At 44.0% G+C, this 72,089-nt stretch overlaps 2 protein-coding genes across 7 annotated transcripts; both read left to right on the plus strand.

The window, feature by feature from the left end:
- Nucleotides 1-3,907: 3,907 nt before the first annotated feature.
- PRR13 (proline rich 13) lies at nt 3,908-27,276 on the plus strand. The gene is made up of 4 exons (XM_069970208.1): nt 3,908-3,963; nt 18,439-18,492; nt 21,790-22,121; nt 26,953-27,276. The coding sequence occupies exons 2-4, from the start codon at nt 18,471-18,473 to the stop codon at nt 26,986-26,988; spliced, it is 390 nt and encodes a 129-aa protein (XP_069826309.1). The 5' UTR covers nt 3,908-3,963; nt 18,439-18,470; the 3' UTR covers nt 26,989-27,276.
- Nucleotides 27,277-40,126: 12,850 nt separating this feature from the next.
- On the plus strand, nt 40,127-66,983 carry PCBP2 (poly(rC) binding protein 2). 6 transcript variants are annotated; one of them, XM_069970209.1, is made up of 13 exons: nt 40,136-40,488; nt 49,712-49,858; nt 51,907-51,963; nt 52,989-53,105; nt 53,221-53,352; nt 54,053-54,181; nt 55,134-55,208; nt 57,231-57,332; nt 58,120-58,161; nt 58,444-58,519; nt 61,241-61,296; nt 61,968-62,137; nt 63,477-64,131. In XM_069970209.1, the coding sequence occupies exons 2-13, from the start codon at nt 49,790-49,792 to the stop codon at nt 63,844-63,846; spliced, it is 1,395 nt and encodes a 464-aa protein (XP_069826310.1). In that variant the 5' UTR covers nt 40,136-40,488; nt 49,712-49,789; the 3' UTR covers nt 63,847-64,131. The 6 variants fall into 6 exon arrangements, with proteins under 6 accessions (XP_069826313.1, XP_069826312.1, XP_069826311.1 ...); XM_069970213.1 differs by lacking the exon at nt 63,477-64,131 and adding an exon at nt 66,567-66,983 and having other exon boundaries at nt 40,179-40,488; XM_069970211.1 differs by lacking the exon at nt 57,231-57,332 and having other exon boundaries at nt 40,128-40,488.
- Nucleotides 66,984-72,089: the final 5,106 nt, after the last annotated feature.

Here is a 72,089-nt window from a genome sequence, read left to right on the forward strand (position 1 = left end):
GTATTCTCTACCTGTAACACCACACAGTGCACTGTATTCTCTACCTGTAACACCACACAGCACGCTGTATTCTCTACCTGTAACACCACACAGCGCTGTATTCTCTACCTGTAACACCACACAGCACACTGTATTCTCTACCTGTAACACCACACAGCACGCTGTATTCTCTACCTGTAACACCACACAGCGTTGTATTCTCTACCTGTAACAACACACAGCACGCTGTATTCTCTACCTGTAACACCACACAGCACACTGTATTCTCTACCTGTAACACCACACGGCATTTTGTATTCTCTACCTGTAACACCATACAGCACGCTGTATTATCTACCTGTAACACCACACAGCACACTGTATTCTGTACTTGTAACACCACACAGCGCTGTATTCTCTACCTGTAACACCACACAGAACGCTGTATTCTCTACCTGTAACACCACACAGCACACTGTATTCTCTACCTGTAACACCACACGGCATTTTGTATTCTCTACCTGTAACACCATACAGCACGCTGTATTATCTACCTGTAACACCACACAGCACACTGTATTCTCTACCTGTAACACCACACAGCACGCTGTATTCTCTACCTGTAACACCACACAGCACGCTGTATTCTCTACCTGTAACACCACACAGCACGCTGTATTCTCTACCTGTAACACCACACAGCACACTGTATTCTCTACCTGTAACACCACAAAGCGCACTGTATTCTCTACCTGTAACACCACACAGCACACTGTATTCTCTACCTGTAACACTGCACAGCACACTGTATTCTCTACCTGTAACACCACACAGCACACTGTATTCTCTACCTGTAACACCACACGGCATTTTGTATTCTCTACCTGTAACACCATACAGCACGCTGTATTCTCTACCTGTAACACCACACAGCACGCTGTATTCTCTACCTGTAACACCACACAGCACACTGTATTCTCTACATGTAACACCACACAGAACACTGTATTCTCTACTTGTAACGCTGATATTGGAATAAAGAACTTTTTGATTTTTTTTCTTCTCTTCATTTCCATGCACATATTATGATCAAGCTTCTTTTATCTTTGAAGTTGAGCCCCACAATAAGGCTCTGTTCCTCTCTGCCGTTTAGCATTATTTACTTGTGTTACTGCATCATATTGGTGAATACGCTGCAATACTGCAATGACATCCCAACATGTGTGAACACAGCCCTAATTTCACTGCACACTTCTGCACAATCAGAGAAATCAGTGCAACAACTGCTTCTGGCCGGTCAGAGATGGTGAATCACTCAGGGGATTGGGGAATCCAGCCAAGCCTCCTGGGACATCACGCCCTGCCCCCTGTCTGCATCATCAGCCTGATCTCAGCAAACACACACAATGTGAGACAGAGACATGGAAGATTTGTCTCCTAAGGTGGGAGAGCAGTGGGAGCAGGAGACAATGTGGATTGGCACAGGGGACATTTTCTTAACTTCCTGGATTTCTATCAGCTACCAGTGTGGCAGAACCGCACAGACAGGGCCGGCCTTTGGGGTGTGCGACCTGTGCACTTGCACAGGGCGCCTCACTCCCAGCCAGCTAGCGGGCGCTCTGGCAGGCAGAGGGCTGCTCTGCATATCTAACTACAAATAGAAGTTAGATGTGCTGTTTTTCTGCCAGAGCGCCCCCTCTCCCGCCCTCCGGTAAAAACACACCACATCTAACTTCTATTTGTAGTTAGATGTGCAGTGCATCTCTCTGCCGGAGCCCCCCGGCCGCCCTCCTCCCGCAGCACTCAGCTTATCTCCTCCCCTGCGCGGCGCTGGAGCATGACGTCACCCGGACCGCACGTCCAGCCAATCAGTAAGGGGACGTGCGGTCTGGGTGTAGACATGCCCCGGCGCTCAGGTAAGAGAACTCTCGGTGGGGGTCTGGCTCATCAAGGGGGGACTGTGTGTGAGTGGTGTCCCCTGGTTAGCTGTGCAGGACGTTTGTCCTGACACTAGCTAGCCAGGGGAGAACAGATGTTTGTGGAAATGCCGGGGAACACCCACCAGCAGGAGGCGGCATCAGAGTGTGCAGAGAGAGAGAGAGAAAGGGGGAGGTAAAGCATGGCTGCCCCCTTTCCCTCTGTCACTGCCTGGAGCCTCCTCTCCTCCTGCTGCAGCTAGAGGCCGCTCTGTTGTCTGGCCTGTCAGCTGTCTGTACGGAGGAGCATCCTGCCAGGTTGGATGACCTCTGACCCCCTAGCCCTCTCCCGGGGACCTGCAGAGAGATAGTGACAGCTCCTTCCTCCTGTAAGTACACACTAGCACTGATAGTGTGGGGGAGGGGGATATGCTGGCTGCTAGCTTACAAAGAAGCAGAAGTGTGTGTTTTTTTTTATTTGTACAGGAGCTTTGACATTATAGGACTACAACTCCCAATGTGGTCTGTCTGCTGCTCTCTCTCTCTCTCTCTCTCTCTCTATATATATATATGCAGTGCCAGACTGGATAGATAAATAGATAGATAGATAGATAGATAGTACATGCAGTAGCAGGCTGTATGTGTGTGTGTGTGTGTGTATATATATATATATATATATATATATATATATATATATATTATTAGTACATGCAGTAGCAGACTGGTAGGTATGCAAGCAGGTCTGGTATGGCGGTGTTATTCAGTCTTGGTATGGCGGTATTATTCAGGTCCGGTAGGACGGTGTTATCCAGTCACAGTATGTTGGTATCAGGTCTGGTATGGCGGTGTTATCCAGTCACAGTATGTTGGTATCAGGTCTGGTATGGCAGTGTTATCCAGTCATAGTATGACGGTATAGTTCAGGTCTGCTACGTTGGTGTTATCCAGCCACAGTATTGGTGGTATTGTTCAGGGCTGATATGCAGAATTTAATATGCAACCTTGTTTATATTTTAAGCAGTTAAAAACCATGTAGAAAAAAAGATTCTGACAATGCATGTGGCTGAAACCATGCATCCATTTCTTCCCTAGTAGCCGAGAGGAGGGCCCCGTTAAAAAGTTTGCTATGGGGCCCAGACATTTCTAGTTACACCCCTGGCAGGGGTGATGGTTGTGTGGGAGTGATAGATGTGTGGGGGAGGGCTGGGGGTGTTAGTTGTTTGGGGAGCTGTAGTTGGGTGGGGGCTGGGGTGTTAATTGTTTGGGGGGGTGGGGTGGGGATGGTAGTTGTGTGAATGGCTGGGGGGTAGTTGTGTGTATGGGGGTGTGTGGGGTGATGGGTGTTGTCTGGAGGCATGGGAGGCTGAAGGAGCTTTATGTTACCTTAAGTGTGTGTGGGGGGGGGGGCAAAAAGAGGTTTTGCACAGGGCGCCATTTACCCTAAGGCCGGCCCTGTGCACAGATACAGTAATACATTGTATAGACACATCTATATAACCTTTACTGTACTTTTACTAGAAAACAAGTTTTTGTTATCCGGAGTTCCCCTTTAAGGTCCATTAACTTCAATGGGACTGAGTTTCAAACCCCACTTAATCTGGAGACAAGAGCGGGGCAAAAGTTGCCATGTTTTTGTAGCCCTGGATAACCCCTTGTAACAATATGTAACAATCGCATAGACACATTAAAACAACAAATATAAACTGCCCAGAAAAGAAAAGCTATTTACATGGATATTTACTAAGTAGCTAAATACACAAGATAACTGAGCTGCCCTGCCGTGTCATACCCTTACAGCTCTGCTGTGTCATCTGACCCATGAGGAAGCTCCACATAGCAGAACAAATATGACCCCAGCCAGGGAGCCAAGGGGTTAACCAGCAGCACACTGCAGTACAGATAACCTGGGTGTGTCCCGGGGCGTGTGGGCGGGGCTTATCAGGGAGAAACGAGGTAGCAGCCAATCAGAGAAAAAGCTGATGGATGGGCGGAGCCACAAGTGAAAAATAGTCCAAAGTCTCCCGGAAGTAGAATTCAGCGGTAGCAGGAGAAGGATTCCGAGTGACAGGTGAGAGATGCCCTGTACCCTGCATAGACAATACTGTGCCCGTATAATGTACTCCCCTGTACCCTGCATAGAGAATACTGTGCCCGTATAATGTACTGCCCTGTACCCTGCATAGACAATACTGTGCCCGTATAATGTACTGCCCTGTACCCTGCATAGACAATACTGTGCCCGTATAATGTACTGCCCTGTACCCTGCATAGAGAATACTGTGCCCGTATAATGTACTGCCCTGTACCCTGCATAGAGAATACTGTGCCCGTATAATGTACTGCCCTGTACCCTGCATAGACAATACTGTGCCCGTATAATGTACTGCCCTGTACCCTGCATAGAGAATACTGTGCCCGTATAATGTACTGCCCTGTACCCTGCATAGACAATACTGTGCCCGTATAATGTACTGCCCTGTACCCTGCATAGAGAATACTGTGCCCGTATAATGTACTGCCCTGTACCCTGCATAGAGAATACTGTGCCCGTATAATGTACTGCCCTGTATCCTGCATAGACAATACTGTGCCCGTATAATGTACTGCCCTGTACCCTGCATAGAGAATACTGTGCCCGTATAATGTACTGCCCTGTACCCTGCATAGACAATACTGTGCCCGTATAATGTATGTAGTCCTCCCATCTATATACTGTCCTCCTATCCAGCATCATAGTCCTCCCAGCTATATACTGTCCTCCTATCCAGCATCATACTCCTCCCAGCTATATACTGCCCTCCTATCCAGCATCATAGTCCTCCCAGCTATATACTGTCCTCCTATCCAGCATCATACTCCTCCCAGCTATATACTGCCCTCCTATCCAGCATCATAGTCCTCCCAGCTATATACTGTCCTCCTATCCAGCATCATAGTCCTCCCATCTATATACTGTCCTCCTATCCAGCATCATAGTCCTCCCATCTATATACTGTCCTCCTATCCAGCATCATAGTCCTCCCAGCTATATACTGTCCTCCTATCCAGCATCATAGTCCTCCCAGCTATATACTGTCCTCCTATCCAGCATCATAGTCCTCCCATCTATATACTGTCCTCCTATCCAGCATCATAGTCCTCTCAGCTATATACTGTCCTCCTATCCAGCATCATAGTCCTCCCACCTATATACTGTCCTATCCAGCATCATACTCCTCCCAGCTATATACTGTCCTCCTATCCAGCATCATACTCCTCCCAGCTATATACTGCCCTCCTATCCAGCATCATAGTCCTCCCAGCTATATACTGTCCTCCTATCCAGCATCATAGTCCTCCCAGCTATATATTGTCCTCCTATCCAGCATCATAGTCCTCCCATCTATATACTGTCCTCCTATCCAGCATCATAGCCCTCCCAGCTATATACTGTCCTCCTTTCCAGCATCATACTCCTCCCATCTATATACTGTCCTCCGATCCAGCATCATAGTCCTCCCAGCTATATACTGTCCTCCTTTCCAGCATCATACTCCTCCCATCTATATACTGTCCTCCGATCCAGCATCATAGTCCTCCCAGCTATATACTGTCCTCCTTTCCAGCATCATAGTCCTCCCAGCTATATACTGTCCTCCTATCCAGCATCATAGTCTTCCCAGCTATATACTGTCCTCCTATCCAGCATCATAGTCCTCCCATTTATATACTGTCCTATCCAGCATCATAGTCCTCCCATCTATATACTGTCCTCCTATCCAGCATCATAGTCTTCCCAGCTATATACTGTCCTCCTATCCAGCATCATACTCCTCCCAGCTATATACTGCCCTCCTATCCAGCATCATAGTCCTCCCAGCTATATACTGTCCTCCTATCCAGCATCATACTCCTCCCAGCTATATACTGCCCTCCTATCCAGCATCATAGTCCTCCCAGCTATATACTGTCCTCCTATCCAGCATCATAGTCCTCCCATCTATATACTGTCCTCCTATCCAGCATCATAGTCCTCCCATCTATATACTGTCCTCCTATCCAGCATCATAGTCCTCCCAGCTATATACTGTCCTCCTATCCAGCATCATAGTCCTCCCAGCTATATACTGTCCTCCTATCCAGCATCATAGTCCTCCCACCTATATACTGTCCTATCCAGCATCATAGTCCTCCCACCTATATACTGTCCTATCCAGCATCATACTCCTCCCAGCTATATACTGTCCTCCTATCCAGCATCATAGCCCTCCCAGCTATATACTGTCCTCCTTTCCAGCATCATACTACTCCAGCTATATACTGCCCTCCTATCCAGCATCATAGTCCTCCCAGCTATATACTGTCCTCCTATCCAGCATCATAGTCCTCCCAGCTATATATTGTCCTCCTATCCAGCATCATAGTCCTCCATCTATATACTGTCCTCCTATCCAGCATCATAGCCCTCCCAGCTATATACTGTCCTCCTTTCCAGCATCATACTCCTCCCATCTATATACTGTCCTCCTATCCAGCATCATAGTCCTCCCAGCTATATACTGTCCTCCTTTCCAGCATCATACTCCTCCCATCTATATACTGTCCTCCGATCCAGCATCATAGTCCTCCCAGCTATATACTGTCCTCCTTTCCAGCATCATAGTCCTCCCAGCTATATACTGTCCTCCTATCCAGCATCATAGTCTTCCCAGCTATATACTGTCCTCCTATCCAGCATCATAGTCCTCCCATTTATATACTGTCCTATCCAGCATCATAGTCCTCCCATCTATATACTGTCCTCCTATCCAGCATCATAGTCCTCCCAGCTATATACTGTCCTCCTATCCAGCATCATAGTCCTCCCATTTATATACTGTCCTATCCAGCATCATAGTCCTCCCAGCTATATACTGTCCTCCTATCCAGCATCATACTCCTCCCAGCTATATACTGTCCTCCTATCCAGCATCATAGTCCTCCCAGCTATATACTGTCCTCCTTTCCAGCATCATAGTCCTCCCAGCTATATACTGTCCTCCTATCCAGCATCATAGTCCTCCCAGCTATATACTGTCCTCCTTTCCAGCATCATAGTCCTCCCAGCTATATACTGTCCTCCTATCCAGCATCATAGTCCTCCCATCTATATACTGTCCTCCTATCCAGCATCATAGTCCTCCCATCTATATACTGTCCTCCTATCCAGCATCATAGTCCTCCCAGCTATATACTGTCCTCCTATCCAGCATCATAGTCCTCCCAGCTATATACTGTCCTCCTATCCAGCATCATAGTCCTCCCATCTATATACTGTCCTCCTATCCAGCATCATAGTCCTCCCAGCTATATACTGTCCTCCTATCCAGCATCATAGTCCTTCCAGCTATATACTGTCCTCCTATCCAGCATCATAGTCCTCCCAGCTATATACTGTCCTCCTATGCAGCATCATAGTCCTCCCATTTATATACTGTCCTCCTATCCAGCATCATAGTCCTCCCATTTATATACTGTCCTCCTATCCAGCATCATAGTCCTCCCATCTATATACTGTCCTCCTATCCAGCATCATAGTCCTCCCATCTATATACTGTCCTCCTATCCAGCATCATAGTCCTCCCATCTATATACTGTCCTCCTATCCAGCATCATAGTCCTCCCAGCTATATACTGTCCTCCTATCCAGCATCATAGTCCTCCCAGCTATATACTGTCCTCCTATCCAGCATCATAGTCCTCCCACCTATATACTGTCCTATCCAGCATCATAGTCCTCCCACCTATATACTGTCCTATCCAGCATCATACTCCTCCCAGCTATATACTGTCCTCCTATCCAGCATCATAGCCCTCCCAGCTATATACTGTCCTCCTTTCCAGCATCATACTCCTCCCAGCTATATACTGCCCTCCTATCCAGCATCATAGTCCTCCCAGCTATATACTGTCCTCCTATCCAGCATCATAGTCCTCCCAGCTATATATTGTCCTCCTATCCAGCATCATAGTCCTCCCATCTATATACTGTCCTCCTATCCAGCATCATAGCCCTCCCAGCTATATACTGTCCTCCTTTCCAGCATCATACTCCTCCCATCTATATACTGTCCTCCGATCCAGCATCATAGTCCTCCCAGCTATATACTGTCCTCCTTTCCAGCATCATACTCCTCCCATCTATATACTGTCCTCCGATCCAGCATCATAGTCCTCCCAGCTATATACTGTCCTCCTTTCCAGCATCATAGTCCTCCCAGCTATATACTGTCCTCCTATCCAGCATCATAGTCTTCCCAGCTATATACTGTCCTCCTATCCAGCATCATAGTCCTCCCATTTATATACTGTCCTATCCAGCATCATAGTCCTCCCATCTATATACTGTCCTCCTATCCAGCATCATAGTCTTCCCAGCTATATACTGTCCTCCTATCCAGCATCATAGTCCTCCCATTTATATACTGTCCTATCCAGCATCATAGTCCTCCCAGCTATATACTGTCCTCCTATCCAGCATCATACTCCTCCCAGCTATATACTGTCCTCCTATCCAGCATCATAGTCCTCCCAGCTATATACTGTCCTCCTTTCCAGCATCATAGTCCTCCCAGCTATATACTGTCCTCCTATCCAGCATCATAGTCCTCCCAGCTATATACTGTCCTCCTTTCCAGCATCATAGTCCTCCCAGCTATATACTGTCCTCCTATCCAGCATCATAGTCCTCCCATCTATATACTGTCCTCCTATCCAGCATCATAGTCCTCCCATCTATATACTGTCCTCCTATCCAGCATCATAGTCCTCCCAGCTATATACTGTCCTCCTATCCAGCATCATAGTCCTCCCAGCTATATACTGTCCTCCTATCCAGCATCATAGTCCTCCCATCTATATACTGTCCTCCTATCCAGCATCATAGTCCTCCCAGCTATATACTGTCCTCCTATCCAGCATCATAGTCCTTCCAGCTATATACTGTCCTCCTATCCAGCATCATAGTCCTCCCAGCTATATACTGTCCTCCTATGCAGCATCATAGTCCTCCCATTTATATACTGTCCTCCTATCCAGCATCATAGTCCTCCCATTTATATACTGTCCTCCTATCCAGCATCATAGTCCTCCCATCTATATACTGTCCTCCTATCCAGCATCATAGTCCTCCCATCTATATACTGTCCTCCTATCCAGCATCATAGTCCTCCCAGCTATATACTGTCCTCCTATCCAGCATCATAGTCCTCCCAGCTATATACTGTCCTCCTTTCCAGCATCATAGTCCTCTCAGCTATATACTGTCCTCCTTTCCAGCATCATACTCCTCCCATTTATATACTGTCCTCCTATCCAGCATCATACTCCTCCCAGCTATATACTGTCCTCCTATCCAGCATCATAGTCCTCTCAGCTATATACTGTCCTCCTTTCCAGCTTTATAGTCCTCCCAGCTATATACTGTCCTCCTATCCAGCATCATAGTCCTCCCATCTATATACTGTCCTCCTATCCAGCATCATAGTCCTCCCATCTATATACTGTCCTCCTATCCAGCATCATAGCCCTCCCAGCTATATACTGTCCTCCTTTCCAGCATCATACTCCTCCCATCTATATACTGTCCTCCGATCCAGCATCATAGTCCTCCCAGCTATATACTGTCCTCCTTTCCAGCATCATACTCCTCCCATCTATATACTGTCCTCCGATCCAGCATCATAGTCCTCCCAGCTATATACTGTCCTCCTATCCAGCATCATAGTCCTCCCAGCTATATACTGTCCTCCTATCCAGCATCATAGTCCTCCCATCTATATACTGTCCTCCTATCCAGCATCATAGTCCTCCCAGCTATATACTGTCCTCCTATCCAGCATCATAGTCCTTCCAGCTATATACTGTCCTCCTATCCAGCATCATAGTCCTCCCATTTATATACTGTCCTCCTATCCAGCATCATAGTCCTCCCATTTATATACTGTCCTCCTATCCAGCATCATAGTCCTCCCATCTATATACTGTCCTCCTATCCAGCATCATAGTCCTCCCATCTATATACTGTCCTCCTATCCAGCATCATAGTCCTCCCAGCTATATACTGTCCTCCTATCCAGCATCATAGTCCTCCCAGCTATATACTGTCCTCCTTTCCAGCATCATAGTCCTCTCAGCTATATACTGTCCTCCTTTCCAGCATCATACTCCTCCCATTTATATACTGTCCTCCTATCCAGCATCATACTCCTCCCAGCTATATACTGTCCTCCTATCCAGCATCATAGTCCTCTCAGCTATATACTGTCCTCCTTTCCAGCTTTATAGTCCTCCCAGCTATATACTGTCCTCCTATCCAGCATCATAGTCCTCCCATCTATATACTGTCCTCCTATCCAGCATCATAGTCCTCCCATCTATATACTGTCCTCCTATCCAGCATCATAGCCCTCCCAGCTATATACTGTCCTCCTTTCCAGCATCATACTCCTCCCATCTATATACTGTCCTCCGATCCAGCATCATAGTCCTCCCAGCTATATACTGTCCTCCTTTCCAGCATCATACTCCTCCCATCTATATACTGTCCTCCGATCCAGCATCATAGTCCTCCCAGCTATATACTGTCCTCCTATCCAGCATCATAGTCTTCCCAGCTATATACTGTCCTCCTATCCAGCATCATAGTCCTCCCATTTATATACTGTCCTATCCAGCATCATAGTCCTCCCATCTATATACTGTCCTCCTATCCAGCATCATAGTCCTCCCAGCTATATACTGTCCTCCTATCCAGCATCATAGTCCTCCCATCTATATACTGTCCTCCTATCCAGCATCATAGTCCTCCCATTTATATACTGTCCTATCCAGCATCATAGTCCTCCCATCTATATACTGTCCTCCTATCCAGCATCATAGTCCTCCCAGCTATATACTGTCCTCCTATCCAGCATCATAGCCCTCCCAGCTATATACTGTCCTCCTTTCCAGCATCATACTCCTCCCATCTATATACTGTCCTCCGATCCAGCATCATAGTCCTCCCAGCTATATACTGTCCTCCTTTCCAGCATCATACTCCTCCCATCTATATACTGTCCTCCGATCCAGCATCATAGTCCTCCCAGCTATATACTGTCCTCCTATCCAGCATCATAGTCTTCCCAGCTATATACTGTCCTCCTATCCAGCATCATAGTCCTCCCATTTATATACTGTCCTATCCAGCATCATAGTCCTCCCATCTATATACTGTCCTCCTATCCAGCATCATAGTCCTCCCAGCTATATACTGTCCTCCTATCCAGCATCATAGTCCTCCCATCTATATACTGTCCTCCTGTCCAGCATCATAGTCCTCCCATCTATATACTGTTCTCCTATCCAGCATAATAGTCCTCCCAGCTATATACTGTCCTATCCAGCATCATAGTCCTCCCAGCTATATACTGTCCTCGTTTCCAGCATCATAGTCCTCCCAGCTATATACTGTCCTCCTATCCAGCATCATACTCCTCCCAGCTATATACTGTCCTCCTATCCAGCATCATACTCCTCCCAGCTATATACTGTCCTCCTATCCAGCATCATAGTCCTCCCATCTATATACTGTCCTCCTATCCAGCATCATAGCCCCCAGAAATGGCTGAAATGCAGCAGCATTTCCCCTTGGGTCGCGTTGGGCCTCACTTTACACTAAGTTTTCTCATTGACTGTAATAACCTGCTCATAATGAGTGATAGCGTTCTAGGACCGGCTTCTATCTCCAGACCAGGGGTCCGCTAACCCCATCATTCCATCACTCAGTCAGAGAATGAATGGAGATGTGCTTGGGATCCTTCATTTCACTTTTATGGAAGTTGTGGGAAGAGCGCAGCATGTTTTATTCCGGAATTCCTTTCATGGATATTAATACACTGAGACGGCCTTTTCTCTGGATGTGAAGGCTGACGGAAGTCATTTTATTGTCAAATCAAAAGTTATACATTTATCAATATACTTTATTCTCAATTTATTGGACCTTTGAGGCCCTCCGCCTGCTTTAATTCACTAGGAGCCTTTGTGGTTTATTTCTAGTTGCTAAAAATCTTCCCTGGTTATATGATGGGCGCTCAGGCTTCTCCACATGTATGGAAAAAAAAACTGGATTTTTTTGTTGAATTTTTTTCATACCATCTCTTTAAGATCATTTATTTTCCCTTTTAGGTCTATTCCACCAACAGATCTGACGACAGATTATCTGCCAAAGATTTGAAGCCAAAGCCAGGAACAGACTATAATCAGAGAACAGGTCATGTAGGAAAGACTGGATTTCTCCTCTTTTCAAATCCACTCCTGGGTTTGGCTTCAAATCTTTGGCATATAATCTGTTGTCAGATTTGTTGGTGGAATAGGACCTTAACCCCTTAGCGACCCATGACGTATCTGATACGTCATGGTGCCGCGGGGGGTGTTCCCGTTGCCGCGGGGCGCAGGTCCCGTTGCCGCGCCGGGTAATTAAGCACTTCAATGCAGCTGTCAAACCTGACAGCTGCATTGAAGTGCTTTATGCACACTATCCCTGGTGTCTAGTGGGTCGGATCTCCCCACCACGATGCGATCGCGGGGGGGAGATCCGTTCTTCTGCCCGTGCCGGGCCTCAGCGTCGGAATGACGCTGATCCCGGCTCGGCAATAGATTGCTATGGCCTGCAGCAGGCCATAGTAATCTATGACCGATCTGATGGATCTTTGCTGTGTATATACACAGCATTGATCTCTATGAGAGATCAGTGCTATGTATATACAAGCCCCCCCAGGGGGGCTTCTAGTCCATGTAAAAAAAAAAGTAAAAAAGTGTTTTCATTAATAAAAAATCCCCTCCCCTAATAAAAGTCCAAATCACCCCCCTTTTCCCATTTTATAAATATAAATAAATAAATAAATAAACATATTTGGTATTGCCGCACACGTAATCGCCCGAACTATTAATTAATCACATTCCTGATCTCGCACGGTAAACGGCGTCAGCGCAAAAAAATTCAAAAGTGCAAAATTGTGCATTTTTGGTCGCATCAAATCCAGAAAAAATGTAATAAAAAGTGATCAAAAAGTCGTATATGCGCAATCAAGGTACCGATAGAAAGAACACATCATGGCGCAAAAACTGACACCTCACACAGCCCCATAGACCAAAGGATAAAAGTGCTATAAGCCTGGGAATGGAGCGATTTTAAGGAATGTATATTTGTTAACAATGGTTTGAATTTTTTACAGGCCATCCGATACAATATAAGTTATACATGTTATATATCGTTTTAATCGTAACGACTTGAGGAACATGCATAACAAGTCAGTTTTACCATGGGACGAACGGCGTAAATGCAAAACTCCCCGAAATCAAAACAAATTAGTTTTTTTTTCAATTTGACAGCGCAAATGATTTTTTTCCGGTTTCGCAGCATATGTTATGGAAAAATAATGCCTGTCATTACAAAGTACAATTGGTTTCGCAAAAAATAAGCGCTCATATAAGTCTCTAGGTGAAAAAAATGCAAGCGCTGTTGACTTTTAAACTTAAAATGGACTAAGCAAAAGCGCAAAAACGAAAATTGGCTTTGACCTTAAGGGGTTAAGGTTGTATGTTCCAGACTGACACTTGTATAATCAATGACTCATCCGACATCATAGGAGCCCCACCCTATGCTTATAGTGACCGTACACGTCATAGCAACTCCACCCTATGTTTATAGTGACCGTACAGGGCAAAAAAACTACTTTGCTCAGCAGACAGGTGACGATATATAGTTTAGTATTATGGTCATCAAGGAGATAACAGCACAAACCAGTGTGCGTTATGTGCAATGTTGTGTAGGAAGGATGGGGCGGATAATGAACTTTCACTTGGGGTAAAACATTTATCACCAGATATTCACTCCCATTATTAAATTGAATCAAGAAGTAGGTTCAGCAACAAGGTGTTCTCCAATCCACAAAACACCATCCATATGTCACAACCAATGCGTTTTGGGTACACTTAAAGGGGTACCCCGGCGCTGATAAAAAAAAATCAATCATAAACATAGTTTTCCCACTTACCATCCCTCCTGAATCTGTCTCCGTTTGAATTTCCCGCTGGTTGCAGGTCCCTGAAGCTCCAGTTGGTGTCTTCATTTTTTCTTTACTTCCTGGTTTGGGCTTTCCCATGATGCACTTTGTCTCCTGTGATGTCTAACTCTGTAAAACTGTTAGATGGCTTACATCTTGCTCAGCTAATCAGAGCTGAGCAACCTGAGTCATCTGACAAAGGGAGGCTGGAATTACAGGGCTTAGACCCGCCTCACTCTTGATGATGTCATTGTCACAAAATGGCTGCCACAGAAAAGCCTGGGGTCAACAGTCATTAGGTAAGAATGAGTTTACTTCACTTCCTGGTGGAAGATTGAGGGGGGAAAAGATAGGGAAGGGGGGCAGATAGGTGATTGAAGCATATTACTAAGTTATATAACTTTGTATTGTGTTTCAATTACTGGGAAAAAGCTTTTTGCTGGATTACCCCTTTAACCCTTAACCATGGTATACCTGAAACGTGTTGGTTATGCCCACTTACTAAGTGTGACTTTTATTATTTGGAAAATTCTGTGTCAAAACAGACTGACGGCGCTGCTTTGGAAGGGTATTTGCAACAGGTGTAGGGTACTGGGTTCGGACACCTGATTGGTGCCCTCAGTAGGTCCTCGGTTGGTGTCCAATAGGAGTGGATACAGCTCTAGTAACACTCATGGTTGATACCAAAGTTTACTTGGCACTGACTCTGTTTTATCTATCTGGTATGTTAGTTTTTATTCCTGACAATTTTTTTTGCTTTAGTTTTTCTTTTCAATCAACTGATGCCATGAAGTGCCAGAGAAGTGTTATTTACTTGTGTTAAACAATCTTAAGTCTTCCAGTACTTATCAGCTGCTGTATGTCTTCAAGGAAGGGGTAGTCTTTCCAGCCTGGAAGGCAGTAGAGGTTTTCTATGGAGATTTGCCACTGCTCTGGAGAGTTTCTGACACAGATTTATCAGAAGGGAGCACTGTGTCAGACTGGAAAGAATATCACTTCCTGCAGGACATACAGCAGCTGTAGTAGATTACGGGAGAAAATGGTGGTCAGCTCACCTCGTGTGGGGGTTCGTTTGGATCCTGATGCGTTGAGAGAGGGTGCACGGGTCCGGCTTCGGCTAGCAGCCAATTCGTAGGGAAAGTAACAAAAGTGATGGTCCCAGCACTCCGTTTAAAAATAAGCAAAATCTTTATTTCATATCAAAAAATAGGATAAAAAGCCGCTCATGAGAGGTATGGAACAGAGGACCTATGCGTTTCGCGCGCATGCGCGCTTAATCATGGTCTAATGAGCACATCACATAACATATGTTAAAAACAAAATACAACCAATCACGGGCATAGGTGTGTGTGCGTCACGAGTAGATTACACATTTTTGGCACATGCTGGGACTAGTTGATTTGAAAGAAAGGATTTTTTTTCGTGAACAACCCCTTTAAGTATATATTGGGAAAAACACATCCATATCCTATCCAAGTCTGTAGAGCCACAGTTGACTTGAAGATCTTTGAGGCCTCATAGAGACACAGTTGTCACAGGGGCCCGGTCCTAGTGCTGTGTGAGGGCCCCACCTCGTTGTTTGTTCTGGGGGGTGGGGCTGTCATTATTCAGTAGGAATGTCTGTTACTAAGTCCATAGAGCACTTCTCCTGTAAATAGTGCCCACTCCCTGCCATGTAATGTACATGCACTGTGATACGTTACCCGACCAGTTACCTATGTTATGTCACTGTCTCTTCTGTGTCTAGAGATTGACTTATTACACTGTAAGACCGTTGACGCTGAGGTATATTAATAGAGTAAACAGTCACCATGCACCATTCTTTGTCTTTGCCAGCGCCGTACCCCTCCTCCTCTTGTCCTCTAAAGGCAGGTGCAGGTCGTACATATTGCTTGCAGTTTATTTAATACATTATGCAAAACATATTCCGCCAGAGGACAGTCTAGATGGTGTTGGCCCTGTGCCATCCTCATCCACACTATGTACGGCTCTCTTCACAAGATTCTCCAAAATATGGAAAAGCTTTGCTATCCTGTTTTTCTTTTTCCATAAACAGCACCACTCATGTCTGTGGGCTGCCTGTGGTATTGCAGCGGAACCCCAATTTACTTGAATAGGAGTGAGCTGCAATGTCAGACAATGTCAATGACGAGAATTGCTTTTTACAATGTGTTCTTCAATGAGAAGAGTTCGGTAGGCTGCAGCCAAATTACTATGGTGGAGGCTTATCCCTCCCAGAATCATAGGGTCAACTGAAAAAAATCCAGCATGCTGACCTTTCTCTTTCCTGACATCCTCTATTGGTGGAGAGTAAGGAGGCCACCATACGCTTTATAAAATTGCCCAAATCTGCTGGAAGTGGTGGGTTAGGTAAACTTTAGTATAAGGTAAGGTTTAAGAACCTTAAAACGACTCTGTACCTATAATCTGTCCCCCCCCAAACCGCTTGTACCTTCAGATAGCTGCTTTTAGATCTGTCCTTGGTTCCGTTCGGCAGGTGATGCAGTTATTGTCCTGAAAAACAACTTTTAAACTTGCAGCCCTGTGTCAAACTGGCGTGGCCTAGAGTGTTTGTGCATTAGGCTGGCACACCCTCTCCATCCCTTCTCCCCCCCACCTCTTCATCATTAGGAATGCTCCAGGCAGATTTTCTCCTATTCATCACCTGTGTAAGCTGGGCTGGATCGTTAAGGCACCTGTGCAGTGTTCAGACAAGTAAGGAATAGGAGAATACCTGGCTGGAGCATTCCTAATGATGAAGAGGGTGGGGAGAAGGGACGGAGAGGTTGTGCCAGCCTAATGCACAGACACTAGGCCACGCCAGTTTGACACAGGGCTGCAAGTTTAAAAGTTGTTTTTCAGGACAATAACTGCATCACCTGCCAAATGGACCCCAGGACAGATCGTGGATTAAAAGCCACTATCCGAAGGTACAAGCAGTTTGGGGGGGACAGATTGTGGGTACAGAGTCGCTTTAAGAAGTAGATAACATTGGTGGTCTTGTTACAATGGCAAACATCCAGTGGTGGGATATTTAGGGCAGCAAGTGACCAGTTATTACACTAGATTGGCTGAAAGCAGAAAAATGGGCAAGCATAATAACTTCAATGACTCTGAAAGGAGGCGAATTGTGTCAGAGCTGTAAAATGGCTGGTCTTGTAGGTTATACCTAGTATGGGGTTGTCCGCACCATAGACAACCTTCTCCTTTCTCTACAGAGTTTACCTTGCATTACCTTCTCCTTTCTATACAGAGTTTGATTCCCTGGGAATGGAACAAAGAAAATGGTGTAGGGTGGGGTGTAGGTAATGTTAAATAGGATTTTCCAGTTCTAGCTAATAAAGCCTTTTTATAGTATGATGAATATGCTCTGCAGTCTTCCATCATTTGCGTATGATTTCTGAACAACCATACCCTCTCTGCATGCTGTAAGTGATCTGAAAAGTTCTTATTCTCAAATTGCCCTGTGTTATTATATAAAAAAAATGTAGATACATCGCAGAGACATGACAAAAATTGAGTGATCGGACACTCACTGGTCTCTAGATTTAGTCAGAAGAAGCACATAGCTGAGTGCTTCTCTATCTGCATCCCTGTGATCATCTTTCCACACAAGAAAAGCTCTATTATAAGTCTATAGGAGAAGTGCCTGGCTGTGCCCTTAACTCCCTGGCTTGGGGCTCAGCTTCCATCTGTCAATCAAACAATAATAAAAATGGTGGGGGGTGCATTGAGCTATTCCTGCTATTTTTTTTACCTTAATTGATCAGTGCCAGCGTGGGGATGCCGGTGGCGCAGTCGTTTCTTTAAAAAATAAAAATTTCAATAGTTGCCGCCCTTTTCCTGCGCTTGCCTTTGGTCTTTTCCTCATGCACTGTCCCACCCCGGAGCACTGGGGGTAGGCCAGGCCAGACACGTATGCAGACATGGGGAGATCATTCAACCTCCATGCAGATATTGCCCATGATCAGGACACTATTGCTGCAAGACAACAGGGCTAACCACTGAACTAAATAAAGACAATAGTGTGACAAGTAACAAGGGCACGCCTATCTGTTTATCTAGCCTCCCGTCTTTTCAGTCACATGATGAGCTGTAATATTTCTGTATTTGCTCTTTGTACTCTAGTCACATTTGTATAGTCAGGCATAACCCTGAGAATTGCTACATTTCTGGTTACTTTTCATTTGCTTGTGTGACCAGTTGTCTTTGTTACCATATCACAGTTTATATGCCAATTTAACCCCTTAGAGGGAATGTGACATCAGAAAATGACCTATTGTTTAAATCAAATTTTATGTTAAACATTCTTTTTAAGGATTTTCAGTTGTCTAATTTTTCATTTTACCATCTATATGATAAAATATTCCTTTTCATTCTCACCACTAGGCTTAAAGCATTGCTTATTTTCAATATGAAATCTACTCCCCAATGTATTTCCGCTAATTTGAAAAAGGTTTTTTTTTTTTTTTTTTTAGTTTCTGTCTAGAAAGAATCTTCAAGCAGAACAATGTGGAATCCTAATGCTCCAGGTATGTATCTTGTTGTCTGTATTTCCCTATACGTACTGTCACACACATAGTCTGTTATATTTTATTTTCTTGATCAGATCCACGCAACAATAATGATGCACAATTTCTTGTTTCATACCATATTATCTTAGCAGCCGTCATTTGCAGATGCCCACAATTGCTGGGACCCCATGTGCAGTACCCACACGTATCCTTATCATGCTTACCATGAATGACTTTTGTAAAGGACTGCTCCCCCTGGTGGATATGTTACTTAACTAATTGTTCAATGTGTTTGAACGTAGAACTAGCGCAAGACTCTGTGGTTCATCTAGTCAGAAAAAACTAATGTTAAACTCAAGAAGAAATAAAGTAGAGTGTATCCCTTATGCTTGTGTAATATTATTTCTTCAAAAACAATTGTAGGTGTTTGACTGAAGCACAGCCATGTGATAATATTGCCATTGTATTCCTGATTAGTGGATCAGTATGTGTGTTCAGGAGAATGACCTCACATTGTTTATACAGTAGTACTAGGTTTTATTCTTTTGTTGTACGTTGCTGTTTGTTGATTGGAAAATCTATTGCGTCCTTTCACCATTATTGCTCTGTGTCCAATATATCCAAAAGAGGCATTAAACGCATCCATAGACACAAAAGTGGAAAGGAGATTCCTTAACCCCTTATGGACCAAGCCAATTTTAATTATTGTCATTTTGGGTTTTCCTCCTCTTGTTTAAAAGGCCGTAGCGCCTGCAGTTTTTCACCTACAGACCCATATCAGGGGTCTTATTTGTGCAATACCAATTGCCATGACACACTTGGTTGTACAGCGTAATTTATGGAGAAATTAACATGTTAGCTATGTTTTTCAAGTCAGTACAAGCACAACGATAGGCTGTCTACATAATTTATTTTATTTTACTGCTTTTAATTTAAACTAAAATAAATGTGCTTAAAATTAATTTATTATGATTAGAGATGAGCGAACCTCGAGCATGCTCGAGTCCATCCTAACCTGAACTTTTGGCATTTGATTAGCAGGGGCTGCTGAAGTTGGATAAAGCCCTAAGGCTATGTAGAAAACATGGATATAGTCATTGGCTGTATCCATGTTTTCCAGACAACCTTAGAGCTTTATCCAAGTTCAGCAGCCCCAGCTAATCAAATGCAGATTGTTCGGGTTTTGATGGACTCGAACCCGAACCCGGTTTGCTCATCTCTAATTATGATCCTTATAACCAGTGGCAAAGCTACCATAAAGGCAGACCACGCCACTGCTATAGGGCCCATGCACCTGGCCCTTTAACTGTGATAGTTTGTGATGAATGTTCACAGTTAAATGCTGCGACCATTGGCTTCCTGCTGTGACAGTCACTCTTCTGGTTGCAGGCAGCATTGCACCTCCAATCAAAAGAGCTTCCCCTCTTCCCCATACTCACCTGGCCCGCCAAAGTCCCCCGACATTCGTTCTCCCAGCTTCCTGGTGCACATCACTTGGGGAGCTGAGAGAATGAAGGAACGCTGAGGGACTGCGCTGGGCCAGTTGAGTATGGGGGAGGCCTTTTACAGGCTCTTTTCCTGCATTATAAGTAGGGACATAGCTAGGATTCATGATGCCACTTAGCTAAAAAAAAAAGTACGGCGGCCCCATAAACCCTAGCTATGCACCTGCTTATAACTTTTTTTTTTTTTAATTTATGGGGCTATGTAATTTTTTTGCGCCATGATCATTGCTTTTTACCTGTATCCTGCTTGCGTAAATGAGACTTTAATCACTATTTTTCTGAATGTGATGTGACCAAAAATCTGCAAATTTGTGCTTTGCGCTTATGCTGTTTACCATGCGAGATCAGGAATGTCATAATTTAATAGCTCAGGCGAATCAGCAGCAACTATGATAATATTATTTTTTATTCTTTTATTTAAAAATTGAAAAATGGGAGTAATTTTAACTTTTAACATGGGATGGGATTTTATTTAAAGGGGTAGTGCAGCGGTAAAGAATTATTCACAGAATAACACACATTACAAAGTTATACAACTTTGTAATGTATGTTATGTCTGTGAATCTCCCCCTTCCCCGTGTCCCACCACCCCCGCCCGTGTACCCGGAAGTGTTGGTGCATTATACATTACCTGATCCGTGTCGAGGGCCGTCCGCCATTTTGTGCCAAACGTCATCTTCGGACGGACAAATCCCTGCCGCCGTCCCCCCTCTGCCGCGTCACAACTGTGCTCAGCCACGATTGGCTAAACACAGTTATGCTCAGCCAATCGCGGCTGAGCATCGTATGACGTTGCAGAGGGCGGCCGGCATTCGGGACAGTCGGAGCTGTTCGCCGGCCGGCCGAAGAAGACGTCACTGACTGAAGATCGGAGACGGGTGTCGGCACGTGACAGATAATGTATAGCGCACAACACTTCCGGGGACACGTGCGGGGGTGGGGGGACACGGGGAAGGGGGCCATTCACAGACATAACATACATTACAAAGTTGTATAACTTTGTAATGTGTGTTATTCTGTCAATAATTCTTTACTGCCGCACTACCCCTTTAATGAAAAATAGAGATCAATGCAGTACATATGGCCCTGCCTGGGCTGGTAAGTATAACTAATCAGCCTCCCATGATCGCATTGTGGGAGGCTGATCACCACACTATAACACTACCAAAGCCATTTTAATGGCATTTAAATGCAGCTGACAGTTTAAAGGATATGTTCACACAGGTAAAACCTGCGTTGTTTTTGAAGTGGGAACAATTATGCAGTGTCACTTTAGAACAGTGCTTCTCGAACTTTTTCTTCTGGAGCCTCACCCAACAGACAAAATGATGCCTGGGCCTCACCAGATTGACCAAGAGGGTGCTAGAGAGTCACCACCATCTATGGTAGAAGTCAATGCAAATATAAAAACTATTGCTCAGTCTACCCTCCATTTGTCTCCTAATCTCTGTATAATATAAAATAAGTACAAAATGAGTCAATAATGTTCCTAAAGTAGAGATTGTTGGAGTCCAGGAAAGGATTGTGCAGCTAGTGGTCACTTTTGTGAGAACTGCCTCCTCAGCTGGGCCTCACCAGCAACTAGGGGGCGCCTCATAGTTTGAGAAGTACTGCTTTAGAAGACCCTGCTTCCATTTACATAAACAAGAAGTGTCATGTGACTACTTTTCTGTGTGTTTATGCTCTGAAGCTCCCATTGAAACCAATGGGAGCTTCAGGGAAGACCACCCTGCACTAACACTTGCTATTATTATTGCTTGATTAGTAATAATTTTTTTTTCTTTGTTTTTGTCTTTTTATCCAAACATAGGAAACCCTGCTTACCCACCAAATCCAGCATATCCACCAAACACAAATCCAGCACACCCTCCAGTTCCACCCATGCAGCCTGGTTATCCAGTAGGACAACCAGTATATCCCCCAGGACAACCTGCATATCCTCCAGGTCAGCCTGGATATCCTGTAGGACAACCAACTTATCCTGGGCAACCTGGTTACCTCCCTCCACACTCTGGACCTTACCCACCAGGTATGCCGGGGTATCCAGTGAATCCTATGATGCCTGGTTATCCTATGGACAAAAAAATGAGAAAGAAGATGAAGAAGGCACACAAGCATGCACACAAACATGGGCATGGAAGAGTGAGTATCTGATATGTATATGTTACACTAAGTACTGTTTTTGTAGTTTGTATGAACACTTTTTTGATCTATTTTCTCAATAATTCATCTGTACATGCAGTACAGGTTATGCAGAGAGAAAACAGCATTTGCAGCTTATCAGTTTAAGGCACTGTTGTTACTACACACTTTGCATAAACCAATAGTATATGCAAATACAACAAAATATGTAATGTATCTTATCAGAGAAAAATGCCTTTTAGCCACATATGAGGCTCTTTTTCTGCTCCCCACTTTCTCGCTCTCTCTTCGGATGGACATGAGCTGTTTTTTTTCATGACAGACTATCAGCTCACTGAGGGATAAGATTACATCCTTCCCATATAAACCTATGGAGAGGGGAGTAGGGTGTGACTGGAGTGAGCCAGAAGCAGAAAGACAGACTACTGTAGCTTATTGTAAGCATTATTGCTTGATTCACAGCTCAAAAAATAGGGATTTGTGGGATCCCATTGTAAAGGGATTTTAGCAATTAACATTCACACTCTTGGTGTGTCAGTCCACTCTTTGTTCAGTTGTCACGCCTTTCTGTAGACATTGCTTAAAATACTTCTACTCAATGAAAATACTTCTATGTACTTCTATGTACAACAACCTGCATATCCTCCGGGTCAGCCTGGATATCCTGTAGGACACCCAACTTATCCTGGGCAACCTGGTTACCCCCCTCCACACTCTGGACCTTACCCACCAGGTATGCCGGGGTATACAGTGAATCCTATGATGCCTGGTTATCCTATGGATAAAAAAATAAGAAAGATGATGAAGAAGGCACACAAACATGGGCATGAAAGGGTGAGTATCTGATATGTATATGTGACACTAAGTACTGTTTATTATATATTTTATGCAAAGGTTTATGCAGTTTTTTGCAGAAGAGATAGAGTTAAAAGGCCCTATTACACAAAGCGATTATTGTCCATTACAGACGATAATTGCTTCATGTAATAAAAGGCATGTAAAAAGACAAAGATTAGGATAGCAGCGATCTGCTGCCGTCACCTTGTGGAATAGGAACGGCGGCAGCATACTGCTGCTATCTCCTATGGGCTGCCCTCCAGCAGCTCCTCGTGTTCTCCCGCACTTACCCACTCGCTGTTGGCGCATGTAATAGCACCGGCAGCCAGTGGGGAACGAGGTGCAAGCGAGTGCTGACCTGACAGGTTTGCGCTTGCTTGCTTCTGGAGATTGCCCCGTATAATAGGGGCTAAATGGATCAATTTTTCAATAATTCATCTGTATAATGCAGTAAGGTTATCCAGAGAGAAAAACAGCCTTTGCAGCCTGCTCCCCACTCTAGCCAAGAGACAAGGATAATGGACAGAGTTTGCCTTTTATCAATTCGCAATGCCCTGTGTGTATGATAATGGGTTTTCTGAACTCTGACAACTCCCTTTAGTTGCGATGTTTAGATTAGTTGACTTACTAATGTAATAGGCACTGTTGTTGCAACAAACTGCATAAACCAATAGTATATGCAAATACAACAAAATATGTATTGTACCTTATCAGAGAAAAATGCCACATATGAGGCTTTTTTCTGCTTCCCACTTTCTTGCTGTCTTCGGATGGACATGAGCTGTTTTTTTTTTTTTACAGGACAGACTGTCAGCTTGCTGAGGGATCAGGTTACATCCTGCTTATATAAGCCTAAGGAGAGGGGAGGTAGGGCTTTGACTGGAGTAAAGCCCCTATTACATAGGGCAACTGAGAGGAGCAAACAAGCGATATCTGTACTCGTTTACTCCTCATTCCCCTCTCGCTGCCACCACTATTATGCACGGCAGCAGCGAGTGGGTGAGTACAGGGGAAGCTGCCAGGGTAATCGCTAGATCGTCTGGGCAGCAGATCTTTGCTGTATTAGTCGTTTGTCTTTCAACATGTTGAAAGACAAACGACTGCAACGATCAGCTGACATCGTTCATATCGGCTGATCGTTGCCTTCTATTACACAAGACGATCATCGGCCGTAATGTCTGATATCGGCCAAATACGGCCGATAATTGTTTCATGTAATAGGGCCTTAAGCCAGAAGCAGAAAGATAGACTACAGTAGCTTATAGTGAGCATTATTGCTTGATTCACAGCTCGGCACACTTGCATTTTGTGGGAGAACAGTGTAGATTCTGTAAAAAAATAAGAACTCGAGGGATCCAATTGACAGGGGATTTCAGCAATTAACATTGATGGTTAAATCAGCAGTGGGAAGAGGCCCTTGGTGTTTACGTGAGCACCAGTTCCCTTTACATCCAGGCACAGTGCTAAGTAGGTTTTTTCCCCCCCTGTTCACACTCTTACCTACGGTGTGTCAGTCTACTCTTTCTTCAGTTGTCACACCTTCTGTAGAAATTGCTTAAAATACTACTGTCAATGAAAATACTTTTATGTACAATTTAGAGTATTAGTACCCTGAACCAATACAGGGTGAATAGATGGAGCCTAGATACATCTTTTCTAGTCTAATGAAAGGCACAAAAAGCAGACTAGATAGTAAAATAATTCAGGCAGTGTTAACATTGGAGAATACAATGAGGTGATGTGAAGTATTAAGAGCAGTGTGCTGTGTTTTTTCTACAGCGTCTTACCGTATATTAAATAATGCACGAAGCATGTAGAGAGATCAGATGGGAAGGGGATTAGGAAGCTGCTAATTGTCTGTACAGGAAGTCAGCCACCCAGATGGCGCCTGTCAGGGATTCTGCAATCATCAGATGCTCATTTTATTACTTTTTATTGTAATCATTTTGTATAAAATTATATTAGGGAGTAATGCATGCTGTATAGACGCCCTTGTTTGCAGTGATTTTTACATCGGATTTCACCAATGGGGATTGTTAAACACAGGGGCTGGACCCCTTCTCTCCTGTGTTGTCTGCTCCTTATGGATACGGTGATCACACTGAAACCACCTGCCTAATATTGTATAGGTTCCCTTTCTACCACCAATTGAGGCATGGAGGCCACCAGAGCTCTATAGGTGTCCTGTAGAGATGAGCGAACCTTGAGCATTCTCAGGTCCATCCAAACCCGAACTTTCAGCATTTCATTAAGCTGCTGTAAAATTGAAGGCTCCTGATCCCTGCTATAGAATGTTGCAGTTTTGGAGGTGAGGGTGCATTATTCTGGGGAATTGCCACTGCTCTGGACAGTTTCTGACATGGACAGAAGTGGCAGCTGAGAGCACCATGTCAGACTGGAAAGAATGCACCAGCGCTGATAAGTACTGGAAGACTCGAGATTTTTTTTATAGAAGTAAATTATAAATTGTTGGCACTTGCTGGCTCCAGTTGGTTTGGATTTTTTATTTTTTGCTTAACTACCCTTTTAAAGGAGAGGTCCAGCCATTTTTAAAAACTGTAAGGCTAGGGGGGAATGTAATAACCAGTCCTAACTTACCTCTCCCCATGGCCGCCATGAATGGTGGGACTGGCCTTAGGACTCCTGCCAGAAGGCAAGTTGTGATGATGTCACGGCTAATGGACAGCGTGCTCTTCCAATCCGTGACTGGAGTGGTGTCCCGCCCCAGTCACTGACTGGCTGAGCGGACAGTTCATCAATTGGCTTGTGAGGTGTGCAATGCCAGTGATCCTGGAGCCTGGCGGGGGTCCCATATCAGAAATCCGGGGCTGAAGAGGAACAGGGCTTGACGCACAGCCCCTTTATAGACTAAACTGACTGGCAATGTGGTGGGGATAGTAGAGGACCCACTTCTTACTCAGAAGTTTTCTTAGACATTTATATGTGACACTAATGTATTCTATAGCAATATACAAGCTTGATCAACTTCCATCTGTTCCTGGTGAAGCTAAATTGCCTTACTGTCCCAGACACACTAAAATGATTTCCATAGGAAGCAATAAAATGCAGCAAACACACCCAGCTTTTTTCCTTTTTTGATGGTCTCATTTTAGTGTAAAGGTCCTATTACAAGGAACGATAATCTGCTCCGTGTAATAAAGACCGAACAGACGATCATCGGCTAAGCATTGACACTTAAACGTGCTCAAAAATCATCAGTCGCTGGCCGCACATTGCTAAGTGTACGGGTGTGCGGACGATGGCTTATGACTGTGTAAAAATAATAAAGTTCATACTTACCTGTGCTCCCCCGGTGTCCTGCAGCCTTTTGCCCGTTTGCTCACCCTGACACTTCTGGTCTCGTCTCTTCAGTGACAGGCTGCTTAGCCAATTACTGGTTACTCTGTCCTGTCTAAGTCCATGATTGGCTGAGCAGCCTTTCACTGAAGAGAAGCGGACAGAAGTGTCAGTACTGAGCAGGGAATGCGGGCAGAAGGCTTCAGGACATCGGGGGAGAATAGGTAAGTATGAACTATTACTTTTTATGTAAAAAGCAAGGGCTGCATAGACATCACCAACGATATATATATAAAGTCCTCAGTGCACTATTATTGAGCCGTGCATAGGCTCAGTAACCGAGCGCTGATCTAGCAGATCGTTGCTCGCTTATTTGGAAATGTCGGCTCGTCCAATACAGCCCTAAGTTTTTTTCATTACAAGTCTAGTGATTCTTTCATGTGTTTGTTATCCTTGTCATACAAGCTAACTGCATCCACTTGCTAGTTGACATTTTTATGTGCGTAATGTATGTTCTGACATGATGGTTGACATGTGACACTATACTGTTGTCACAAATTATACATTTCAAAATTAAAACCTTTAAAAAAATAAAAATAAAATAGATAACTGTATGCCATATGTGGGTTGTAAGTAATCTATCCTATAATCAAACTGCCGTGTATAATTTTGACACTTCTTTCTGTCTTTTCTGCAGCGATCTTCATCCTCCTCTTCCTCCAGCAGCGACTAAAATACATTTCAAATGAACGAAGAATCCTCAGGGTCAATTCCCTGCACCAAAGTGTAGCATGCACAGATTTTCACAGATGACAAGCCTGCTGCAGCCCCCAAGTGTCTTTTATATATGTTATTACCTTCAATGAATGTAATTCTATCCGAAGTGTGTTCATGTTATTACTCTGCCAGTACGATGCTATACATTCCTGCTGTCATATACATTATATATAGCATCACTCTGAAGTGAAAAGGACTTCATTCCAAAAAAATGCTTCTAAAATAAAGTTTTAATTTACTGTAACTTCTATTAAGAACAAGGTTATTATTGGCGGTCATCGTTTTGTAAAGTTGGTGGCTTAGTTTTTTTTCTTCATCAAAAAGTTTTATTAGTTTTAAGCATAACAAAAGTATAAAGTTCAAACATATGATAAAAAGCTTATGATCTCCTTATTCATCAGTGCCAAAATGTCAGAAATCAAATTTACAGCCAATGCACAGTACAGTACAGGTGAAGTAAAGAAATGTCCATCTTTGACAGAGATTATGTGGACTCCTAGAAGGAGAAAGAATAAAAAAAGTAACGAAATACAAAACAGATATATATATATATATATATATATATATATATATATATATATATATATATATATTAGGGCTGGGCGATATTGGCCTAAATTAATATTGCGGTTTATCGCATATGTAGCTGCGGTAATGATAATTGGACGATAACTATGACACGCCCCCTTTGTAAGCCACACCCAGGGGTGTATTGCTATATAGGGGGGTGGGCAGGGGTGTATTACTATACAGAAAGCTGCATGCTGGGACCTGTAGTTCCCTCAGTAACAGTACAGGGCTGTAACATAGGAGGAATGGATGGGCTGCAGCAGCCAATTATTATCCTGCCTGCTGCAGCCAATTATCCCTCCTATGTTCCAGTCCTGTACGGTTACTGAGGGGACTACAGGCTAGACGCCCCCCACGTGCTGCTCCTCCTTCAGCTGTGACATGGCCCCCTTCCTGCACACACAGGACATGAACATGTGCAGTGTTTGCGCGGCCGGGGGATGGGGGGGGGACCGGCACCAGTCCCATCCGAGCGCCCGCCCTCCCTACCGTCTGGTCCGAGGCCCGTCCCGCCGCACCTGTCCAGTGTTCCTGCACACACAGGACGCCGGACGGGACAAGTACAGCGGAACGGGGGGAGGGCAGGCGCTCAGACTGCACGGGTGCGGGGGGAGGGCTGTGCACCCGGGCATTCTCACTGGGACCCTGCTGCTCCTCCCGCTCTGATACCGGCATCCCTGCACATAACGTGCAGCGATCACGCCGGGCCGCGAGTTTGTGTGCAGGAGCGCTCTGAGGAGACAGGAGAGGGTATTCTGTGAGCTAAAAATACAAAATTACCGCAAATACCGTCCTGGCTAGGTTGAGGTCGGTTAACCGACACCAGTGACGGTATCTGTATTTTTGCGGTATACCGCCCAGCTCTAATATATATATATATATATATATATATATATATATATATATATATATATATATATATAGGATGATGATGAGTGGCACTACAGGAAACACGAAGTGGGTGCATGTGGACGTTGTTCAGACCACAAACCTGTGTAGATATAGAAGATCCGGCACTCCGATAAGGTGAAAAACTTCAAATTTATTCAAAAAGGTGAATTACATTGCAACACAGCAAGACACGACGTTTTGGCAGATGTGTGCTTTGGACGTTTGCCATTCCATTGAAGTCAACCACATCTCAGCGATCATTTTTAAATAGAAAAAGCTGACGCCTTTTCTTTTCTTTTTTTGACGTTGTGTTAACATAGCCTAATAATAAACATAAAATAATGTGCTTCATTAAAGTCAATAAGAGAACTGTATAACTGGAACCAATGACTTGATTATAGATCGGTAGGAAAGCAGTATCTCCACATTCCAGGGGTTGGCTTATAGAAACAGCAGCAATTTGTGTAGTTTTTTTTCTTTTTTTGTACTAGTTTAAAAAAATGTAAAAAATATATTTACAATTGACCTGTTTTTTTTTTTTTTTAAGCACCGTGATTTTTGTTTTTTTTATTGGTATAATTTTAATGTAGATGGGATATTTCTTTTGGATATGCAGTTGTGGCATTTATTTTGTTCCATATACAACGTTCATTGTTTGGGGATCAGTAACATTATATTGTAAATAGTACAATGGACAATTCCATACCAAATATGTTTTTCTTTTTTTGTGTCCCTTTGGTTGTTCATAAGGAACAGTGCAACAACTACAGCATTACATTGATCTATCAGATCGTAGCCATGCCTATTACAGGCTGTAGCAATAGAGCAGACAGGGAGCCCTATTACACATCCTGGGCTGCCATGACAACGGATTACTATAATCTCACAGATGCACATTTACTAAGGCTGGGTTCACACTATGTATATTTGAGGCTGTATTTGGTCCTCTTGTCAGGTCCTCATAGCAACTAAAACCAGGAGTGGATTAAAAACACAGAAAGGATCTGTTCACACAATGTTGAAACTGAGTGGATGGCCGTCATATAATGGTAAATAACTTCCATTATTTCAATTTAACAGCCGTTGTTTTAAAATAACAGCAAATATTTGCCATTAAATGACGGCCAGCCACTCAATTTCAACATTATGTAAACAGATCCTTTCTGTGTTTTCAATCCACTCCTTGTTTTGGTTGCTATACAGCCTCAAATATACGTAGTGTGAACCCAGCCTTAGGGTATATTCACACGAACGGGCTCGCAGCGAGATTCTCGCTGCGAGCCCGGCAGGTCCTGGCAGTTCCCATACACTACATACTTGCTGCGGTCTAAACGACCGCAGCGAGTATGTAATTCTGCCGCCCTTAACCCCTTCTGCTCCCGCCCGGCTCCCCCGCTGTAAGCATACTTTACCTGTCCTTGCTGCACGGGTCCGGCGTCCTGCTCTCCCGCCCAGCCAATCAGTGGCTGCAGCTGGGCAACACACTAATTGGCCGGACAGGAGAGCAGGACGCCGGACCCGTGCAGCAAGGACAGGTACAGTATGCTTACAGCGGGGGAGCCGGGCGGGAGCAGAAGGGGTTAAGGGCGGCAGAATTACATACTCGCTGCGGTCGTTTAGACCGCAGCAAGTATGTAGTGTATGGGAACTGCCAGGACCTGCCGGGCTCGCAGCGAGAATCTCGCTGCGAGCCCGTTCGTGTGAATATACCCTTATATTGTAGCTTCACACACAACGTATCCGCAGCAGATTTCTCACTGCGAAATCCGCTGCAGATACTTTCCCATTCACTTCAATGGGTTGACATACTCCTGCTGCAAGTATGTCAAACTCAATGCCATTAACCCCCCGCGGCCTGAAAGAATACATTACCTGCTTCACGCTCCGCTGCAGATACGTTGTGTGTGAATATACCCTAACTGCAGATGTCTGTTTTTAAACAGTTAATGGTCCGCATGAAGCAATCGCTCTGTCCTGGTTACTAGCAGTAGTTCTCTGCTTCTGAATGCAGTGAGAAGGGCCCTGTGTATGGAGCGACTCCTGAGCCTGCTCCATATACCTCTAACCCTTTAACTCCAAATGATGTACCTGTACATGGTGACAGTGGAGCGCGCTTCAAAGGAGGTGGCGGCCGGCTACAGTGAGCAGCCGGCACCTCACCGTTAATGACAGGCTGCAGCGTGTCATTAACCCCTTAAACGTGACCGCGGCGTTTAAGTGTAAGTGACTGGGGAGTCCCCTGTCACTTAACAATCAGGACAGTGTGACTGCGGGGGGTCCCGATCGTTGTAATGGACCGCCGGAGGTCTCTCACCTGCCTCCGTGCGGTCCGATCAGCGATCTGCTCACTGAGCCTGTACAGGCAGGCTCAATGAGCAGATCGGCTATCACACTGATCAATGCTATGCCTATGGCATAGCAGTGATCAGTGTGAATAATTACATAAATGTATGTAAAAGTCCCCCAAAGGGACTTCAAATATGTAAAAAAGTAACAATCATGTTTACACTACCCCAAAACCCCTCCCCCAATAAAATTTCAAATCACCCCTCTTCCCCATTATATAAATAAAACATATAAAAATAAATAAATAAACATATAATATACCGTACCGTCATCACCAACGGCGACCAGCATAAACGAAAAGAGTGAAAAAAGTGCGCGAATTACAGATTTTTTTGTTACATTATATATATAAAAAATTTATAAAAAGTGATCAAAACGTCCGATCTTCACAAATATGGTATTAATAAAAACTAGAGATCATGGTAGAAAAAATGACAGCCCATACAGCCCCATAGGTGAAAAAATAAAACTGTTATAAGCGTCACAATAGGCCCATTTTATTAATAATTGAGAAAAAAAAAGGATTTAAAAAAAATATATATATATAACATTAGAGAATCTGTGTAAACCTGCATATGGTTGTGTTCGGACTGACCTATAAAATAATGGTATTATGTCGCTTTTACCGTATAGTGCATTACGTAGACACAGGAACCCCCATAATTTTGGGGTTCCATCATACATGTTATGGTAGAATGAAAGACGCCATTACAAAGTACAACTACTCCTGTAACAAACAAGCAATTACATGGCTTGTAGATAGAAAACTGAAAGTGCTAGAGCTCTTAGAAGGGGAGGAGGAAAAAACAAAAACGCAAAAATAAAAATTTGCGTGGTCCACTGGGTAATTTTGGGCCTGGTCCTCAAAGGGTTAAAGGGGTTATCCAGCGCTACAAAAACATGAACACTTTTCCCCCCTCTCTTGTCTCCAGATTGGGTGGGGTTTCAAACTCAGTTCAATTGAAGTAAATGGAGCTTAACTGCAAACCACACCTGAACTGGAGAGAAGAGAGGGGGGAGAAGTGGCCATGTTTTTGTAGCGCTGGATAACCCCTTTAACAGCATGCCAAAGCACGTGAATGTGTGTATTTCTGCATATGGTGCTCAGATTCAATACTAAACAAATAGAGAGGTATTGAATTTCCATTTTCCTATCACTAAAATGTCTGTTGATCCTATGATTTCCATAATTCCACAACGGTTGCAATGTTGAGTAGTATATAAGGAGTGTATATGGCCAGCACATTATCTGTTGTATATAAGAATTAGGCTGCGTTCACACTACGTATATTTCAGTCAGTATTGCAACCAAAGAGTTTAGGGTGGTCCACTGTAAGGGTACAAACACACACAGCAGATACGCAGCAGATTTGATACTGTGTTCAGTTATTTAGATCTAATCTGCTGCGTATCGCAGCAGTAAATACGCAGCGTATAAGCCGTGTGTGTTTGTACCCTCAGGCTGGGTTCACACTACGTATATGTCAGTCAGTATTGTGGTCCTCATATTGCAACCAAAACCAGGAGTGGATTAAAAACACAGAAAGGATCTGTTCACACAATGTTGAAATTGAGTGGATGGCCGTCATATAACAGTAAATAACGGCCATTATGTCAATATAACAGCCGTTGTTCTAAAATAACAGCAAATATTTGCCATTAAATGGCGGCCATCCACTCAATTTCAACATTGTGTGAACAGAGCCTTTCTGTGTTTTTAATCCACTCCTGGTTTTAGCTGCAATACTGACTGAAATATACATATACTGACTGAAATATACGCAGTGTGAACCCAGCCTCAGGGTACAAACACACACGGCTTATACGCTGCGTATTTACTGCTGCGATACGCAGCAGATACACAACAGATTAGATCTAAATAACTGAACACAGTAACAAATCTGCAGCGTATCTGCTGTGTGTGTTTGTACCCTAACACTGCATATAGTAAATTGAGCCAGCTTCCAGTAACAAACACACTCTACTACTACTGCGTGCCACCTATCAAAACCAATTTCATCGCGCACATCTCCCCATTTATCCGTATTGGAGTCTGTGATACTTAATCCTTTTCCATTAGCTAAGCTATTAGCTACTGATCCTATTATGCTGAGTAGTGGAGAACAATAAGAAGTGCAAACAAATCTGAATTCCAGGCAAAGATACGTTACAGTATTTTATAAAAGAGAAGAGCATAATGAAATAGCAAGAAATATACAGAAAGCATAGAGAGATAGCTAGACGTGTACACTCTCACAGACCACCTAATAAGTCAGCTGGCCCCTTTAGTTACAGGCATATATTGCTTTACAATATACCAAATCCTTCCAGTATTTAATCGGATTTTGACACGTACACAGCTGTGTACAGTCCCTGTACCATAATATATCATATTCAAACCCCCTTCCCCCCCCCCCCCGACGCAGAAATAGGTAAAAGTGCTCACATAGCCATTTCTGTATCTGTCATAGACTATAAGGGTACAAACACACGCAGCAGATTTGATGCTGTGTTCAGTTATTTAGATCTAATCTGCTGCGTATCGCAGCAGTAAATACGCCGCGTATATGCCGTGTGTGTTTGTACCCTAATAAAGAGGAACCCTGTATGTGCAGCCACCTCTGAGCAGCAGCTGGGGACAAATGGTGGAGTGAAGGACTGGATCAGAGCCCCCAATAGCATGATAGATTGCCCACTGTTAATCTAGTAAACTGCAGGACCAGATGCCGTACACATGCCTTGGGGCATCCACTACCCGTCCTCTCTAATGGCTATTCAGGTATCCTACCCAAGTCACTTTAATGCAATTCTCTTTGGCTAAAGAAAATTGATTGAAAACACATCTGATGTATAAATATCGTATAGGGTTCACAGCTGATTTTGTTAAAATGCATAAACAGACAAAAAAAAAAAAAACAAGAAACAGCAACCTACAGGTGCCAGTGCTTACTGTACATACTCCCCCCGGTGTACACACAATAAAAATCTGCTCTATAAATATTAACACCTTAACATGGTGACATAGTACACTCTGATCAAATGATTTGCTAAGATCCTCGTTTTTTTTATGTCTATAGAGCAGGTTTCTATCGTGTGTACACCAGGGGGAGTATGTACGATAAGCACTGGCACCTGTAGGTTGCTGTTGCATTTCTTGTTCTTTTATGTCTGTACTTCAGCCACATGCAGTGTGCAACCTACAGTGTGAACAGAGATATAGGAATTCTGCCCACTTTTGCTTTTTTCTATATAAAAAAAAGAACAAAAAAACTAAATGTAAAGTGTGCGAGCTATGAGGGATCATAGGCTTTAAAGGGTATTCTGCTCAAACATAACATTTCGTATGTTGCTGCCCATGGTGAGACTAACAATTCATTCCATACTTGTTATTATCTATTATATCACAAAGGATATAATAGATTAAAGGGGTAGCTTAGAAAAAATATATTTCAAATCAGCTGGTGCCAGATTTGTAATTTTTTTTTTCCATTAACAAATCTCATCTTCTTATCTGCTCATCAGCTGCTGTATGTCCTGCAGGAAGTAGTATTCTTTCCAGTGTGGGAGAGCAAAATATGGTTTTCTATAGGGATTTGCAACTGCTCTGGACAGTTCATGGACAGAGGTGGCAGCAGAGAGCACTGTGTCATACTGGGAATAATATACCACTTTTTTCAGGGCATATAGCAGCTGATAAGTACTGGTGGACGTGAGATTTTTTAATAGAAGTAAATTACAAATCTCTGGCACTTTCTGACACCAGTTGATTTGAAAGAATTTTTTGTTGTTGTTGAACTCCCCCTATTATAATGCTACCACTGTGTATGGCTAGCAGTGTGTCAGGTACAGTGAGATAGTTGAAAAGGCACAGTCAGAGCACTCATAAATAATGGACTGGCTTATTTTAGGAACAGTTAATCTGTCATTGATAGGATAGACTCACAAAGGTCTTTGTGATGGGGACAGGAGTCGTTTTTCAATGACTTGTCTGAGGTCAGTTTTGGAAATAGAGTTCATAATACGCACAACAGTATAGATGTTCACTTCACCTCTTGACCAACATGGATGCACAAGTATTGGCTGAGTGTTGGGATTAGAGATTGCAGATGCACCAATATGTATAGACCAGTGCTTCTCATTTCCAGTCCTCAGGCCTCACCAACAGGTCATGTTTTGAGGCTACCCCATACAAAGCACACCTGTGATAATACCTGATGCACTGAGTATAATTATATCACCTGTGAAATACTAATAAATCCTCAAAACATGACCTGTTGGTGAGGCCTGAGGACTGGAATTGAGAAGCACTGGTATAGATTGTGCAGTCACTAATGTTTTAGTTCACCCCTAGGGCATATTCCTACACTTCATATAGTTTTATTTTCAGAGAAAGGCCCCGTTCACTCTTGTGGCCATAGACAACATTATACCTTTGGTCACAAGAAGCTGCTGCCTTCCCGCAGCAGTGCAGCGCACAAGTGACGTCACACACAGAGCGAAGGAGAAGTCTGCCAGTAGCACTGCTGCAGCAGGTGAGTATGATTTTTTATTTTGTTAACTTCTCAGTTTTCACAGCCACAGACGCGTGAAGGTAGCCTCCTTCAGTAAGGATCAGTTTCATTCTATACAGGTCTTTCTTTCCTTTTGAGACACCCTGTATATGTATTTTATTTACTATTAAATGGGTCAGGAGCCAATGACTTCCGCCCTGGTCCCTCACAGCATTGCTATTAATTGTATGTAAAGGAGCACATACAGTTAAAGAGTCAGTGTCAGCATCCAGCAGAACTTCCCCGGGTGCTAGCGCTGGCCCAGGCTGCCATACTATGCATCTGGAATTCTAGAAGTGTGTCCAGAATAGGGAACTCTAGACAATCAAAGGACATTTCTCGGCACAGACAACCTTCAGGAAAAATCCTGAAGAATATCCGTACTTCATAGAACCCTATAGGTCTGGAAATTTACCGGATTTCCTGATTAAATAAAATCCAGGTAAATTTCCTGGACGTGTGAAGAGGGCCTGAGGCCACAACAGTGGTTGCTTTTGCTCTGTCTATATCAGAGCTAATACCTAACAATAGGTGCAGCACTTCGGCAGTTTTCCTGCTAGGTTCACACTGCGTTTTCAGCATCCGTTTAACGGATCCGTTTTTTTTAACGTCCAGAAAAATAGGGTCAGCAACGTTTTTTTGTCCGTTTTGGTCCGTCAAAAAAAACGGATCCGTTTTTTTTTATAATGGAAGTCAATGGAAAAACGGATGCACACAAATGAATCCGTTTTTTGCAATCCGTTTTTCATGCGTTTTTTGCAAAAAACGGATGCGTTAAACGGATGCTGAAAACGCAGTGTGAACCTAGCTTAGCAAAAAAGTAACAATGGTGGGGAGGAGAGACGGGACTAGTCCAGGCATTGCCTTACAACTGAATAAACATCAAGTAATTCTACAAAGGTATAATCAGGCGAATGCTTCCCCTGGTGGTAACAGCGGATCACATGGAGGTATAGAAGCCAGAACCATCGGGAGCAGGGGACTTTTATCTAAAATTGTAGTCATTTTCGTAAGAAAACTTTATGAAACCTTAACCTTCCTGTGATAAAAGTTCACATCATCCCCTAATAACATCTTCCATATAAAAAAAGAAGTAAACATAAAAAATAAACATATTTGGGATCGGCATGTGGACAATTGTGTGAACTACAAAAAAATAAATATTGTTATTGATCTTGCACGGTCATAAAAAACAAAAAAAAAACTACATGCCAGAATTTAGTTTTTCAAGTCATATCATATCAGACAATTTAAGGGCTACTCCAGGGAGTGATTTTTTTTTCTAATATAACTTTATTAAAATGTATACCTTTTCCTTTACTACTCAACTTCCCAAGTATTATGGCAGTAAGGGGTGACACAGATCCCCCTGCTGCCACCAATGTTCTTGTCAGGGACTCTATGTGCAGTCTGTCTGTCACCATAGGAGAGCACGCACACAGCAACAGGGATGGGCAGCTTTACCCCAGGTACTGTATATTCTAAGAAAAAAGAGGAGGGGGGGGGGGGTTTGCAGGGACTGCAACATAAATGTGTGCATGAGAAAGAATTCCAGGGCAAATGACAAAACTGACAGGACATGGTAGAAAAGAAAAAGAAAAAAACCTAAACTCAACCCCTCTCCAGCAGAGCCACCACTCAGGAGTCCATGAGAGACCTTGCTGTACAAGGGATGCTGCATACAGCCACTGAAAACTCATGTACATACTGGAAATTACCCAAACGTATTGCTTAGCTATGCTCAAGCCATAGGAGTTAAAGGGGTTATCCAGGGCTACAAAAACATGGCCACTTTTGCCCTGCTCTTGTCTCCAGATTGGGTGGAGTTTGAAACTCCTTTCCATTGAAGTAAATGAAGCTTTAGGTTACGAACATACACGGCTTATACGCTGCGTATTTACTGCTGCGATACGCAGCAGATTAGATCTAAATAACTGAACACAGCATCAAATCTGCTGCGTATCTGCTGTGTGTGTTTGTACCCTTAGGGTACAAACACACACAGCAGATACGCTGCAGATTTGATACTGTGTTCAGTTATTTAGATCTAATCTGCTGCGTATCTGCTGCGTATCGCAGCAGTAAATACGCAGCGTATAAGCCGTGTGTGTTTGTATCCTAAAGCGACTCTGTACCCACAATATGACCCCCCCCCCCCTCCAAACCGCTTGTACCTTAAGATAGCTGCTTTTAACCCCTTAAAGACCGGGCTAATTTCTGTTTTTGTGTTTTCGGTTTTTCCTCCTTGTGTATATAAGGCCATAGCAGTTGCATTTTTACACCTAAGGACCCACATGAGCCCTTATTTTTTGTGTCACTAATTGTACTTTGCAATGACAGGTTGAATTTTTGTATAAAATATGCTGTGAAACCAGAAAAAAATTATATGCGCGGTGAAATTGAAGGAAAAACAAAATTTTTTAAAACCATATGTAACTTGTATAACTTTTATATTAATTGATCACTCGTAAAAAAAATAAAACCTTTTACAGAAAATAAACGTTCCTTAAAATCGCTCCATTCCCAGGCTTATAGCGCTTTTATTCTTAGGTCTATGGGGCTGTGTGAGGTGTCATTTTTTGCGCCTTGATCTGTACTTTCTATTGGTACCTTGATTGTGCATATGCAACTTTTTGATTGCTTTTTATTAAAAATTTTCTGGATTTGATGCAACCAAAAATGCGCAATTTTGCACTTTGGAATTGTTTAGCACTTACGCCGTTTATCGTGAGGGATCAGGAATTAAATAAATTAATATTTTGGGCGATTACGCACGCAGCGATACATGTTTGTTTATTTATATTTATAAAATGGGAAAAGGGGGGTGATTTGGACTTTTATTAGGGGAGGGGATTTTTCATTAATAAAAACACTTCTGAATCTGAATAGATTGCTGAGCCGGGATTAGCGCCATTCCGACGCTGAGCCCCGGCCGGCTCATTGGAACGGATCTCCCCTCCGCGACAGGTGATGCAGTTATTGTCCTAAAAAACAACTTTTAAACTGGCATCCCTGTGCCCAACGGCCATGGCCTAGAGTGTGTATGCATTAGGCTGGCACAACCTCTCTGTCCCTCCTCCCCACCATCCTCATCATTATGAATACTCCAGGCAGAATGTCTCCTATTCGGCAGCTGTGTAAATACTGAACATGGGATGGATCGTTAAGGCACCTGTGCAATGTTCAGACAGGAGAAAATTTTCTAGGGGCATTCCTAAGGCCCCCTTCACACAACCGCAAAAAACACCCGAATTTATGGGTCCGGACAGATTTCCGGACCCATACACTTTAATAAGGCACGGACACCCTTCCGGAAAAAATAGGACATGTCCTATTTTTGTCCGCCGGAATTCCGGCCCGGACGCCCCCATAGAAGTCTATGGGAGCCCCGGAATCACGGGCACTTTCCTAATGTACATCAGGAAAGTGCCCAGGACTCCGGATTGAAGAGCCCGCCGGCACCCCCGCAGCCTCAGCACCTCTCTGCCTCAGCTATATACCACTGCTGCTGCCCGCACCCCCCGGGACCGCTGGCTGCCACCCGCTCATACCCCCCACCCCCGGGACCGTTGGCTGCCGCCCGCTCATACCTCCCCTCCCCGGGACCGTTGGCTGCCGCCCGCTCATACCCCCCCTCCCCGGGACCGTTGGCTGCCGCCCGCTCGTACCCCCCCTCCCCGGGACCGCTGACTACCGCCTGATCGTAGCCCCCCGCCAACGGCTCCAGCCATCCCTCACGCCGGCCCCCTCTGCCGCGTCATCAGCTGCTCAGCTGCGATTGGCTGAGCACAGTTATGCTCAGCCAATCGCGGCTGAGCAGCTGATGATGCGCCAGAAGGGGGGCAGCATGGGGGGCGGCCTCCCAAAGATGTCATCATTGTCACAAGATGGCGGCCGGGGGTCGACACGAATGCGGTGAGTATAATGCACCACACTTCCGGGGTGGGGAGGGGAACACTGAGAAGGGGGCCATTGACATACATTACAAAGTGTTATTTTGTGAATAAATGTTTAGCGCCGCACTACCCCTTTAATTGCAAACCGCACCTGAACTAGAGACAAGAGTTGTGCTGTCTCTGAAAGTAAGTGGCCATGTTTTTGTAGTACTGGATAAACCCTTTAACCCGGTTGTAATGGGACAAATATCCACAGAATAGCATGCAAAATTTTTTTATGAAAAAAAAAAAAAATCTTTAATACTAAAAGTTGTTGCTGTGGAGCAAATTAACGCAAGGGTTAACGCAGTCCTGCCTGTCCACCCCTCTGACCGCGGCTCCTCCACCACATGAGGTGACACCAGCGGGACAGACAATGGTGAAGCCTCAGCAGGCGCACGTGACTTCTCCCTGCGCTCCTACGTCACGCCCACCCCTCAACACCGGAAATGCTCCCGCAGCCATTTTGTCTCTCAGTTTCCTCGGTACCCAGGCACAGCCATCTTAGGCAATCAGTGATCCAAAACAGTAGCATGGGCGCGAAATTATTCACCACACCACTACCAATCCCAGTCTACGTGTCTCCACTGTAACCCACAATGGCCATTTCCATCCCCAGCAGCGTATGACGATTAATAAAAAGAGCGCGTCACTCCCCGGCTCCATATTGGTGCTCGCCACAAAGAGGTGTACAAATATGGCGCCTAAGGCCCCCACCATTTATACTGAGACGGGGAATGCCGATAACCGGCACGTTTCGGACCAAGTGACGATCCGGTTGCGCCGCCTCCCCGCGCCCCTGTACAGTCGCACTATACGCCGTCCCCCGCCAGTTATCGCCCTCTGTCGGCCACCCCGCTCAGGCGCTCCCTTCCCGGCTTCCGGTGGGGGCGGGTTGATAGCTGCCCGCGCCTCCTCTCCCCCTCCCAGACCAGCAGAGGCAGCAGCAGAAGCCGCAGCTCCCGCCAGCCCCTCCCGCCGTCGCCATTCCTCGCCCGCCCGGCTCTCTCCTTCCCTCCCTCCCCGGGGCCTCTCGCCTCCGGATCGCTCCTTCCTCCCCATTCCTCCCTTGTTTTTCCTCCCCCTCTCCTCCCTTCCCCGGTCTCCGTGGCCCGCACACCCCGTCCTCTCGGCGGTCACCTCTCGTCCTGTGTAACTCGGAAGGTAAGCAGCGCAGCTGGGCCCTGCGGCCTGGGCTTTGTTCCTGAGCGGCGGAGCAGGCCGGGACTCATTGTGGAGGCTGCACCATGTGAGGCGGCCGCACCATCATGGCCGCCTCCTATTAACCCCCGCGCCGCCGGGAGGAGCCATGTGACCGGCCTGGGCTCCATATGCCGGGCCTGGGGCCGCCGCTCCGTGCTCCTTGGCCGGCCTCATGGAGCCTCACCGCGTGGGGACTCCCGCCCCCCGGTGCAAGGGACATCCCGGGACTCCCACTGGGAAGTGTCGTAGCTACCGGCCCTTCTGTGTGAGAGTGATCGGTATGAGCGCCATGCCTCCCGCCATACAGTGATGGGTATGGGTGCCATGTATCCGGCCATACCGAGGGGACAGATCAGTGCCATGTATCCGGCCATACCGAGGGGACAGATCAGTGCCATGTATCCGGCCATACAGAGGGGACAGTGATGGGTATGAGTGCCATACAGAGGGGACAGTGATCAGTGCCATGTATCCGGCCATACAGAGGGGACAGATCAGTGCCATGTATCCCGCCATACAGAGGGGACAGATCAGATCCATGTATCCGGCCATACCGAGGGGACAGTGATCAGTGCCATGTATCCGGCCATACAGAGGGGACAGGGATCAGTGCCATGTATCCGGCCATACAGAGGGGACAGTGATGGGTATGAGTGCCATACAGAGGGGACAGTGATCAGTGCCATGTATCCGGCCATACAGAGGGGACAGTGATCAGTGCCATGTATCCGGCCATACAGAGGGGGCAGTGATCAGTGCCATGTATCCGGCCATACAGAGGGGGCAGTGATCAGTGCCATGTATCCGGCCATACCGAGGGGGCAGTGATCAGTGCCATGTATCCGGCCATACAGAGGGGACAGTGATCAGTGCCATGTATCCGGCCATACAGAGGGGACAGTGATCAGTGCCATGTATCCGGCCATACAGAGGGGACAGTGATGGGTATGGTGCCATACATCCGGCCATACAGAGGGGACAGTGATCAGTGCCATATATCCGGCCATACCGAGGGGACAGTGATCAGTGCCATGTATCCGGCCATACAGAGGGGACAGTGATCAGTGCCATGTATCCGGCCATACAGAGGGGACAGTGATCAGTGCCATGTATCCGGCCATACAGAGGGGACAGTGATCAGTGCCATGTATCCGGCCATACAGAGGGGACAGTGATCAGTGCCATGTATCCGGCCATACAGAGGGGACAGTGATCAGTGCCATGTATCCGGCCATACAGAGGGGACAGTGATCAGTGCCATGTATCCGGCCATACAGAGGGGACAGTGATCAGTGCCATGTATCCGGCCATACAGAGGGGACAGTGATGGGTATGAGTGCCATACAGAGGGGACAGTGATCAGTGCCATGTATCCGGCCATACAGAGGGGACAGTGATCAGTGCCATGTATCCGGTCATACAGAGGGGACAGTGATCAGTGCCATGTATCCGGCCATACAGAGGGGACAGTGATGGGTATGAGTGCCATACAGAGGGGACAGTGATCAGTGCCATGTATCCGGCCATACAGAGGGGACAGTGATGGGTATGAGTGCCATGTATCTGGCCATACAGAGGGGACAGTGATCAGTGCCATGTATCCGGCCATACAGAGGGGACAGTAATGGGGTACAGGGGCCACGTCTCGAGAGAGTTAATGGGGTGGGTACCTGTGACTTTGGCATCAAATAGCAGGACATGGTAGGCTTGTGTGTGGGGATGGGGGGGGAACTACATAGATATTAGAAAAGACTATACTGGCAGGTATTGCCTAGTGTGTGGGGATAGGGGGAACTACAATGATATTACACAGGACTATACTCCTAGAGGTGTATAAGGCACAACGTGTTATTACATGACATGCTGACAGGTGTGCCCTGTGTGGGCATAGAGGGCACCGCAATGGTATTACACAGGTCTATACTCCACCTACAGGTTATAGTGCACTACACTGGTGGTATGCTTCTCAGTAGCTGTGCATGATGGCAATGATGGGAACTTCATTCCTCAGCAGGTGGGTGCTTTGGACATAGGGAGCACTATACAGGGATGACACAGGCCCATACTCTGGTGTTCACTGTGTTGGTATGGTGGATGTGTAGCTGGTGCTATGCAGGGCTTTTCTCCTGAGGTGGTGTACTGTGTGGGTACAGTGGGCACTATGGTGGTGCTATTTAGGGCCCTTCTCAGGAAGTGTACTGTGTGGGTACAGTGGGCACTATGGTGGTGCTATTTAGGGCCCTTCTCAGGTGTAGTACTGTGGGGGTACAGTGGGCACTATGGTGGTGCTATTTAGGGCCCTTCTCAGGTGTAGTACTGTGGGGGTACAGTGGGCACTATGGTGGTGCTATTCAGGGCCCTTCTCAGGAGGTGTACTGTGTGGGTACAGTGGGCACTATGGTGGTGCTATTTAGGGCCCTTCTCAGGTGTAGTCCTGTGGGGGTACAGTGGGCACTATAGTGGTGCTATTTAGGGCCCTTCTCAGGTGTAGTCCTGTGGGGGTACAGTGGGCACTATGGTGGTGCTATTCAGGGCCCTTCTCAGGAGGTGTACTGTGTGGGTACAGTGGGCACTATGGTGGTGCTATTTAGGGCCCTTCTCAGGTGTAGTCCTGTGGGGGTACAGTGGGCACTATAGTGGTGCTATTTAGGGCCCTTCTCAGGTGTAGTCCTGTGGGGGTACAGTGGGCACTATGGTGGTGCTATTTAGGGCCCTTCTCAGGTGTAGTACTGTGGGGGTACAGTGGGCACTATGGTGGTGCTATTTAGGGCCCTTCTCAGGTGTAGTACTGTGGGGGTACAGTGGGCACTATGGTGGTGCTATTTAGGGCCCTTCGGTGTAGTACTGTGGGGGTACAGTGGGCACTATGGTGGTGCTACTTAGGGCCCTTAGGTGTAGTACTGTGGGGGTACAGTGGGCACTATGGTGGTGCTATTTAGGGCCCTTCGGTGTAGTACTGTGGGGGTACAGTGGGCACTATGGTGGTGCTACTTAGGGCCCTTCTCAGGTGTAGTACTGTGGGGGTACAGTGGGCACTATGGTGGTGCTATTTAGGACCCTTCTCAGGTGTAGTACTGTGGGGGTACAGTGGGCATTATGGTGGTGCTAGTCAGGGCCCTTCTCAGGAGGTGTACTGTGTGGGTATAGCGAGCAGTATGGTCTTACCCAGGGCCCTTCTCAGGAGGTGCACTGTGTGGGTACAGTGGGCACTATGGTGGTGATATATCCAGGGCTTTTCTCCTCAGGAGGTGCACTATGCAGGGATTGTGCAGCAGTGTGGGTATAACACGCCCTTTGTATGCCGAAGTAAGGTCAGGTGTATACACAGCTCTCTCCAGGCTTGGTGTGGCCACGTGTTTGCCCTGTGAAGCACTTGCGCCAGTTTCCTGTGATTTACCCTAGTCTGCATGCACAGACAGAAAGTCGTCCACTTTGACCTCCTGTGACAGACTTTGTCTTTGCTTTGACAGCTGGCTATGAGGTGTATGGTGGGGGAGGGGTAATAACTGGCATATAATTGCTCTCAGCATGCCAGTCAGGTTTAGTTTCTTAGGAGTATAGCGCTCCCTACTGTCCAGACCTGCTGCTGTCTATTACTATAATAGAAGACCTTGATAAATCAGTAGTTTGGTGTGACTACCCGTCCACCCCCCTCTTATACTATGCCATGGGCTGGCAGACCTTGTGATGCCAGTTGGCTACAGCCCTGGAGGCATTGCTGCATATTGTAACTCCAGAATTTCCCTAAGGGTACAAACACACACTGCGTATACGCAGCAGATTTGATGCTGTGTTCAGTTATTTAGATCTAATTTGCTGCGTATCGCAGCAGTAAATACGCAGCGTATATGCCGTGTTTTTGTACCCTTAGGGTGCGTTCACACCTACAGGATCTGCAGCTGATTTTCTGCAGCAGATTTCAGTTAAATAACTGAATACAGCATCAAATCTGATGCTGTGTTCAGTTATTTAACTGAAATCTGCTGCAGAAAATCAGCTGCAGATCCTGTAGGTGTGAACGCACCATAAGGATACAAACACACACACACACCGTATACGCAGCAGATTTGATGTTGCAGATTTGATGCTGTGTTCAGTTATTTAGATCTAATCTGCTGGGTATTTGTTGCGTATCGCAGCAGTAAATACGCTGCGTATACGGTGTGTGTGTTTATACCCTTATAGTGGTGGTGGTAGATTTTGTTCCTGCTGTAACTTTTTGGAGGTCAGTTGAGTGACATTTGTCATGACTTGAGTGTGGACACCCTTGTGCTGGCGTTGCATGACTCCAGATGCCGTTGTGGTTTGTGCTTTAGGACAGAAATAATCTGTACCACTAGGGTTAGTCCCCCAAGGTTTATGAACAGGTGCCGTCTTCTAAGGTGTCTAGAGCCACATGGGCTAGCTAGCCTGCAGTGTCTCTTCTACATGCCATATGGCAGACATCCAGCCTTCCCTTGGCATGCTATATATGTTTCTATACCAGATATAATGATTATAGGCATATGCCATGGCCTTGTTACAGTGTAGGAGATCTTGTGTAGCTCTGTTCTGGCACAATGAATTGCTAATGATCTTCCTGTTCTTGCTCTTAGGTTTGCTGGGGTCCGGAGGCAGCTGGTTGTCAGCAGCTGTAATAGGAGCTTCTGGTGGTTCTATTGTGGCCTCATTGTCTGTCTACAACTTACTGCAATAAGGCTATAATTTCCTAACTGGCTCAGTACATGCATGCTGTTTGGGGGTTAGTGATGCACATGGAGTGCTTTTTAGATTTTTGGCCTAGCCTTTTTTTTTTTGTGTGAGAAGTTTACCTTTACTGCAGTTCTATACAACATTTCACTGCAGCTTGGTAATACTACAGACAAATCTACTTTGGGTAGATGGCTGATCCACCTTTCAGCTAGTCTCTTGGGAATTCTGGGTTATGGCTGTGATGTCTCATAAGATCATAGATCACCCCTACTAGAATTGTTTATCACTGGCGCATGTCAGGGAGTTCAGACTGTTGGGAACAGGTTGGTTCTGTTTTTCAGAGTCGTTGGTGTAAAATAGTGGAGGTGTAATCCTAGTCAATGTGCATGCAGCAGGTTTACGGTTGCTGGTAAAGGTTTGTGCACAACCTCGCACCCTGCAGATGGAGGTCCTATGGGTCCAGTATATTATCTCCCATAGTGTATAATGGAGCCATTCTAAACCACCACTTGCAGATGTCCGTATTTGGTAGATGTCTTTGTTCAGAAAGAGAAGCCACAACACTTACTACTGCATGAAGGCTTCACTTCCTGGATAAAATGGTGATGTCACGACCTGAGTCCCAGAGCTGTGCGGGCTGTGGCTGCTGGAAAGGATGGTGGCAGGGGGACACTGAGGGACACAGGGCACTAAGGGACACTGAGCATCCCTCTGCCATCATCATCTCCAGCAGCCACAGCCCGCACAGCTCTGGGAGTCGAGTCGTGACATCACCATTTTATCCAGGAAGTGAAGCCTTGATGCAGTAGTAAGTGCAGGGAAAAAAAACACTTTATAAGCATTTCCTATAAGTGTATATTGGTGATTTGTTTAACTTTTGGGGGGGCAATACAAACCTTTAATAAAAATTTTCATCGGGCTTATTGTTTAAGTGACTGTGATTGAGGGTGTAGTATGTACAGGTCGTGTAACAGTGCCACACCTGTGGTGACCTTGTGATTTCAGAGTAGGTGTCATTGAGGGCAGTAGTTTGGCAGAACAGGTGGCGGATAGCAGCTTGCATCTAGTGATGGATCTGCAGGCAATGGTTGGGCGCCTGAAATTCTCCACAGCTCTAGCAGATATAGAATTGTCAGTGTTAGAGCAGCTCTAAGAATAACACATTAGGAACAGCTATTTATACAATCCTGTAATAGTCTTTACAGTGGCTCTGCACAGGGAGCTTTACAGTACAGTGAATGTGCTACCAGGTAAATCGCTTTCAATACACTGGGGATGCCAGTGCTGTGGTCCTTTCTTTTCTTTTTTTTTTTCTTTTGCGCAAGCCCGCCTCCAGTGCTTCAGGCCGTGTCGGTGCCTGGGAATAGACCAACGCTGTGTGCATAAACCAGGCCACAGTTGGATAAAAGGGCTGTGGCACCAGCATGCCGGCGCCAGTCTATTGATGTATAAATCTTAGGGTACATGCACACTACGGAATGGCAATTGAAAAGCCGTCACGCATTCCGCAGCTCGCACCCGTGTCTCCGTCCGTGTCAGACTCCATTCTATGCACGGGCGGATTCCATTTTCATCCAAAGAATGAACCTGTTCATTCTTTGGACGGACGACGAAATCTGCCAGTGCATAGAATGGAGTCTGGGCGGAGATGCGCGAGCTGTAGAGTGCGCAACAGGTTTTCTGTTGCCATTCTGTAGTGTGCATGTACCCTTAGGGTGCGTTCACACCTACAGGATCTGCAGCAGATCTGCAGCAGATTTGATGCTGTGTTCAGTTATTTAACTGAAATCTGCTGCAGAAAATCAGCTGCAGATCCTGTAGGTGTGAACGCACCATTAAAGCGATTTTACCTGACACTACATTTGCTTTAAACCTTGTACCACTTTGATATAGAGGGAGTGTCCCATGTAAACAGTCCTGGACCAGATCACTAGTAGTCATTGTGTTTAGAGCTACTGGTGTCTATATGTCTGGGCTGCTTTTTTTTTTTTTATTAATAAAGTTGTACAACATGTTAGCATCTCCTTCTCAGAGGAACAGTCCATTAGATTTTGTTTTCACTAGTGTAGCATTGGCTTTTAAAAAACACTGCAGAAGCCTTTAAATATTCATTCCATTCATAGATTGTACCTCCTTGATTCTTCTTCTCTTTTGGTATGGTTCCCCTAATGCAGCCTAAATTCACCATGATTTCATTGGCCTTGAAATAGCAGAGTGCACATAAATCTCCCTTTAATGTAACAGATTGATAATACAATGTAAGTTTGGTCCCCACACTACAGTGTATTCCTAGGAGATACAGCCTCAGCTTGTGTGACCTGCTTCTGATGGATTTCTCCTTTTACCAGTAGGAAGCAAGTAGGAGCAGTGTGAAGCTGCATCTTAGAGGGTACAATTTGCGCACAGAAGAGACAGGCGGTGTAATTGGGGAGGGGTCGAACTGCAGCTAATCATCATATAGAAACCCATTTAATCATTGTAGACTTGCATACTATATCACTGCTCTACTGGTTATTCAGGGGCTAGATATGGATGATATTGGGCTTTGTTCACACTGTCATCATGATTTGTTACAAAGGAGACCGTGGCAGCTCTTGCTAGAATATAGACCGGGTATGTTCACACTACAGAATCCACGCATAGACACTTCAAGCTCCCACTTGACGTTCCGCCCGTCCCATAGGCTCCATTTTGTGCTCGGGCAGATTCTGCCATCCACCCAAAGAATTGACATGTCAGAATCTGCTTGAAGTTCCTACGTGTGGATTCCGTAGTGTGCACATACTGTAAGCTAGCATTAAATTTCAGTGTCAAGGTGATTATATTTGAGGGTTTTTCCACACTGTCACCGCTTGTCCCTCATCTACTCCATGGAGCTCTGCTATGCACTTATCAATGGCTAGTAGTAATGTGAAGTTCTGTGCCTCTTGTGTGAGGCCTGGCCGTATATAGGCCATTGGTGTGAATTTTGTGTTTCTGACAGTCATCTCCTTAGTCACCATGTGGTCATTACTGCTATTACTTTATGGATTCAGCAGTTTATAAATGCAAAGCTCCATCTTTAATCAGATTTCATAGAGCTTTTTGTCCCTTCACCCTGTGACTGTATGGCTGTGCAGCAGAAAACAAAGCCGCTACTGTTCTTCCATAGTCGGCAGCATTTTAAGAGAATTTAATCTGCTACTTCATAGCCTGAACGCCCTAACCCAAGAACTTGGTGTGTTGTAGTTCCGGCATTCTTGTGCTTTCATAAGCCTCGTTCATTATGTAACAGTGTCTACTGATGGTTGTACGCTGCCTGATTCCCGTATACTAGTCTATGCCTGCTGTGCCAGTCTACTTTACAACTGCTCACTGCTGCCCCACATGTTAGGGGCTTCAGCTGCCTTCCCCAATATCATGTTTACAGCTGAGTTTATAAATATAAATCCTGCTGCTGCCATTTAAAGGGAAGCATTCTAATCCTGCCCAACTATAGGCAGCATGAAATATCGATATACTCTCCCGTTGCAATGACCTGTTCTACTCACACTAAGTTTGGTATGGGGAGCAAAGTGTCTGTTGGGCCGACAATCACTTCCTGACAGCAAATAGGCAGAGACCAGTCAGTCAGGTACCTGCATGAGGTGTGTCACGATGCTAAGGATATAGAATATTGCTGATCCCTGGAAGAATCTGCTGCACACCTACAGCAGAACTACAAGCACATGAATGAATGAACATGACCCTTAGGCTAAAAGGCCTTTTACACAGGGTTATAATTGCTCTATAGAAGACCCAGCGATCACTTAGCAAACAATTGCCTGTTTATCGGGTAATCACAGGGATCATGTGGCTCTAAATGTTGTAGGTTGGCAGCTTATTTCGCTGTGTGAACTGGGAGTGTATGGGAGACAAGTTAATGACATGTCGCAGGAACAATCTATTGATCGTCTTTTGGATCTGGCCTCCTACTATTGAGAAGTGTGAAAGGCTCCTTTAATTAAATGACCATCTGCCTGCATTTGTATAGAAGGACCCTAAATCTGCATCAGGCAAATGGGTAAGAGTTTACAGCTTTCATCCACATCTCGAACACTTAAAGGGGTGATAACATGAATTAAAGTTAGAGGCTATAAAGGGGAAAACTGAGAATTATTACATCTTCCCTTGACCTACTCATGCTTTTTCTGCAGTTGTTGGGGCTGTTGGGTTGGCTTCAACTGTAGAAGTTGGCCAAAACTAGGAGTAGATCAAAATACTTTTTATAAATTTGTAAAAGTTACTTCTGTTTTTGGCTAAAAATGCCGATGAGATCTGACGCCTGTCTTAAGATTTTCAATTATGGGGGAAGGCTGTGCATGAGGGTTTAGGCTGTCTGACTTATAACGGTGCTGAGGCAGGGTTATATCTTCATGCATTACTTTATAGCATCAACAGAAATGTTCATGGTTTGACTATTATATTATCTTATGTGAAGTCTTTCTTTCATTTTTTTTTTTTTTCTTTCTAGTCTTGTCTTTTCCTGTGACCAAAGACTGCATTGTTCATCTTCTGGCTGTCGCCCTGTTCTACCAGAACTTGTCTCATCATGGACACCGGTGTCATTGAAGGAGGCCTGAATGTTACCCTCACCATCAGATTGCTGATGCATGGCAAGGTGTGTATGTGGTTTTTAGCCTGGTTGTGATATTTTGTGTATTTCAATCAATGTGGCATAATAAAAGGTGATTAATAAAAGATGGTACAAAATTTATAGCCTTGGTGTTCAGAAATGAGATCATAACATCAATTAAGTGAAGTTAAGGCAGCTCACTAACCTGGAAGATGCACAGGACAGCTGTATGGCACACAGCAAATGCAGAGACAAGGAAAGAAGGATGTACAGCTCCAGATATCAGCCCTATTAAAACACCATTTGAAGATGAAACAAATACTCCTAGTCCAAAGGATCAATCCTTTTGACTAGGAGTATGTTTCATCTTCAAATAAAGTTGGCTTTTACGGGACTTAAATCTAGAGCTGAACATCCTTCTTTCCTCATCATAACATCAATAAGACGCTATCTATTCAATTAGTGACACAGCAAATATCTAGGCGTTAGTCCAGTTCAGGCAGCTGCCAGCATGTGATTGAAAATGGACTATGGCGGTGATGGCTAACCTTTACACTACACTGTTGCAAAACTACAATTCCCATCATGCCTGAACAACCAAAGATATGGCTTTGGCTGCCCAGGTATCATGGGAATTGTAGTTTTACATTGGACTATGGAAATCGTGGGGCATTAGGTCTAGTGATTATGTATATATAGTAGAATCCTGATAATTTAAGGCCCCACATTCACTTCAAATTCAGCTTCTATGCTACAGTTCCACTGCTGAGGGGTATGCCAGCTTTTCCCGAATTGCTGCCAGTGTACTGGTTAAATGCCACTGAACACTGCAGTACTACAGCCACATACAATCTACAATTTCAGTGCAGTGTAATGTGAAAGCTCTTTCCCTTGGTGTTAAAACACGTGGTAATGCAGGAACGTTTTTTTTTTTTTTTTTTTGCTAACATCACATTACGTATTTGTATCCTGTTGATAAAAATGTCAGGTTTTCTTTAATAAACTCACTTTTCCCTATTAAGAACTCTTTAGAAAATGGTGTTAAAGCCTTGCATTGTACTAAACTCTTATGGTAGTTTTTTTTCGTTAACTGTTTTATATAATTTAAAAAAATCCATAAAAGCTTAATATCCCAATTTAGACCAGCAGATCTGTAAAATAAAAAGGACAAGTGCCATGAAAAACTTTTTTTCCCAGTAATTGAAGCACATTACAAAGTTATATAACTGTGTAATATGCTTCAATCACCTATCTGCCTCCCTTCCCTGTCTTTCCCCCCTCCACCCCCCACCAGGAAGTGTCCTAACTCACACAGACCTGATTACTGTCGGCACCGTCACCAGGCAGCTCCTTGTGAGGATGAGTCCTCAGCAGGAGGGCTGCTCTAGGTCCTGTTACAGCAGCCCCCCCCTCCCCAGTCCAAGTGATGGCTTGCAGTTGTTCAGCCAATGGGAGCTGAGCAAGCTGAGTCACCTGACAAGGCGGGGGAGGCTGGTGTAACAGGAGAAGGAGCCGAGAGAAGAGCTTGGTGACTGTGACTACAGTAATTAGGTCTGTGTGAGTTAGGACACTTCCTGGTGGGGGGTGGAGGGGGGAAAAGATAGGGAAGGGAGGCAGATAGGTGATTGAAGGATATTACACAGTTATATAACTTTGTAATGTGCTTCAATTACTGGGAAATGTTTTTCATGGCACTTGTCCTTTAAGGGGGATATCAAGCTTAAATTTCCACAGTGTGGCCAAACTTGTGGGCTTACCCTTTTGACTTATACACAATTAAAGATATGCACATTATGTTAATGGTATTGATGCAGTGCATGTGGAGTATTCCATTGACACTTTGCAATGAGGAATACAATGCACGTGTGAACTCTGCACAAGAGGACCATAGGGGAGCCATGGAAAACCAAATCTTGCTTTGGTCTAGCAGCTGCATTTAATGTTAGAGCCAGAAATAATCAATTGTATGTGTGCCTACCCCCCCCCCCCCCAACTTTAAGGGGGGTTGAAATAATTATCAAGCATATGCAGTTGGTCACTACTTTTGAGCTATGATTGATATTTATTTTCTCAATTTTTTTTTTCTTCTCCAGGAAGTCGGTAGCATCATTGGGAAGAAAGGGGAGTCTGTTAAAAAGATGCGTGAAGAGGTAGGTTCATGGTTTTCATGCATTTGATACATCACTTATAAAATGATTCCTTTTTGATTAGAGACAAGCCCTTCAGCAAACAAATGGCACATACTGAAAGGAATACACCATACTCCTTTTGTAAGAAATGTTTCTGTAGATATGCACAAGTATAACACTTAGCTACAGATCTGATAGCTGATACAGTTAAATGTAAATGCAGAAGTGTGTTGTCAATTTTCCAGGTGTAGAACTTGTGTATCAGTTTAACACTGGTCTGTCCCAGCCACCAAGGTTCTTCTGTTAAGTTACCTAGCCAAATGAAAATGGCAGTAGGGGGAAAGATCATGCCAGCAAAAATACAAGCAGTGTAATGGTCTATGTAATCTTACTCTAAGCAAAATGTGTTGAGGTTAGTTAACCACTTTCCACACTGCACTTGTATAGTACAGGCTAGATGTAATATACGGCTAACATGCTGCTTTAGTAACTGGATTGGTGGTAGCTAAATTTGTCATTATAAAACAAAAAACCCTTTTAACATGTCTTGGTCTTCATCTGAGTGTTCAGATAGCCAAGATAAGCGTGTGGCTGAGCACTTGTCCTCTTATTTCCTTTTTGATCTGTTTTGATGCACAAGACAAGCTTTATAGACTTACAATGGAGCCTGTCTCATGCAGGAGGCCTGAGAGTGTAGCACTCGGCCTTGTGCTTCTCCTGGCTATATCTAAAAAAAAAAATCAGTGGGTGTGAACGCTCTGCAACATGTCAAATGGTGTGTGTGTGTGTGTGTGATAACCTTAGGCCCCTTAGTGAGCTGTAAAGTTTAATAGGCTGATCATTTATGGAGTTTATTTAAAACAATATTCAGACCATAAGACTATGGGACACCCAGGTTTAACAAAGGGTTAAAGAGGTTTTTGTGAGAAACCTAGAGTATAAGGGGGTTAGTGCCTAGTGGCTTATTCACATTTTAGAGTTCCAGCTACATGTTTGGTCTGAGGATACACTTGTATAACTTTTTTTTTTTTTTTACTTTACTTTAGAGTGGGGCACGGATAAACATCTCAGAAGGCAACTGCCCTGAACGTATTATCACCTTAGCGGGTCCAACAAATGCCATCTTTAAAGCTTTCTCAATGATTATTGATAAACTGGAAGAGGTAAGACTAGGTGGCGGACTGCACTGTACTGTGAATGTCTTGCCATGCGTTTTTACTTGTATATTTGTTTCTGCAAGGCTGTGTTAGACTAACTGGCATCACACATTTTACCTAGGACATAAGCAGCTCCATGACGAACAGTACTGCATCCAGCAAACCACCAGTTACTTTGCGTCTGGTTGTTCCTGCAAGCCAGTGTGGATCACTTATTGGGAAAGGAGGCTGTAAAATAAAGGAAATCAGAGAGGTTAGTGTTCACTAATGGTGTCTTACATGCTGCCAAATCATGTTCCTGAAACGTAAAGGCTATTTACACTTACACTGAAGCTTTTGTTTTTTCGAATGTACATTTTCCAGAGAGATTCATAAGTTGCCTACCTTTTTACTTGATACTGGGAGGGAGAGGCTTACACATCTAACAGTGTACAGAATCCTGGGAGAGTGGCTAATCGGCTGTACAGAGGGAGGAAAATGTATACAGAGCAGTTTGTAGGGGAAAATTGTGTAAGTGTGAGGAGCAGCCACATTATGCTGTGAAGGAGAAACTAGCTAACTTTTTTTTTTTTTTTTTTTTTTTTACCCCTGTAACACTACAAAGCAGTAGTATGAAGATGTTTGTTTGTCACAGCCTTTAAAGCAGCTTAAAACACTGTTCTATATAAGGGCAGCATATTACAGCTTGTGCTTCCATCAGACATGGCACAAATGCAGCTGTTTGGTTAAGAGTAGATTCATAGTTGGGTGTCCACAGTACTTGTGAAATCACTGGTTTGGGGGGTATGAGTACAGAAACCTCATACTGGTGTCCACTGTATCACTTGTCCCTAACCTAGGGCAGTACATTTAGCTGACATATCAATGTTAAGTTAAAGATATGCATTCACGTGTTTCTCCTCCTCCCCCCCCCCCCCCCCCCCTTTTTTTTTTTTTTTTTACCCGATCAATAGAGTACAGGGGCTCAGGTTCAAGTTGCAGGAGATATGCTGCCTAATTCCACAGAGCGTGCTATCACTATTGCTGGCATTCCTCAGTCCATCATAGAGTGCGTCAAGCAAATCTGTGTGGTAATGCTAGAGGTAAGTCTTAACCTGTGGAGAAGTTCTGATTCTCTGGCCTACAGATTTAGAACTTCTGAATTCTGTTTAGCTGTGAAAGTTAATGTTGCAGGTACTTTCCATTAGCATTGGTACAAAATGCTTTATTAAAGTGAATGTACAATAAGTCTAATGTGCAACTATTCGAATGGGGATTGGTGTGTATTTTATTCCAATGTCTTATGACTGATTTATTAACATGTAGCACTGACAAACTAAATGTATCTAAGTAGGAAGTCACAAAAAAAATGCAAAATTGTGTTTGTGTCCTTGATCAGCACTGGTGTGGGGATGCAGGTGGTGTGGCTTTAAAAAAACAAAACAAAAACAAAAGAAGCTCGCGCTCAGCACCAGTCTTTTCCCGAGCACTAGCCTGCCCCAGAGCAATGGGGGCAGGCCCAGTGCCCACCAGTGTGGCAATATCCCCTCCCCTCAGTGGCGTGGCTTCATTGATTCTAATGGAGCCACATCAAAGAAGGATTTATCAGGTGGCTTAGTGCTTGGGGGGAAAAAACCAGTGCAAGCACTGGGCAGCTTGTCAAAAAGACCATGCCACCTGCATCCCAGCACTAATAAAAAAATTTTTTTTTAAAGAAAAATGGAACCGGGAACTGCAGCGTTAAGACAGCCATGCAGTTTTCCTGAAACATTGGTTCCACTGAGTGGCAGCAGCCCGTTTTGCCCCTATACTGCTGCCACTCAGCAGTAATGCATATGTATATAAATTGTAATATAACTTTGTTAAAGCAATGTAATGGCATTTTTTAGGTCTCAGGAGTACCCCCTTTAAAACTACATGTAAATCCATAATTTACATGGTCTGTCCGTATAATAAGCAAAGATTGTAGACTTTGTCTATTACATCAGTAATAGGGTTAAATTATAAGGATTAAATGTTTTTTTTTTTTATTTATTTTTTTATTACGACTTCTAGTCTCCTCCAAAGGGGGTCACCATCCCATACAGGCCCAAGCCCTCCAGCTCTCCTGTTATTTTTGCCGGTGGACAGGTAAGTCATTGTAAAACAAAGTTTGTCACTTTAAACATTTATAGCAGTCTTGCTTGGGTTTTCTTCCCCAGTTGTGGGCTTGCACATGATCTGCGACAAATGCTTTTCTTGTGAATCCTATATTAGTGAAGAAAATCTTTGATTAGAATGAACTGATTTTACAGATTTGTCTGGAGCAGAGATGTTATGCTCCCAAATAGCTTTTTCCTCCGAGAAAATCTTGTCACACAGATTTTTTATTTTTGTTAACGTTTCGTATGTAGTGCCAACATATTCCACAGTGTTGTACAGAGGTCCCAAATCTGTCCCTGTCCCCAACAGGGCTCACTATAAAAACCTACTGATGGGGTAATCTGGAATTTGTTGTGGGAGAAAACTGGCGTACCAGGTAGAAACCTATACAAACTCCTTGCACATGTTAACCTCCATAATATGGTAGATGAGGTACATGTGTATATTATTGGCCTTAGCAGATCACATGCAATGGTATTTGGTTTCCTGATACCATATGGTGAGTTTAAGGCTTTTATTAACTGCCATAATATGCAGTCTTCATTTGATTTGCTTACTGTTCAGTATTCAAGAAGCTACTGATGTGACTTCTGAGCTTACATGTGAAAGTGCTATAAGGACTAATCAAGAAACATCATGAACAAACACTTGAAAGAGGGGGTATCCTGGCTTAGAAAAACATGGCCACTTTTTTTTTTTTTTTTTTTTACCTAGAAACGCCTCTCCTGTACATTCTGGGTGTTTTGCAGCTTGGTTCCACTGATGTGAATGTAGCTGAATTGTGAACGGGGGTGGTGATGTCCTGTCCACTAGCATACTACTGTAATCTAATGTGAGTCTAGCTATTATATGCAAAACTGCACCGGATTTTATAAAAGAACCCTGATTTGACTTGTATGTCTTAACATACAATCCACTGTCTGCAGTGCTTTTGGGGTAGTAGATCTTTCAGAAAGTAGGTTCCTTTAGTAACCCTGAAAGTCCAAGTCATGAAAGCAAAACATGTTAATAGGCCCCAAACAGTCAGTGGCTTCATGTGACAAATGGGGAATTTGCAGTTATAATTTTCCAACATCACAGTTGCTATAGGTGTAATTTTTTTTTTCCTTCCAAAAAAAATTGCTTGGTTCACAGGAACTTTGCTTGATAGGTAGTCAGTGTATGTAAAGTCTATGCGCGTGAGAAGCTGATGCATCACCCTTTTGAACAAAGTGTAAGTGTCTCTGATAGAAGTGCCTGCCTGATAAAGTCTTCATTTTCAGTGTCTTTTGTTTTCCCCACTCTGGGTTTTAACTATGGATCCAAAATGACTTCTTAGCATGTAGCGAAAGTTGCAATGGTTATGACAGACCTAGTTAATTGCTGATGGCTTATATTGGTTGAACCTATGCCATGTAAGCAGCAAGATATGTAAACTATACACATGTACTGTATCACTTTGAGGCACTTGCAATGTATTTTAGCAAGTTCAGTACTTATCATTCTAGTGTACAAAGTGCTTATGAGAATAAACAGACTTTTTTTTTTTTTTTCCCCCAACCACTACTTTTCAGGTCCCTGTGTAGCTCATATTGCAGCCCTGTAATTGTCAGTAGTGAAGAACCAGTAAAGGCCCTTGTTACTATAACTCTGCATCAGATCGGGCCCTAACATCTATCACTGACTTTGATAACCAGCACTGTACTATGTTAGAAGAATAACTTTCTTTTTTACAGAGAACCTAGCTTAAAGTAATTTGTTACCTTTTGTAATGGTGGGATGTACCTGGGGCATGGGCAGACTTTACAAGTGCCTGCAGGTCATTGTCTGTTCCTTCAGTGAAATGTGTTAGTGTGAGTAGTGTGAGTGCAATGAGTGGAAGGAAGAGGATAAAATTGTGGCCTCATTTTGGATCCATGACCCACCTTGCTCCTCATGTTCTAGGTGTAGTGGTTGGGTTATAAAGTCTGAGGACTGAGGCTGTGACTTTTATCAGAGATGACTGAATTCCATTTTCGCTTTGTTCAACAGGTGTCGCGCCAGGCCGGAGGGCACGCATGTGAGACTGACCTGTGGGAGGGGCGGAGGTCCCACACAGGGGGAGTCTCCCTAGATGCTGTGGATCTCCATGGGGTAGGTCCTGATTTATCACTTTATATCTACCCCTTTCCTAATGTCACAATATTTTTATTTTTTCTTTTATAAACTTCTTTGCAACAGCAAACTAAACACAAAAAGCAGAAACCTAATTTTGGGGCCTATGCCTTTATCCCAGATCATGTGCAGTCTCAAATGTTGTTGCATGAAGATTGGATCATGACAGTGTTGCAGAGTAAAGACTAAGCGGAAGGTGGCTGCCTTTCTAACAGTTATCAGCCCAGTCCCCCCATTAATACAAAAATTTGGCTTTGATGTATCTATTCAATACAAAGAGTAGCGGATGCTACATGTTTGTTCTACCATACATTGTGTTACATGGTGTCTGACCACCTTGACTATAGCTGCCAAATTGTTCTGTGTTTGCTCCAGAGGTGCTTTTGATAAAACTGATCTAGATACTTTTATATGTGGCTTTAATGTCTCCACTGTGACTTAATGCAGCGCATTTAGCACAGACCAGTGCATATGGCAAAACATACTTGTATAGTCACTGCTTGAATACAATAACCTTCCAGAGAAGTTGAAGAATAAGTGTCATTTGTGTGAAAAGAAATGTCTCTTCCTGGTTCGGTGTCTTATTTCACGCTAATGGTGGAATGCTTCAGTTCCTTCTCCATAAGCTCTGTCACATGTGACTTGCTTTTCAAGTTAGTTTTGGTCTCTAGCTTTGTGTCTTGCTTTGCTATCACTTGCCTTCACACCTTCAGGTCTTTCTGGCTGTCACAAGGGTTTAATAGGACTACTTTTACTCCTTTTATAGGCCTACACCATTCAAGGACAGTATGCCATTCCTCAGCCTGATGTAAGTGTGCTTTTGCTTTTTATCTTCAGGGGTTGTGGTTATGTACAGTTTCACACTAAACTGTTCCTCTTGCCTCTATCCTGCTTTGCTGTATCACTATGGCAGATGGTGTGCTGCTGCTCAGGACGGTTTTGCACTGTTCCCCTTGTGTGTTCTTTATAGCTGCTAATACTTCACCTATCTCGCAGGGAAATCGTGCTGTGCACATTCTTCACTTTTTATTAGCTGTCTAATTGAAGTGCCTCGCTCCTGTATTAGAACTGCTTTATTTTTCTTCCATAGCTGACCAAGTTACACCAACTGGCAATGCAGCAATCTCACTTCCCTATGTCCCATAGTGGCAACACCGGATTCAGTGGTAAGGAATCTATGCTTGCGTTTTTTTTTGTTCTAGCCACACTGCTCACTACTAGCTAGCTTTACAAATGTCCTATATAGCTGTCTGCTAGATCAGTATGGACAAGCCTAAAGGGAACTGTGCCATGCATGAATTGGAAACCCATTGTACTATGCATGCTTCCTCGGTCCAGTCGTGGTGGTCTGGTCATAGGGAGCCTTTGTAGGCTTTTTCTGCAGGTCATCCACATGAGATGCAAACTATACAAAATGTCTTTCTGCCAATATTTTTGACCACTTATTGGCTGCATTTCTTTCTTTGCTGTAGCTTGCATTGATACTAAACTGTTCAGCCAAACGTATGCACCTATCCAGGAAGAATTCTTTCTGGTTACCATTGTGGCTTTGCAATGTGTTTGCAGAGTCCTGATGGTAGCCATGGACCGGTGGGGAAGGGAGGGAGGTAAGGCCAGTGCGTGACCAGGAGCTCTGCCCCTTCCCCCCCTCTCCCCTGCCGCTGTTTTAAGCTTATAACAGCGGCAGGGGGCAGCGCTAGGGACTTTAGCTTAAGGGATCATAGTGATCCCTTAAAGGGGTAGTCCACCCAAAAATTTTGTCTTTCAAATCATCTGCTACCATGAAGTGCCAGAGATTTGTAATTTACTTCTATTAAAAAATCTCAAGCCTTCCAGTACTTATCAGCTGCTGTATGCCCAACAGGAAGTTGTATTATTTCCAGTCTGGAGAGCAGGAGAGGTTTTCTATGGGGATTTGCTCCTGCTTTGGACAGTTCCTGACATGGACAGAGGAGGCAACAGAGAGCAATGGGTCAGACAGGAAAGAAAACACCACTTCCTGCTGGACACACAGCAGCTAAGTACTGGAAGACTTAAGATTTTTTAATAGAAGTGAATTACAAATCTCTGGCACTTTATGGCACCAGTTGATTTGAAAGAATTTTTTTTTTGGTGGACTACCCCTTTAAGCTGAAGTCCAAAACGACCTGGGCATTGAGGAAACAATGACCCATGGTTGTGAAAGTAAAGAAGTAAATTACAAATCTGACACTTTCTGGCAGCAGTTGATTTTAATGTGTTTTTATTATTTTTTTAGGTTACTGATCACCTCTCTCCGAAAGTAGGCCCTAGCCCTTTTTCAGAGAAAAGAAATATAACTTTGGCGAAACACTATGTATGATATGGTGTTTACAATATCTATGTACAAACACTGGATGTATAGAATGGATATAGGACTATAGTGTATGCAATATCTCTAACTGCGTTTAGAGCAGAGTGGTGGTTGGAAACCTTAACAATAGGAGCTGTCAATAACACAGGTCAAAAAAAAAAAAAAAAAATTTACTGGTGTCCAAAATATTTTAATGATTTTGGGGTGCTGATTCTGAATATGCTATCAGTTTTGCCAGATTGGCTCAAGTTTTTTTTTTTCATGTCTTGTTCATTTTTGAAGATTACTTTCTAAAACTAGTTAAAATAAACTAAAATCAACATTTACTTTGTAAAATTTATTGTATTCATGACAATAGCAATAAAGTTAATGCGCGTGTAGCAAATTACGTCTTTTTTTTTTTTTTTTTTTTTTTTTTTTTTTTTACACACATTTCACAAAAATTCTCAAAAACTTGAGCCAATCTGGCAAAACTGACATATTCAGAATCAGCACCCCAAAGTTACCCTAAATTCGTTGAAATATCTTTGGCCCCAAAAATGCTGTTGACCTGTGTAATAGGAGGGGAGATTTTTTTTTTTTTAAATGTTTTATTTACAAAAGTACTTAAAGGGGTAGTCCACCAAAAAAAAATTTCTTTCAAATCAACTGGTGCCATAAAGTGCCAGAGATTTGTAATTCACTTCTATTAAAAAATCTTAAGTCTTCCAGTACTTATCAGCTGCTGTGTGTCCAGCAGGAAGTGGTGTTTTCTTTCCTGTCTGACCCATTGCTCTCTGTTGCCTCCTCTGTCCATGTCAGGAACTGTCCAAAGCAGGAGCAAATCCCCATAGAAAACCTCTCCTGCTCTCCAGACTGGAAATAATACAACTTCCTGTTGGGCATACAGCAGCTGATAAGTACTGGAAGGCTTGAGATTTTTTAATAGAAGTAAATTACAAATCTCTGGCACTTCATGGTAGCAGTTGATTTGAAAGACAACACTTTTGGGTGGACTACCCCTTTAAGAGTCTTGTCACCCCCTGACTGCCCAATGAGCTAGTGGTACTTCTGGATAGATATCAAGAAAAGCCTTAATATAATTTTTTTTTTTTTGTCTTTTCATGTTTCCTTTATTTGGGCAGTGAATAGTGTTATGGCTGTAGCACCACTACGCCTCTTTGTACTGGTATGTGACAGGCATACAGCACAGCGAGGGGTTGCAGTGCTAGGGCCCATGGAACCATTGACCCAGCCTTAATGCACACTTTACAGCCATATTTGGGGTTTTGAAAATAAAAACACTGAGCACAAAGTTCTGATTGCTTTACTTTATACCCAGTGGTGCCACTGGCTCAGTTCGTGGTCAGAGGGTGATAAACTTTAACTTGATGAGTCCTACAACTATCTGTCTGAGATGGGAATACCTCTTTAGTGGCACAGCAGAGGCCTTCTAAATAAGTTATGGGTGCAGTATCCTTCCCCTGTCTATCATGCTGATTCCATTCCCTTATATTTAAATTGATGATTTTGTTTCTGAAACTAAACTTTTTCTCCAATTTTTCTTGTATTTTAGGAGGTATTGATGCTTCAGCTCAGACAACTTCCCATGAACTCACCATTCCAAACGATGTAGGTATTATTGCAACCACTATGGTAACTTGTCATTCACTAGAGTACAAAAGTAATTGGTGAAGAATTGGCAATGGACTGTTTGTACTATACTGTATAATATGTACTTTGTGTCATGTCATTACAATAAACTTCTGACAGGTTATAGTCACATGTCAGAAGTTTGTAACTGTGGGGTCCCTGGTGCTGCGACCCCTATTGATCACTAGAACGGAGGGGCAGAAGTGCTTAGTACCAAAAGCTTATGACCCTTCATCCCCACTCTACTGCTAAAGTAGCAATGGATTGAATTATAATGGAGCCTATGGAAGTTCCAGCAATTGCGTCTAACGGAAGTTTCATAGGTTCCACTATAATTCTATCTTTTGCTACTTTAGCAATGAGAGCAGGGAGTGCTCGGTAGTAAATCGGCGTTGTGTGGGAACTGGGCAGCTGTTCAAAAAAAGACTGCGGCACTGCATCCCGGCGCCAGTCTATTCATGTAAAAATAAAAAAAATGTACCAGTGGTACATTTGTTTTCCTGTTACACTAAACGTAAAGTATGATTTATACAACTTGTATAGTTAATGCAACAAATTTTTGCTGGGGTCTTCTATCCCCTCAAGTCTTTCAAATTTTGCAGGCAACACAAAAATTACTTAAAGAGAACCTTAAATCTTCTTGTTTTCAGCTGATCGGCTGTATCATTGGACGCCAGGGAGCTAAAATAAATGAGATCCGCCAGATGTCTGGAGCACAGATCAAGATTGCTAACCCTGTTGAAGGTTCCACTGATCGTCAGGTTACAATTACTGGATCAACAGCCAGCATTAGTTTGGCCCAGTACCTTATTAATGTCAGGTAAGACATTTTGCCTACAACCTTTTTTTTTTTTTTTTTTTTTTTTTTGCTTTAACCCTAGTTATATTCCTGTACGTTCCATGGTATATGTTGGCACTTTGTCAAAAATGATGCCTTCATTCTTTGGTGTACTGGCAGAAGGCTTGTTTATTCACTACGTCTGGTCCGTTTTTCAGACGTTATGTGGAAGATCTTGGTTTGCAACAATTATCAGTTTTGCAAGAAAAAAATTTGGGCCATCAAACCCAATGGTCTTGCTGTCAGTAGCTATGATATATCTGCATCTCTGACTGGTTGCCAATATATACCCTGAACTTATGATGAAAATGTGATTTTTAGCCTGAGTGTAATGTATCCACAAATGCACAATTAAGGGTGTTTGGTTAACCTGCAGTTTGTATGAGGTATAACCACTAGGAGAGCATATTTTTCTATAATGATTTGCTGTCTTTCATTCTTTTGCTTTTCATGTCACTAACTTTTGGGGCATTTTAAAGGGGGGTTTAAGCTAGTTAATGTGATCACACATGAATGAGGCACCTTTAATTTATATGACAAGAAATTTTCTGACAGGTTTGTAAATAAACGTGCAGAAAGTGTCTTGCCATTTATTGGCTCCATTAAAGTGGAATAAATCTGCATCTTCACTTGCCAAGTTATGTCGCCAACAAATATATATCTAGCAGAATAAGGAACTGCAAACAGTTATTTGGTAGAACATCAGCACAAAAAAGTGGCTAGTTGTACATTTTAAATACTAGAGCATTACAGCCACTGCTTTCCTCTTGAGGTAATGGAACACACATTGCACAATGCACATGCTATGGGACAAGGCATTTTACATCCTGTGCATTATGTAGAAGTGCCCAATATACCTAGCTGGTTTAGCTTCCTGGTAAATAGGCAAAGCTGATGTACTAACAGCAGCAGACTGATGGCTGTCTGACCAAAGTGGTGTATATGGAATCCTTTAGTGTGACCCTTAGTCCAAGAAAAAAAATTACATATTTGTAGTTCAACTGGTTAGACCCCCTAGACAAAAGCTATATTTAGCTCTGCCTAGTGCAGGACCTGAAGCAGGGTGATGGTTGGATTTTCTGACTTTCCACCCTCAGGCGCTGCACTAGGTAGGACCGTATCTGTTATGCCTAGTGCTCTTTTAGCTAGCTATATAGAAATTGGGCAAAAATCACTTAGTTGCTTAACTTCTGGGTTTGACTATAGTGTTTAGCTTGCTCTTAGCCTCCATTATTATCCTCCTGTACTCCTCCGTTTGTTCCTGTTCTCCCACCCACCCGTTTAGTTTTGTTCCCTTTTTTTCTTTTTTCCTCTGTTTCAGTCTAGAAACTGCTAAACCCTCCTCCTCCCAGAGCGTCACGACCCCTGACCTTCTCAGCATCTCTCAACCCTCCACCCCTTCCTCTTCCAATGCCGCCCCCTCTCTGGTGAACACTTCCACGGCCGGGGGTGGCGAACCCTCCTCAGCCTCCACCTCCTCTTCCTCTTCCTCGGAAACACCTTCCAGCCTCCCTAATCCCTCGACTGCCCCTTGTGTCTCCAATCTGCTTGACATGAAACCTGTCCCGCTCCTGGCTCTAAATGTCGTGTCCACAGCCTCCTCTACCTCATCCTCCTCTGCTGTTCCTGCCTCTGCCGCCCAGCAATACTCTAAAGCGAAATCGGAAAAGCAGCGCTTCTCTCCATACTGAGTAGCCTGTGGTTTGAGTTGTCCTAGAAAATGAACTTGTATATGTAACAACATTTTAATTTCATGATTTGTCTATCATGTTGGATCTGCTGTAAATCCCAGTTATGCTACAAACTAAGCATCTAGATGGTGGTTAGTGTGCGCAATATGGATTCTCATGAATACTGATTTGGAAGGTAGTCTCCTGCCTCTCTGTGCATCCTAACCTGCCTATAGTGTTAGCTGTTTTATGGCTTTGATCAGCAATCACTGTATCTCAATAAAATAGCCAATGGTTTGGTGAATAGCCCTAGTATGAGTTATTTATAAGCAGTTTGCATGTCACACACTGTACACCTCTTTATATAGTATGGTGCTCAAGCTAGCAGGGGGGAATTGACCACCAAAATGGATTCTGTTCATCTTCAGTGTTTCAAGCTGTTATCCATGATTATGAAAAAAACATAGCTGTTTGTTTCCCAGAAACTGCACTACTGTATTCAGTTTGTGGTATTGCAACTCCGTTCCATTTGATGTGACTGGAGGGAAGTTATAATACTGCACACAAACTGAGGACAGGGGTGATTCTGTTTGGGGGCGGGGTAGGATGGAGCAAAGCAGCTGTTCCCTTTTCTAATCCTGGACAATCCTTTTGTGTAAAGATGGGAATATAACCTTCTTACAAAACTGCACACATGCAGAATTGCGCCAAGCCAAAAGTCTTAATGCAAGTTCGCATGTAACATACAGATTTTGCTTGATTTATTTCTTGGGGTCCTTTTACACACATTATCTGACAGATTTTTGCAGCCAAAGCCAGGAACAGACTAGCAACAGATGGGCCATAAAGAAAAGACTGAGATTTCGCCTCTTCAAATCCATTCCCAGCTTTGGCTTCAAAAATCTGTTAGAATCTGTCTGTGTAGAAAGGACCCTTACAGTTCCACCTTGGTGAATCAACTTCTGGTTTACTCTTCGCCCCCTATTAAAGCAATTGTAATTTTTTTTTTTCATTCTTCTTCTTAAAGGGGTACTCCAACGTGGGGGCTATTTTTTGGATCTGGCCGGGGAGGAGGTGGCTGAGAGAAGACGTCAACTCACCTCCCCGGTTCCAGCAGCGGATCCCGTATCACGGCGCTCCAGTCCCCGGCCGCTTCCTGGTGTCTGACACGGTCCCTGGCCAGATCCAAAAATAGCCCCCACGCTGGAGTACCCCTTTAAATACACCATGGCCAAATGTTTGAAGGATAAGATAAAAATTTACATTTTACATTTCTCTAAATCCGCGCTAACATTTGGCCATGGTGTATTTAAAGGGGTACTCCAGCGTGGGGGCTATTTTTGGATCTGGCCAGGGACCGTGTCAGACACCAGGAAGCGGCCGGGGACTGGAGCGCCGTGATACGGGATCTGCTGCTGGAACCGGGGAGGTGAGTGGACGTCTTCTCTCAGCCACCTCCTCCCCGGCCAGATCCAAAAAATAGCCCCCACACTGGAGTACCCCTTTAAATACACCATGGCCAAATGTTAGCGCGGATTTAGAGAAATGTAAAATGTAAATTTTTATCTTATCCTTCAAAGTTCTTGAATCACATGATTGATAAAATACAGGAGTAATGAAAACAATGGAAAATAATTAACTGAAACACCACAAGCTACTTATGAAGATCTAAAAGCCACAAAGTGTACAGCGAGATTCACGCACAGATTCTTGTGTGGCTCTTTTGGAGCCAAAGCCAGAGGTGTCCCCAGCAGGGTGGAGATGTATGAGGCCATGGCTACACTGCCGCAATTTGTAGCACTACAAGAGATTTTAAATTTGCTCTTGAGCTCCACCCTAAATATGTAATCTTGTGGATGTCAGCTGTCACATAACATGAATCTTGTAGCGCTACAAAAGCTTGCAGTGTATTCCAGGGTTTGGTCTGTCTTTATATTCATTTTCAATTCACTCCTGGCAAGGGTTGTTTTCACACAGCAGTATTTGGCTCAGTATCCTGATCAGTTGTTGTAAGCCAAAACCAGGAGTAAACACATAGGGGGAGATTTATCAAGCTGGTGTAAAGTAGAATTGTCTTAGTTGCCCCTAGCAACCAATCAAATACCAACCTTTAATTTTTCAAAGAATCTAGAGTGAAAAGTGGAATCTGGTTGCTAGGGGCAACTAAGACAATTTTACTTTACATCAGTTTGATAAATCTCCCCCTATGTGTGTGTGTGGGTTTTTTTTTTTCCCCTCACTTCCACCTCTGGTTTTGATTTGCAAAAAAAAAAAAAAGCCTAGTGTATAAGAATCCAGAATCCTTAGTGTGGGCAAACACAAATCTTCAAACTTACAAACTTCTTACTTACTTAATTGTGCTAAACAATTAGGTATGTTCCCACAGGGCAAATACTTACAGAAAATCTGCTGGGTTTAGCAGCAATGTGGATGGGATCTGTAAACTCATCCATGCACTGTTTAAAAACTTCACATGCATTGTGGATTTACTATAGAGTTTACCCCATTTAAAGGCAGATCTTTAAAAAAAAAAATCTGCCCTCTGTGTCCCTACTTTTAAAAAGTGCTAGAATTTAGAGGAGCGAAGGTAAGAGGTCATGTTAATATAGGATGTCATGAGGAATTGTATACTGTATGGTTTGCAATATGTTAGCACAAGTGCTTTTGGTAGTTTTACAGATACATGGAGGGTGTGTGGTTCTTGTTTTTTAAATTAAATCTGTTCTGTTTTTCTTGTTTAGGCTTTCTTCAGAAGCTGGTGGCATGGGAAGCAGTTAAACATCTTCCAACATCTCTTCCTCCCTGTTTAGCTCATGTCAGTCTGCATAGCCCTGCGAACAGCCTTTTTTTCTTTTTTTTTTTTTCTTCAGGTTTTATCTAGTTTGCAAATTTTCAGTTTCATCGTGCTTTTCCTCATCCACTCGTCAATTTTTTTTTTTTTTATGAAATGACAGCATTTTAACTCAATTTTGTTTCTCCTTTTCCCGCTGTTAAAACCTGCTGATACAGATTTTAGTTTTATAAAAGTTTGTCCTGTTACCTATATTTTTTTTTTTATTTAAGTCACACTGTAAAGAGTGGGGTATTAAAGGCATTTCAATTTAGTTCTGTAACGTCAGGAATTTTTCAGAAAACAAATAAAGATGGACTGAAACTTTTGTGTGAGATTTTGTTTTGTGATAGTCTGCTCCCAGTAAATTAAGCCTGGACCAGAAGTCAGTCCAACTGTGGAAAAGTATACATTATAAAGGTAAGTAAATACAGAAATGTTGTGATCACAAACTATTCAAACCTGTCCTCCTTAGACAGCCCAAGATGTCCAGATCAGAAAGTAAACTGTAGTAACATGAGTAGCTAGCTTGCTATTGCACTTTAATAAAAAAGTTTGCCGAACTTCCTTTAAGTATTGTATTGTCCCCAAAATTGTACAAATCCCCCAATATACACTTATTACGGGAAATGCTTATAAAGTGTTCTCCCCTGCAATTACTACTGCATCAAGGCTTCACTTTCTGGATAAAATGGTGATGTCAAGCCCCGACTCCCAGAGCTGTGCGGGCTGTGGCTGCTGGAGAGGATGATGGCAGAGGGAGGCTCGGTGTCCCTCCAGTTCCCTGTATCCCCCCTGCCATCATCCTCTCCAGCAGCCACAGCCCGCACAGCTCTGGGAGTTGGGTCGTGACATCACCATGTTATCCAGGAAGAGAAGCCTTGATGGATTAGTAAGTGCAGGGGAAAAAAGTACTTATAAGCATTGCCTGTACTAAGTGTATATTGCTGATTGTATAACTTTTGGGGGGCAATACAATACTTTAATAAAAATGTTGGCCGGACTTCTCCTTTAATGGGTATTTTTTTTCTAAAATAAACTGGAGCTACAGTTTATTTTGTACAGATTTGTGAACGATTTTATTCAGAAATAAATGACAGCCCCCAGAGGATGGCAATGTGCAGTTCTTTCCACACCACCTGCTGTGGATTGTTCCTGACAGACTGCATATAAAGTAGTAGCTGATAAGTACTCTAGGGGTTTTAAGTTTTGTAAAGGTGTACATTTCCAGCTTATAAAAATTATACAAAAATGTAAGTGACTTTCAGAGGTTTCTTTCTAATTAAAGTAGATGGAGTAATACAAAGCCAGTTATTTAGTAAATCTGTGTTCTCTATCTATCATACTTGATCTGTGAAGCATTTGTGGGCTGTAATCTGAGGTTACTTTAAAGCTTCTGAGTAGGGATGGTCCGAACCTGCCGAGATTCGGGTTCGTATGAACCCGAACGCTCGGCAGCAGATTCCCGCTGTCTGCCCGCTCCGTGGAGCGGGCGGATCCAGCGGGAGGAATGCCTGGAAAGCTGGGATACAGGCTATGGCTGTATCCCAGTTTTCCGGACGATCCGCCCGCTCCACGGAGCGGGCAGACAGCGGGAATCCTTACCAAGGGTTTGGGTTCGGACCATCCCTACTTCTGAGACTGATAACTACTTTAAAACGTATGTACCATCAGGTATATTTGCTTTAAGTGTAGCATATCAATAGAATGGCGTGGGAAAGCCAGTGCCGCAGTCTTTTTCTGGGGGACTGTGGCCTGGTTCCCTCGCATGGCACCGGCCTGTTACCGGGCACTGGTCCCGGGCTCAAGAACTTGAAACGGGCCGGCCGTCCCTAGTGGGAGGAAACCCCTGACGCGGCTCCAAAAGACCAGGGCGCAGTTCTATTGATATGCTACACTTGAAGCAGATGTATCTGATGGTACATTAAAGGGGTTGCCCGGCGATAAAAAATTATTCACAGAATAACACACATTACAAAGTTATACAACTTTGTAATGTATGTTATGTCTGTGAATGGCCCCCTTCCCCGTGTCCCACCCCCCCCCCCCCCCACCCGTGTACCCGGAAGTGTGGTGCGCTATACATACCTGTCACGTGCCGACCACGGTCTCCGATCCTCAGCAGTGACGTCTTCTTCGGGCGGCCAGCGGATCTTCCCGAGTGCTGGCCGCCCTCTGCAGTGTCATCCGAAGCTCAGCTGCGATTGGCTGAGCATAACTGTGCTCAGCCAATCGCGGCTGATGACGTGGCCGCGTCATCAGCCGCGATTGGCTGAGCACAGTTATGCTCAGCCAATCGCGGCTGAGCTTCGGATGACGCTGCAGAGGGCGGCCAGCACTCGGGGAAGATCCGCTGGCCGCCCGAAGAAGACGTCACTGCTGAAGACGTCACTGCTTTGTAATGTGTGTTATTCTGTGAATAATTTTTTTATCGCCGGACAACCCCTTTAACTTTAAGAGCTCTCTTCTGCAGCAGAGGCCTTCCCATCTGCCAGTCCAAACAGTCTTTAGATGCATCAGATTTAAGTTTATTAATCCTCCTGAGGCACTATGCCTGATTATTAATGACCTTACTTGTGGATTGGCCAACCCAGTGAGGTTATGTTCACACAGTATTTGATGGTCTTTTGGACAGGTTTTTTTTGTTTGAGTTTTCACCCACTTGTTTTCGTTAAAGAAAAACACCTGTGCAAATCTTTTCATTATTTTGCCCTGTCAATGCCGCTGTAATAAAGAAAACCGCTTCGTTATTTTCGGCAATCAGCTCATCAGCCTGCTGCCTCTTAACTTCCAGTTTACCATGACTGTATCCAGCTTTTCCCAGCAGCCGGGGAGGCAGCAGGCTAAGCGGATTGCTGGGATAACTAAGTGATTTGCTTTATTACTGTAAATTTGCTAATCTCTAATTAGACACTGTAGCTAACGATATCTTAATGTCTGTTGCTTAACCGGTCTCTCTGCCTGTCAGTCATCCCTGCACTGCGTGCTGACAGGCAGAGAGCCATGACTAGTTGCTGCTCCTCTGCCGTCATTGTGCTGTGGAGTAAAACTACTTTTTCCCCTGTTGTAAAGCTACCACCACAAACGTGGCTGGAAGCTTTGTGGGAGCTGCACAGCAGAGCTATACTGTGCAGTAGGGAACCATATTGGCACAAGCGTGCTGATTGGTTCCCTTTTAACCCTTATTGGCTTGTCAGTCTCATCAGCCTGGAAAAGCTGGATCCAGTCCTGGAAAACCTTAGTTTCCCAGGGCTGCATGCAGCTTTTCCTGGCACCTTGAGCTGCACAGACTTCAAAGGCAGCCAGCTGATTGTAAAATTGTCCGTCTCTAATGGTAATAATCCTACATAAGGCCTAAATAGTGTGGTCTATACGCACCCAAAACTGTCCAACATAAAACCCAAAAAGAAAAAATTATGAATGCAAGACCAATGTAAATATACGTATTTATTTTTTATTAGAATATCCCAAAAAAATATTTCAATTAAAAATACATAATACGGGGGCTGGAGCATATACAAATCTCCATGGAAGCGGTGGATTGAATAGGTTCTTATACATAAAGTGCTATATAACAGAGTAAACAACAGTTGAATGGAGAACCTATATATACATACATATATACTGGGTTGGTACTACATACAATAGATAAATAACTCACAGTGAATACAGAGCAAAAAGAGAAGAAAGAAGCATCATCCACAAATAGTAAATATTACCCATACATGTCCTTAGTATACGAGTCCACCTCACCATACACCCGACGCGCGTTTCGCGTGTTGCTTTATCGAGGGTGATGTCCCAAGTAGTAAGCTCAGACCTTATAAACCCCATGCAACCAATCAAACACATGCCCATCACGTGTATCATATAGAGCAATCAGCCATGCCGAGAAACCGGAAGTTACATCACTCGTCACATGACCATGCTCCGTCACATGATGGGCATATGGCCACGTATCATGATTATTCCTTCACATATATTCATGGTACCCCTACCTAAAATCTCCCTTCATAGATCTTGCCAATATCCAGACCTTCTCATTTTCAAACAATACATATACCTCGGTTGCTGTATCTATGGACCGCATCGTAAGACCGGAAATGACGCGCGTCACGTGACCGCATCACATGACCGCGTCATTCCCGGAAGACCCGACGCTGGAGCTGCCACTCAAGTGAGCCACCGCATCGTAAGACCGGAAATGACGCGCGTCACGTGACCGCATCACATGACCGCGTCATTCCCGGAAGACCCGACGCCGGAGCTGCCACTCAAGTGAGTGGCAGCTCTGGCGTCTGGTCTTCCGGGAATGACGCGGTCATGTGATGCGGTCACGTGACGCGCGTCATTTCCGGTCTTACGATGCGGTCCATAGATACAGCAACCGAGGTATATGTATTGTTTGAAAATGAGAAGGTCTGGATATTGGCAAGATCTATGAAGGGAGATTTTAGGTAGGGGTACCATGAATATATGTGAAGGAATAATCATGATACGTGGCCATATGCCCATCATGTGACGGAGCATGGTCATGTGACGAGTGATGTCACTTCCGGTTTCTCGGCATGGCTGATTGCTCTATATGATACACGTGATGGGCATGTGTTTGATTGGTTGCATGGGGTTTATAAGGTCTGAGCTTACTACTTGGGACATCACCCTCGATAAAGCAACACGCGAAACGCGCGTCGGGTGTATGGTGAGGTGGACTCGTATACTAAGGACATGTATGGGTAATATTTACTATTTGTGGATGATGCTTCTTTCTTCTCTTTTTGCTCTGTATTCACTGTGAGAGTTATTTATCTATTGTATGTAGTACCAACCCAGTGCCCAGTATATATGTATGTATATATAGGTTCTCCATTCAACTGTTGTTTACTCTGTTATATAGCACTTTATGTATAAGAACCTATTCAATCCACCGCTTCCATGGGGATTTGTATATGCTCCAGCCCCCGTATTATGTATTTTTAATTGAAATATTTTTTTGGGATATTCTAATAAAAAATAAATACGTATATTTACATTGGTCTTGCATTCATAATTTTTTCTTTTTGGGCTCTAATGGTAATGTAGCAAGATCTGGCTTGTGTGGTTCAGGCAAAGCACACTGTAGTAGCACTGCCACCTGTAAGCTTCTGAATGCATGTGTCCCAACTGTTCAATGTAGAAGAAACAAGTGTGTTGGAGGTGCAGACATGCAGGAAATCCGGGACTTTCAGGTGCTAAACAGCAATCGCTGTTCCTCACCCTAGAGCTGATGGAAGTTGTAAGGATGGTAGTAAAATCTTTTAGTTTACAGAATGTGTATCGAGGCAGGACCTCTTTGTCAGATCAATGTAACAATGGTGTCTAAAATCACAGTATTTATAAATTCAGTGGTGCCTTGGATTATGAGCATAATCTTTTTCTGGGACCGTGATTGTAA

This window comes from Dendropsophus ebraccatus, chromosome 5 (assembly GCF_027789765.1).
Source record: "Dendropsophus ebraccatus isolate aDenEbr1 chromosome 5, aDenEbr1.pat, whole genome shotgun sequence".
Classification (NCBI taxonomy): domain Eukaryota; kingdom Metazoa; phylum Chordata; class Amphibia; order Anura; family Hylidae; genus Dendropsophus; species Dendropsophus ebraccatus.

Bases quoted from the DNA above. Each gene is read 5' to 3' on its own strand.
- PRR13 (XM_069970208.1), top strand. From the start codon at position 18,471: ATGTGGAATCCTAATGCTCCAG. The intron at 18,493-21,789 runs GTATGTATCTTG...ATCCAAACATAG, and splicing joins GTGGAATCCTAATGCTCCAG to GAAACCCTGCTTACCCACCA. The intron at 22,122-26,952 runs GTGAGTATCTGA...TCTTTTCTGCAG, and splicing joins ACAAACATGGGCATGGAAGA to CGATCTTCATCCTCCTCTTC.
- PCBP2 (XM_069970209.1), top strand. From the start codon at position 49,790: ATGGACACCGGTGTCATTGAAGGAGGCCTGAATGTTACCCTCACCATC. The intron at 58,162-58,443 runs GTAAGTGTGCTT...TTTCTTCCATAG, and splicing joins ATGCCATTCCTCAGCCTGAT to CTGACCAAGTTACACCAACT. The intron at 62,138-63,476 runs GTAAGACATTTT...CCTCTGTTTCAG, and splicing joins CAGTACCTTATTAATGTCAG to TCTAGAAACTGCTAAACCCT.